Source organism: Panthera leo, chromosome B1, assembly GCF_018350215.1.
Source record: "Panthera leo isolate Ple1 chromosome B1, P.leo_Ple1_pat1.1, whole genome shotgun sequence".
Taxonomy (NCBI): Eukaryota; Metazoa; Chordata; class Mammalia; order Carnivora; family Felidae; genus Panthera; species Panthera leo.
In genome coordinates, this window is record NC_056682.1 from 201734330 (window position 1) to 201801149 (window position 66820).

Here is a 66820-nt window from a genome sequence, read left to right on the forward strand (position 1 = left end):
CACCCGCTTTGGGTCAGGGTTCCCTTCTTCTGGATTCCCACAGAGACTCTTCAGCGAAGGGCAAAAGTCCCAACAAGAGGGACGAAAGCCCACAGAGGACGAGGGCTATCTGGGGCTTCTGGTAACGGCACAGACTCTGCAGGCTCTGCTGGAGATGTGGGTCCCCCTCGGCGGGCCCGGGTCCTCCCGGGGGGACACGCGGGCGACACTGGAGGACCGGCCGTCCCCAGCAGGCCCAGGACAGGAGCCCTGCAAGAGGCGCGTGGCCGCGCGCTAGCCCCTGCGCGCTCCCGGCGCCCCGCCCCGTGACGTCACAGGCCGCGCCGCCGGGTGCGTCATCGCGGCGCGCCGCCGCCGGGAGCTCGGCGCAGTTGGACTATGGCCGAGGTGGGCCGGGTGGCGGTGCGCGACCCTGGGGAGCTGCTCCCGGGGGGCTTCTGGGAGGCGGTGGCCGTGTGGCTGGAGAAGCCGCAGGTGGCCAACAAGCGGCTGTGTGGCGTCCGCCTGGAGGCCCGGCGGAGGGCCGCCCTGCCCCGGGTGTCGCCCCGCGGCCGCAGGCCCAACGCGGGCCCCGAGCAGGAGGAGCCGGGAGCGGCCGGACGGGGTCCGCGCCCCCCCGAGGGGGGCCCGGGTCGCGGGCCCGAGGAGTCCCGGCACCGGCGCCAGCAAGGGGAGGGCCCCGGGGAAGCAGCCGCGGCGCCCCTGCTCGTAGAGGGCCCCGGGCAGCCCGACAAGGCAGGAGCCGGGGAGGGCGATTTCTCCGCCTGGGATCTGGATTCTCTGTGGGACGATTTTTCCCGAAGCCTCGCCGGCGGCAGCCACGAGTTGCTGGCCTTCCTCACCGGGGCCCGTGCGGGATCGCAGCCAGAGGCGCCGAGCGAGCTCGACGTGGTTCTCAGAACCGTCATCCCGAAAACAAGCCCGCTTTGCCCGCTTGCTGCTCCGAGGAGAGAAGTTGTCGTGCAAGGTGGGAGTGTTTCCGGTAGCGAGAGGTGCCCGAGGTCAAGGCGGACGCCAGTTAAAGCGGCAAGGAGAGCTACAGATTTTAATTACACATGTATTATTGCAGTAGGGAGAGGTGTCGGGCCTGAACTGAGCTCCACCTGCATTTGTGCAGAGTTGACCGGCGTTTGAAAGGGAGAGGGAGGGAGTAGGGAGTGGTGGGGGGCTCCGCAGAGTGAGAGAAGTGACAATTAAGGAAAGACAGAGGATTGGGGTGAGTCCGTGCCCCTGATGTGGACTTCAGCGTTACCAGATCGGCTTCGCTGCAGGGGAGAGGCAGGGCTCCTCTACAAGGAGCGCCGGGTTTTTTGTTTTTTTAAGTTTACTTTTGAGAGAGAGAGCACAACAGGGGGAGGGGGAGGGGGAGAGAGAGAGGGAGGCACAGAATCCGAAGCAGGCTCCAGGCTCCGAGCTGTCAGCACAGAGCCCGACGCGGGGCTCGAACTCACGGATTGTGAGATCATGACCTGAGCTGAAGTCGGACGCTCAACCGACTGAGCCCCCCCCAGGCGCCCCAGGACTGCCGGCTTTAGGACTGCTTTCTCCCTTGTGCGCCCGGCACCGTGCAGGCTCGGGATGCAGCAGTGGATGGGACATATGAGCATGTCTGACCTCCTGGGCGTTATGGTAAATAGAGCGAGGAAAAGCCATGGGAGAGCAGAAGCCTGCTGATTTATTACTGTTTTTATTGACGCTTCTGCTAAAATGCTGACAAACTGTTTCATTGATTATCCCTGTGTCCCGCTCCCCCAGATGTCCTCAACGGAACTGTAACATTTTTACCTTTGGAGGAAGATGACAAAGGGAACGTAAAGGTTGACACAAACAACGTGTATCAAATCCGGCTCAGTGGGAGCAAAGAAGAATGGTAAGAACTGAGCAGTGGCTTCCTCCTCTGGCACTTTGTTTCCAGGCGGGTGTTTGAGCAGCTGCAAGATTCAGGCCCCGCAAGAACTGAAGGGGCAGCTGCGGTGTGAGAACCTTCCTGGGAGACTTTGTTCCTCGTTGGCCCCTGTGTGGGGGTGGGGCGGTCACCGCCTGGCCTGAGTCTGTGTTCTTCGCGTTCCGTGAAGCCTTGAGAACTAGTAGCAACCGGTTTTAGCGTCCAAGTCAAAGAATTGCAAATCCTTTCGTTTTATTTCTTGCAACTTGGTAACTTGAGTGAGTGTAAGCTTCCTTTTTTCCTTCCTGCTGAGGCTCCCCCATGGTTTGGATGGAGTGGGTACCCAGTGGTGCTTCTCACACAAGTGGTACTTGAGCAGGACCCCCTAGTTCCGTGTGGCATTTGGGCCTGTCCAGCAAGCGTGAAATCTGGTTGACTTCTGTTTGGTGTTTTTTAAATGACCGAGTCAGAGGGAGGGTAAATTCACTTACCGCTCTGCCGCTGATGTTTTCCTGAGAGCCACATCTGGAGGGTACAGATACTTTCCAGAACAGCCTTGAGGATTGTGTCTGTTTCATCAGACGGGGCTTTGCACATGGCTTTGTAGAAAGGAGAGGAGTACAGTGGGAAGCCTGGTTTTGCAGTCAGAAAGGTCAGAAAGGGCTGGGTTTCCCCATTAGCAGTGTGGCCTTGGGTATGTCGCCTCTGTGGCTCCCAGTTTTCCCGTCTGTGAAATGGATTTAATAATTCTTGAACCTCTGAGGAGGGGCCTAGGCTTCCTGGGGACCTGTTGCAGGCAGAGAAGCTTGCTGGGAATTCTTAGGACCTGGGTGAAGCCTCTTTGTTTTTGTTTTTTGTTCTTATATTAAATATAATTTATTAAATTGGTTTCCATACAACACCCAGTGCTCATCCCAACAGGTGGCCTCCTCAGTGCCCATCACCCACTTTCCCCTCTCCCCCACCCCCCATCATCCCTCAGTTTGTTCTCAGTATTTAGGAGTCTCTTACGGTTTGCCTCCCTCCCTCTCTAACTTTTTGTTCCCCCCTTCCCCTCCTCCATGGTCTTCTCTTAAGTTTTTCAAGATCCACATATGAGTGAAAACATATGGTATCTTTCTCTGCCTGACTTATTTCACTCAGCATAATACTCTCCAGTTCCATCCACGTTGCTGCAAATGGCACGATTTCATTCTTTCTCATTGCCAAGTAGTATTCCATTGTATACATAAACCACATCTTCTTTATCCATTTGTCAGCTGATGGACATTTAGGCTCTTTCCATAATTTGGCTATTGTTGAAAGTGCTGCTATAAACATTGGGGTACAGGTTCCCCTGTGCATCAGCACTCCTGTATCCCTTGGGTAAATTCCTAGCAGTGCTATTTGTGGGTCATAGGGTAGGTCTATTTTTAATTTTTCATTTTCATTTGTTTCCATATATTTTTTAACTTCTTCTCTAATTGCCTGGTTGACCCATTCATTCTTTTGTAGGGTGTTCTTTAACCTCCATGCTTTTGGAGTTTCCCAGACTTTTTCCTGTGGTTGATTTCAAGCTTCATAGCATTGTGGTCCGAAAGTATGCATGGTATGATCTCAATTCTTGTATACTTATGAAGGGCTGTTTTGTGACTCAGTATGTGGTCTATCTTGGAGAAGGTTCCATGTGCACTCGAGAAGAAAGTATATTCTGTTGTTTTGGGATGCAGAGTTCTAAATACATCTGATCCAATATATCATTCAGGGCCCTTGTTTCTTTATCGACCGTGTGTTTAGATGATCTATCCATTGTTGTAAGTGGGGTATTAAAGTCCCCTACAATTGGGGCGCCTGGGTGGCTCAGTCGGTTAAGCGGCCGACTTCGGCTCAGGTCATGATCTCGCGGTCCGTGAGTCTGAGCTCCGTGTCGGGCTCTGTGCTGACAGCTCAGAGCCTGGAGCCTGTTTCAGATTCTGTGTCTCCCTCTCTCTGACCCTCCCCCATTCATGCTCTGTCTCTCTCTGTCTCAAAAATAAAAAATAAACGTTAAAAAAAAAAAATTAAAGTCTCCTGCAATTACCACATTCTTATCAATAAGGTTGCTTATGTTTGTGATTAATTGTTTTATGTATTTGGGGGCTCCCATATCTGGCGCATAGACATTTATAATTGTTAGCTCTTCCTGATGGATAGACCCTGTAATAATTATATAATGCCCTTCTTTATCTCTTGTTACAGTCTTTAATTTTTTTTTTTTTTAATGTCTATTTATTTTTGAGACAGAGAGAGACACAGCATGAGCAGGGAAGGGGCAGAGAGAGAGAGGGAGACACAGAATGTGAAGCAGGCTCCAGGCTCTGAGCTGTCAGCACTAGAGCCCGACGCGGGGCTCGAACTCACGAACGGTGAGACCATGACCTGAGCCGAAGTCAGACGCTTAACCTACTGAGCCACCCAGGCGCCCCTCTTGTTACAGTCTTTAAAGTCTAGTTTGTCTGATATAAGTATGGCTTCTCCACCTTTCTTTTCACTTCCAGTAGCATGATAGATAGTTCTCCACCCCCTCACTTTCAATCTGAAGGTGTCCTCAGGTCTAAAATGAGTCTCTTGTAGACGGCAAATAGATGGGTCTTTTTTAAAAAATCCATTTTGATACCCTATGTCTTTTGATTGGAGCATTTAGTGCATTTACATTGTGTTATTATAGAAAGATACGGGTTTAGAGTCATTGTGATGTCTGTAGGTTTCCTGCTTGTAGTGATGTCTCTGGTCCTTTGTGGTCCTTGCAACATTTCACTCACAGAATCCCCCTTAGGATCTCTTGTAGGGCTGGTTTAGTGGCGATGAATTCCTTCAGTTTTTGTTTGTTTGGGAAGACCTTTCTCTCTCCTTCTATTCTGAATGACAGACTTGCTGGATAAAGGATTCTCGGCTGCATATTTTTTCTGTTCACCACATTGAAGATTTCCTGCCATTCCTTTCTGGCCTGCCAAGTTTCAGTAGACAGGTCTGCCACTAGTCTTATCGGTCTCCCTTTATAAGTTAGAGCGCGTTTATCCCTAGCTGCTTTCAGAATTTTCTCTTTATCCTTGTATTTTGCCAGTTTCACTATGATATGTTGTGTAGAAGATCAATTCAAGTTACCTCTGAAGGGAGTTCTCTGTGCCTCTTGGATTTCAATGCCTTTTTCCTTCCCCAGATCAGGGAAGTTCTCAGCTATGATTTGTTCAAGTGCACCTTCAGCCCCTTTTTCTCTCTCTTCTTCTTCTGGAATTCCTATGATAATGGATGTTGTTCCATTTGATTGAATCACTTAGTTCTCTAATTCTCCCCCTCGTAATCCTGGATTTTTTAATCTTTTTCTCGGCTTCCTCTTTTTCCATAGTTTTATCTTCTAATTCCCCTATTCTACCCTCTGTCTCTTCAGTCCACGCTGTGGCTGCCTCCGTTCTATTTTGCACCTCATTTATGGCATTTTTTAATCCATCGGGAGTATTTTTTAGGCCCTCGATCTCTGTAGCAATAGATTCCCTGCTGTCCTCTATGCTTTTTTCAAGCCTAGCAATTAATTTTATGATTATTATTCTAAATTCTTGTTCAGTTATATTGCTTAAGTCTGTTTTGATCAATTCGTTAGCTATCACTTCTTCCTGGAGTTTCCCTTGAGGAGAATTCTTCCGTTTCATCGTTTCGGCTACTTTTCTGTCCCTTTTGCCTTTTAAAAGCTTGTTGTGTGCTCTGCCCGTGCCGGCACTGCTGTATGAAAGGAGGGTCCCACGCCTTCCGGGGCCTGGCCCTTCAGGAGGTGTCTCTTCGGGAGATTGTTACTTGCTCTCTGTTGTTGTGACCTTGGTTATTTTATTTCCTACTCGTAGTGATGGTTTGGACCCTCCACCAGGTGTGCTTTGATTTGTTCCTTGGAGTAGCCCTGGAAAGGAGAACAGACAGACAGGAGACAAAAACACGCACACACACACACAACAAACAAGTAAACAAAAACAAAAAACAAACTGAAAACGATCCAAAAGCAGAAAACCAGAAGCACCGACCACAAGTAAAGAACAGGGTGGAGGTGCTGACAGAAGAGAACAGACAGAGAGAAGTGACAGGAGTTGGGGGGGGGGGGGGGGGATAAACATTGACCAGGCAGAGAGACTAAAAGGCTTAGTCCAGAGAGAGAGAGAGAGAGGAAAATAAGGAAGGAGGCGGGGAAAAAGAAAGGAAGATACGGTTACCCAGACAGAGAAACTATACGGCTTGATTATTCCAGAGAGAGAAAGGAGCGTAAAGAAGGAGGTGTGGAACGTGTCAAGAGAATGCGTTAAGTTTGTCTGTTTAGACAGACCAATAACCAGAGTAACCAGCCTGGGGGAGGGAAGAAACGAGGAGGAGAAATGGGGGGGTGGGCAAGAATATAGCTCCAAATCCAGAAGTGACCTAGAGTGAATCCAGGCAACGCTGCATCGCTGGGCTGGGGGAACCGTCCGCAGGGTCTGTCCAGCTCCGGGAGATACGCGGTCACCCAGTGCGGAGGGGCGTGGTTTGGTGTAGGCTGGTCCCGCCTTCACCGTGGGCCCCAGGACTGATCCCTGAGGCCCCGCCGTGGTGGTGGTTGGGGGGTGGGGGGGGGACGGCGATCCCCCAGTCTCTTCTCCGCGGACCCGGTAGACCCCGTTTGAGTCGTCCTCACTGTGCCACGGGCGCAGATGGGGCGGTCCTTCTCGCTCCGCCAACTCCCCTGACCCTGCGCTTGGCTAGGATTCAGAGTCCCGCTCCGTGTGCTCTGGTGCCGGGGAAGCGCCTCTCCATGCGGCCTGATGCGTGGTCCCGGCTGGCCGTGTCTGTGCCCCCGCGCCTCAGGGAGGACCGCCTTCTACTGCGGACCTCGCTACCAGCCTCCCCACCGAACCCCGGGGGCGGCGGACGCGGGCGGGCCTTGTCTTTTCCCACAGCGCTCCAGGGAGGAGGCCGCTTTCTCCTACTGCGGACCGCGCCCCTGACCGACCCCGAACCCGGCCGGCTCCCCTCCTCCCCAGGTGCGTGAACAGGGAGCCGGCCCCAGTCCGATGAAAGCCCCGCGGTTAGAGATGGGACCCCTCTGAGTCCCGGCCCGAGGTTTCTCTCTTGTCCAGATACAGCCCTACGCTTCCCCCGCCGTTCTGTCTCTTCCCTTTGTCCCTCGGAAGAAGGGGATCCCTCCCCTCCGTGCCTACACGGCCCGTTTTATCTCCCCAGTTCACAGTCACCCACTTACGGTTTCTCAAGTTTCCCCATTTTCTTCCCGGTAGTTTCAGTCTCTTTTCCTGCCAGACTCTTGGGGTTCAAAGTCCTTTGGCTTCAGCACTTCTTTGTTTGAGAGACACAGGAAGTGTGGATCCCCTTACTTCTCCGCCACGTCGGCCCCCCTCCTCAAGGACCACGGGTGAAGCCTCTTTGAATTTTCTAGAGACTGCCCGAGGGACCTGGCCCCAGGCCCTTGCCTCAGCGAGCGCAGGCGCCTTGGGGAAAGCCACGTCTCCCGTGGCGGTCGCCTGGGGTGCTGATGGCAGAGCTGTTAGGTGAGCACTGAAGGCTCCTGCTCGGGTCTGTTGTGAGGGCGCCCAGCGGGGCCCGGCCCTGGCAGTGCCCCGTGCAGGTGATGCGTCGTGGTCACGTTCTGGGCTGACGTCCTGAGGACTCGGACTCGGCTGCCCGCTCCCCATCTTTCCGGGTTGGCGTTTCCTGTCCTTGCCCCACCGGGCAGCCGTCCCTCACATCCCCTTGGGCACTGGGACCAGATACCGAGCGTCAGTTAAGTGGCAGTTGGTGGGGCCGCCGCACGTGCTCCCCACCGGCACCTTCCGTCGCGGCAGTGTTGGCGCGTGCCCGCCGCGTGCTCAGCACTGGGTAGAGCGGTGAGCGGGTCTCGCGGGGCGACACATCTACACGCTCTGCCACCAGGTAGTGCTGAGTGCCGCGAAGTACCATAAAACAGGTGAAGTGGGTCTCTGCCTTCCCTAACGAGGGGACATGGGAACGGTGTCGTATCCGGTCCACGCAGGGTGCGTGGGGAATGCCTCCGAGGAGGGGACGTCGCACGTGAGGCCTGAGCGGATGAGGGAGTGGCCGTGGGGACTCTGGGGACACCCAGGGAAAGGGCACGAGGCCCAGGGAAGAGCAGGGAAGGGCCTGGCAAGGTGTGCGGGCCCCAGCGGGAGAGCTTCCAAGGTGAAGGGAGTGGAAAAGGGGTGCAGCCCGAGTCCTGCCCAGGCTCTCGCCGCATCGTGACCTCGCGGGGGTGCATCTGTCGTGGAGAATCGGGGCCTGCTACTTAGGAATGACTTGTGTCCCTCCGACGCACACGCTGGCGAAAAGCCCGCAGGTCCCTGCTCCCTCTGGGGCAGCTGGCCACTTGCCCTTGTCCCCTTGCGCCCTCCCCAGCCCTGCCCCTCTCATCCGGCTGCCTGTGCTTCTGCTTACCCTCAGGGGCCCCTTCTCTCTGCCTGACCAGCTCCGTGCTGCCCTCCCCTTTGTTGTGCCGCCAGCGTTGGGCCCTCAGAGGGGTATTGTGAGCTTCTGCTCGTGTGTTCCCGCATACGGTGAGGGCCTGCTGTGCGGCCTGTGTGCCGTGGGTCCCCGCACCCGGAGCTGCGGGCTGGCCTGGGCCCCGAGACACGCGGAGACGGTGAACCTGTGAGCTGCCCGGGGCTGTGCCTGTGCTTAGCTTTGCGACTGAGCACTCAGCTCTTCGGCCAGTGAGTTTTAGCGACCGGTGTGCTCGCATTTGAGTTGCCCTTGTGAAAATGTGGAAGATGAGAATGGGAGGAGAATCCTTGGATGTTGGGAAGCTGGCTAGTCAGTGTGTGAGGCAGACGGTAAGAGGGGCTTTGTTATTGGTCGTCGATCCTTGTGATGGGATTCATGGGATGGGCAAAGGCATCTTTAACCTTCGTGGCAGGAGAAGTCTTCCTGCTTTTAAAACGTGCGTTTTTCTCCATTGGGTGAAAGTTCTGCAACTCATTCCAGATTTTTGGGTTTCAGGTCCAATAGTTGTGTTAACATGCCCTCTATTCTTGGGGTAAACGGTTAACGTACAAATAGGACTTGAAACCAGCCCTGCTTATTCGTGTTTCTCTTATTTTTAAAGGTTCATATCTATTTTAATTTTCTGTCCAGAAAGATGGCATTCAGACGGAACTGTTTACCCCAAACCCGCCTGGCTGGGGGAAGAGCTGCTGGCCAGGCTGGCCAGGTGGTCTGTGGGGAGCAAGAAAAGTGGGTTTAAAAGCACCCTGTCCCTCATTTCCATCATCGAATACAGCAAGACTTACCAGGCGCTTAAGGAGAAGCATAAAGACATGGTCAAGGTAACTCTGGGGAAAACGTTTGTGACTCCCTTGTTCCGATGGGTGGCAGTGACCAGACAACAGGTCAGGCGGGTCAAGTCGTTTCTCCCGTAGACCTTCCAGTTTATCCCGACGCAGACATCACGGCGGAACATCCCCACTTTCGGGCCCCCACTGCGGGCGGGCTGTACTTCGACATTTGCATGGATGCGAACCGCAAAAATACTGACAGATGTGTTACGGAGAGGGATCTTTTCTTTTGCGCTTTGCGAATTTTTTTCCAAGCGAATAAGAGGGAATATTTAATTGAAACTACTTCAAGATTAGTTACTAAATTGCCACATTTCCTTAGGACGTACTTAAGGATGTTTAAGGAGAATACATAAAAACTTAAAGCACGGAAGCGTATATTTTCCGAAAGGAGATACATTTCAGATCACGTCTATCACTGCATATTGAAGACATAAAAAGAAGGTAGCAGCAGACGTCCGTGTTCACACCCAGAGGAAGAAATAAAGCGTCACTAATGGGGCTGAACTTCTCTTGTGCCCTTGCCAGGGTCCGGCCCTGTTCCTGGAAGGAACCACGACCTGTCCTTTCCACGTGTGGTTTTTTCTCAGTTACCTGTGGTCGTGTAAAACAGGGTGCCCCAAAGGTCACAGGCTGGAGGCAGTGACCCTTCATTAGGGCACCTGGCCGACCTAAGCTGGGGACCCTCCTCTTCCAGATGCTGGTCTGTGAGGCCTTCATTATCTTACTAACTGTTCAGTTCTTTCAAGAAAGGACCTTCTGTTATTCCAGCCTTTGAAATTGTCCTGAGTCACACAGACTGCCCTGCCTAATCCCCCATGCCTAGAAACAGAATCCAGAACAGGACAGAATGTGTAACCTTGTCGTTGGTGTTTCCTCTTCTGCCAGATGTCCTCTGCACGTTGCTAGTTTCGACGATGGGGTGTCATGCTCGTGCAGCTGGTGTTGCACAGCTTTTGAGAGCACCTGACCGTTGTCGTGTGTGGCGGCTGAGGTTTTCCCCTCAGGCTTTGTCCCTGCTTTACAGATAGGGAGATGGGGACCAGCTGACAGCCAGTCACCAACAGACTAGAGGGCTAGAGCTCTGACCTCCTGACCCTTTCGCTCTCCTCGCCCGGCGCCTTGCTCATTTTCCTCATCTACATAAACGTCAGGGAAGGCATGGCCGAGAGCTTTCCCCTGATGTCCTGTGGTCTCATCTGAATGTCTTACGTGTGTTGTCCTTGTTGGAAAATCCTGCCTTGGACGGCATTGCCCTTGACGGGTCCTGTGATGCATCCAGGGTACAAGTTTTATGTGTCTTGATGTGGATCTCTTACTGCAGCAGAGTGATCCTAAGTGTCTGCTTTGCAATGAGCTTATTTTTTTAAGTTTTACAGCCTGATGAGTTTGACTTGTGCCTTATGGGGATACTTAAGTATAGCAAGATGGCTAGGTGCTGGGAGAACAATTTACGTATGCTCTTGCCGATTTCTCAGGTGTGGCCTGAAGTTACTGATCCTGAAAAGTTTGTGTATGAAGATGTGGCTATTGCTGCCTACCTGCTGGTAAGGACCGCTGTCGTCATCTAAGCTCCTGTGGGGCGGGGCAAGGTCGCCACTGGCAGAAGCTGTCAGCGGGGAACAGCACGTACCGAAGGGAACCGCACGTGTCGAATTCCCTACCTTGGGGCGTGTCTGGTTCTGCTTGCCAGGTTGGTAACAGGTGCAGCGGTCGGATTTTGCGTGAGTGTGGAACGAGTCTGAGTCGTGGGAAGCCGAGCTGTGGGGACTCCAGCTTAGCAGGTGCCTGCTTGATTCACCGTCGCCGTGGACACGCTGGGTGGCCCTCGCTGCTGGCGGGGCCCATGTGATAGGCACTTGCCTTCCAGTCCTGAATCTTCCCTTAGCCAACTCACCGGCTCCAAAATGTGCCCTCTGACTTGATGGTCTTGATTTTAGACTAGATAATTTCCAGTTTCCTTTCCTCTGTGATTCTCATCGCCCGTTTAGAAATGGCATATCTTGCTTTGATCATCAAAGTAGATAGTCTTGAAGAACATAGAGAAAGCATGAGGACACCAACAAACAATAATCTGTAAAGCTCTTGCCCAGAGATGACCACTTTCCTGTGGACTCTTGATGGAAGAAGAAAGCTTCGATGCCCCCACAGCATCAGGCAAGAGCAGGGGCCGACACCCCTTCCGCTCCCTCCGCTCACCTGTCCGACACGTGCACAGAAGCCCAGGGCCACAGACGAGGCCTCTCTACCTGTTTTGGAAGTGTGATTTGTAATCCCACGTGGGGTTTGTGTCTGAATGACTCTTGGAAGAAGTGAATCAGGAACTGATTCTCTTTTTTTTTTTTTTTTTTTTTAATTAGATTCTGTGGGAAGAAGAGAGAGCTGAGCTGGGCCTGACAGCCAAGCAGTCCTTTGTTGACCTAGGCTGCGGAAATGGTCTCCTGGTTCACATCCTGAGCGCTGAGGGGGTAAAGTGCACTTCCCTGGCCGTTTTGGCTCCTTTTCTAAAGTGTCTTCCGGTCCAGCACAAGGGCCCTTGAGCTCTTTCTCTGCCGGTACGAGCCGCATCCAGAGTCCGCCTGGCTGTCAGACTCGTGACTGAGGAGAGCCGGCGGCCCTCGCGCCACGTAGAACGGGGCTCGCGGGCGCGCCTGTAGAACGACAGAGCCCGCAGCACGGTGGTTTCTGCTGTCAGGTGCCTCTTCGGGACACTGGAAGGGAGTGGAAGGGAGTCAAGGCAGTGGAAGGGAGTGGAAGGCAAGGTGGACTCTGCCCTCCAGAAGCTTGAGTCCAGCTCGGAGGACAGTTTTTACGCTGTGATGGAACACTGCCATACCGAGTCTTGCACCATTTTCTGGGCCCGTGAAGTAAAGGCAGGAAGTGCTTAGAGCAGCCCCCGCCTCCGGGAGCGGTTCCGCGTAAGTGCGAGCCACGACCCGCCCAGGCTGGTGCTTCCAGCTGGCGTCAGCCTTCCTGCGGAGTCGCCGAGCGGAGTCGCCTTAGCTTGGCAGCTTCACACTTCGTCACGGGGACCACGGCTGATTTGTTTTTTTTTTTTAATGTTTATTTTTGAGAGAGAGACAGAAAGTGTGAGTGGGGCAGGGGCAGAGAGAGGGTGACGCAGAATCCGAAGCAGGCTCCAGGCTCTGAGCCGTCCGCACAGAGCCCGACGCGGGGCTCGAACCTAAACTGTGAGATCGTGACCTGAGCCCAAGTCAGACGCTCAACCGACTGAGCCCCCCAGGCGCCCCGCCCCGTGAGCTGATTGAGCTGATTTCTTCTGAGGGTAGCATTGTTTCCTGTCTCAGACACGTTCTGTCCACAACTGTAGGAACTTAAAACGGGGCTGTTACAACGTACTTTTAATTGCCCTATAAAAAAAACAAGGTCGTGGCACCTGGGTGGCTATGTCGGTTAAGCGTCCGACTCTTAATTTGACTCTTAATATTGTCTCGGGTCGTGATCTCACGGTTCGTGGGTTCGAACCCCATGTTGGGCTCTGTGCTGACATCTCGGAGCCTGCTTGGGATTCTCCCTCCCCTCCCCTCCCTCTTTCTCTCCCTCTGTCTCTGCCTCTCCCCCTCTTGTACGTGCTCGCTCTCTCAAAATAAACAAAAATTAATAACAAAAATAGAAAACTGAGTTCGTAATTCTAACAGCTGTGCCCAAGTTGTCTGTGGGATGTCGGCACATCAGGTGGTGACTGCAGGCTGGTGGGTGAGGAGGACGGGGTTCCTTGTGCATCCCCTTCTCCGCCTGACTTGGAAATAAGCACGGTGGCCCTGGAGAGCTGGCGGGCGCGGGCACGGCGTGCCTGGTAAGGAGCAGCTGAGGAGGACGAGCCTTGCCTGCCGGCAAGCTGGAGGGGCAGACGTGCTGGGGTCTGCACTTGACTCTGGGGCCCTGGCCCTGGACATGTGCCCGCTCCTTGACTGCATTTCCGCTTCGTGAAGACTCCCGGTGACCCTTAGCGGGGCACGGGTTCTTAACCTGTGCCTTGGAGGGGCACGGGTGTCTGTTGAATTGCCGAGAAACCGCGGGCGCCTTAACCATGGAGGTTAAGGGTCTCTTGTGCTTCACGCCGGTGGCAGGACCTGCAGAGTTTGGTCTGTTCTCGCCAATTGGTAATAATGCGCTGCCGTTAACCTTGGATTTCTGAACTTATTTCAGCACCCAGGCAGAGGGATCGATGTCCGAAGAAGAAAGATCTGGGACGTGTATGGACCGCAGACTTGCTTAGAGGTACTGGCTTTGTTCACTTGTGAGCCCAGCAGGTTGTCCCCCAGTGACCCTTGTTTTGCCGAGTGTCCAGGGGCCTGGTGCGTGTTACCCAGTCCTCACACGGGGCCGGGTGTCCATCCCCTGTTGTCCCCGCCGCCCGCAGGGCAGGACACACGCATATCTGTTTGTCCCACCTCCTGTTCTCGACCGTGTTTTTGGATGACAAGTTACATTATGTAAATCTTTGTGCAGAAATCTTAGGTAATAAACCTTAATCCACGTAAGATAAGTCTGTCATAGGCTGAACTTTAAAACCTTTTTTTTTTTTTTAAACACTTATTTATTTTTGAGACAGAGACAGAGCATGAACAGGGGAAGGTCAGAGAGGGAGGGAGACACAGAATCTGAAACAGGCTCCAGGCTCTGAGCTGTCGGCACAGAGCCCGATGCGGGGGTCGAACTCACAGACCATGAGATCATGGCCTGAGCCGAAGTCGGATACCCAACCGACTGAGCCACCCAGACGCCCCTAAAACGTTTTTAATGATACTGTCATGATGGTTTTCAGAAAGGTTTTCTTTCAAACACTTTCATTTCAGGAAGAATTTCACATGCCGTAAGATACGCATTCAGGAAGACAGAAAAAGCTAGAGATTTGCATATTTACCAAATATTTGGGTGCCGTCTTCCTGCCAGGCACTCTCAGGTGTTGATGCACATGCTGCCTTCACGGGGGTGGGAGGCGCCCCCATGTACAGCGGGTACGGGGCGCCAGCTGTGACGTGTGGAGCAGGGTTGAAGACCTGAGCAGGGCGGGGAGGGCGAGGGCGCCACTGCGGGGCAGGCCCTGCTGTGTGCGTGGTGGCCCCAGGAGGGCCGCCCTGCAGGAGGGCTGGTGGTGAGAAGTCCGGGGAGAGAAGGTCAAGTGCAGCCGGCTGGGGGGCCGCGGACAGGGGCGGCACATCTGCTCTGAGCCCATGCCTGTGGGGCCAGGGTGAACCCAGGTCACTGCCGCCTTGCTCTGGAGTAGCTCCCTCGCCCTGCTACCAATCAGAATGTGTCCCAAGGGGGAAAGTGACCGGCCCCCTCAGCACTCCCACGTCAGGTGCGGGGTCAGGTGCGGATGGTGTCGGCGTCTGGTCGAGGCCTCCGAGCTGGCCGGCCGGCGGGGTGCTCGGCGGTGGGGTCCACGCCCTTCGCTCCTCCCCGCCACCCAGCTCTGCTCAGCTGCCCCGGTTGCCTCAAGGCCTTCGTCCTGGACTTAAATGCAGGGCGGGACGGGACACGGGTTCTCCTCCCCAGAGGGCAGAGCGCCGACAGGACTCTTCATGTGTTGATTTCCGGGAGAAGAGCCTGGCGCCCCAGAGCTCACGGCCTCGGCAGGTACTCTCTCAGCCCTCCCGCGGCCCCGCTGCCCTCGTGAGGCAGGGCTCAGCTCTGTCGTTCCATCTGCAAATAGGAAATAAAACTGACAGCATTTCTAAATTTTTCTCTCTGCCTCACTTTTAAAGTTGAGAATAATACTGAAAAAAATACTGCAAAAAATAAAAAGGATTCGCCTCTGGAGGGAGGTTCATTGCAGGCTTCGCTCATGTTTTCCTTGTATGTTTGTGTTTTGCTTTGTAATGTAAGAATTTGCACTTGCTTAGACATTCATACATCAAAATAGGTTAAAACGTTGAGAGAAACCTCAGGTTTGAAGAAAGTTGAGGAGCCGGGCGACGGACTTGGGGGGACTCTGCAGACGTGCAGACAGGTGCACACAGACCATGTGTCACCTGGTCAGTCAGGCTCTGGGTTTAGTGCGAGGCTGATGAGCAGAGCCACACGAGTTACGTGGTTGGTTTCAGAATTTCCTGTGTCCCTGTGTTCTGTGAAAACGCAGAATAATTTCTTTGGGTAAGAAGCTCAAACAGCAGTTGAACAGGCCCTCTGTTTAGTCGTGACCCTAGGACAGAGCTGGCTGGCATGAGGTGCCCCTTGGAGAACGGGGAGAAGGTTCTAGTTCTTTATTTGAGGTTCCCCAGCACCCCGACTTTTCTGTGGAGGGGGAAACTGCCCCAGCCCACTCATTCCAGGCCTGCTCAGAAGGTTCTGGGTTCTAATCTCATGTGGATCTTATTACACCTGGACCTTCAGTCGTGGTGTTGAGTCCTGCCTGTTCTCATGTGCAGCGTGAGGGTGGATGCTGACCACGTTTCTGTTACACCTGCTGCAGGGGAACAGCCAGAAATGAGCATGCTTTTGTTGGCGAGTACGAGTGTTTGTATATACGTCCTGGTGTGTGAGTCTTTGCCACGAAAACAGGGACAGTCTGTACAATGGCTGAGCATGAGTTTACAGCTTCTTCCAAAAACCCTATTTGATTGTAAGCAAGAGACTGTTAAGAAAAAAACACTAGTTTAAAAAAGTTTTTTTAATGTTCATTTATTTTTGAGAGAGAGAGAGAGAGACAGGACATGAGCGGAGGAGGGGCAGAAAGAGAGAGGGAGACACGGAATTGGAAGCAGGCTCCAGGCTCTGAGCCGTCAGCACAGAGCCGACGTGGGGCTCGAACTCACAGACCGCGAGATCTTGACCTGGGCCGAAGTCAGACGCTCAACCGACTGAGCCACCCAGGCGCCCCCAAAACACCTGTTTTAAATAACATGTTGCACGGATCACAAAACGTCTTAATTGTGTTACGATGCTGTGTAGGAAGGGGAACTGCTACAATTTGCTGTGTTCAAGATGTTGATGAAACAGGCCTCGTCGTCTGACGTGCTGCTGGCCGGTGGCTGTAACCGTGATGATGGCAGTCGTGAACTGTAAACCACGTGTTTGTTAACGCAGGCCGTTTAAACAGAAATACACGAATTTTAATATGTGTGTAAATAGAAGCACGGATGCTTAATTTAAGAACCAGAAAGATTGTAGAGTTCAAATTCTACTTTTGTATACGTCACGTCTGCAAAAGGCGTGTGGTTCTGTTGTTGTAAGGAACGGCCTTGGCCGGGAGTGTTGTCCTGACGTCTTCCCGCTTTGTTCTGGCGGGGGGGGGGGGGGGGGGGGGGGGGGGGTAGCGGGTGTGCCTCCTTCCCTCGGGGGGTCGTTCTTCAGTTTTAAAACAGCGAGGATTTTGAGTGGTCGTGTGTATCTTTTTTGTCTTCAGCTCTTACCGACAGACCTGCCGTTGGGCCCTGACTTGAATCATGGGTGATGGTCTGCTGCTTAGCAGAAAGAACAGGGTGTTTATGTCAAGTTCCTAAGTCACAAAATGAAGCTGTTTTCAGCCTAATTACAGAGGTTATCAGAACGGTTAACACGCCTCCTCAGTGGGATTTTACTTGGCCTCTGGGTGTTTATAATAAAGATAATCACATGATAGCAGCCTATTTGTTGTTTCTACGTAAACTCTAGCAGTTCTTCTGGCCTCACCCTCACTTTTCACGGGTCTGGAGGTTGTGAGACGCATTGTGGTTCTCAGCAAATCAACTTCAGGCCAGCTTGCTTCCACTCTCTTGCCCCCGTATTCTGCCCACGTGGAGACAGTTCCTGTGTCCCCTCTCCTGTAGCTCCAGTGTATGTTCATGTAGAGAAGCACTTTTTTTTTTAAGTTTGCTTATTTATTTTGAAAGAGAGAGAACAGAGGAGGGGCAGAAGGACAGAGAGAATCCCCAGCAGGCCCTGCGCTGTCAGCACAGAGCCCGGCTCGAGGCCGTGTATCACGAACCTTGAGATCATGACCTGGGCTGAAATCAAGAGTCGGAGGCCTAACCGACTGAGCCACCCAGGTGCCCTGAGAAGCACGTTGTTAAGGATCCAAAAGATTAGGAATCAGCATTTTTAGTTTCTCTAGTGATGTTGCAGTAAGTTGCTGTATTTCATGCCCCTGGACAGACGCGGGCCCGGTGCTCAGGGGAACGCCTGTACCCATGGGGCCCCGAGGGGCTGAGGTCACCCCAAGCAAGCTGCGGTTCCTCGGGGCCTTTGCCTCAGTAGCTCCGTGCTGCTCTACTAAACGGTGGTCTTATCTTGTGTTTTTCTTTTAAGGAAGGTGCAATCACACCCAGTGATGAGACCCTTTTCCCTGACGTTGACTGGGTAATTGGTAACCATTCCGATGAACTGACACCGTGGATACCTGTGATCGCGGCCAGGTGAGTAAGTGTCCCGCACAGCAGGGCGGGCGGCGGGAGGGATTTTGTTGCCTAAACCTCGCTGTCCGGAAGTAGCCACTTGGGGCTGTGGAGCACTGGAGACGGAGCTCGTTCGGACTGTGGGGATGAGAACGTGCCGAACGTGCTGGTTTAGGGTTAGATTCTGACTCCTTCTTAAAAAAATTTTTTAGACGTTTATTTTTGAGAGAGAGACAGAGAGCGCGTGAGCCAGGGAGGGTCAGAGGGAGAGGGGGAGACACAGAATCCAAAGCCGGCTCCAGGCTCTGAGCTGGCAGCACAGAGCCCCACGTGGGGCTCGAACCCAGGAACTGTGAGATCATGGCCCGAGCCGAAATTGGACAACCGACTGAGCCACCCGGGCGCCCCATCTAACTGCTTTATTTCACTGTTTGAGATATGGCTAGAAAACATCAAAGTACATCTGAATAGTGCTGACGAAAGCTGACCATTTGTGCAGTATTTCTGTCCAGGGAGACAGGTCATGTTTTGGAAGTTATTTTCTGATAACGGGAGTGAGTGTCTCCAGAGGGAAAATCAGCCAACACAGAGACGCCTCACGGCAGTACTGATGTTCACAGAGGGGGGCTGCGCCCGTGGCCGTGCCCCTGGGTCAGCGGGGACCTTGGGAACACGCAGCTTACGGTGGCGGCCCGGGTATTTTGTTGCCGTGGCTCGTGATCCAGGCGTCTCGTGAACTGTTTCAGCTCTCGAGGAGCCACGCAGATCACGGAGCAAGTCTTAACGTAATCTTTCTCGTGCCCAGCTCTGAGATCTCGCTCCCAGCCGACATCCCAAAACCCTTTGGGAAGTTTTACTTTTCAAGTCAGTGAGAACAACCTCAGTGGAACGTGCTTTGTACAGGCAGTTAGGCTCCTGGTCCGTAGGAGGGATAGACCACGCCACGTCGTCTCTGGGAGCAGAGCGAGGGACAGCTCGGGTTCGGGCTCTGCTCCGGAACAGCCAGGGGGCAGCGGATGCTTCTCTTTCACCCTGGTGCACGACGGCCACGTGGCTCTGCGCTGAGTGTTTTTGTTTTTGGGATTGTTTTCGAAGGTCTCATTACAGCTGCCGTTTCTTTGTCCTTCCCTGCTGCTTCTTTGACTTCGTGGGGAAATACGCCCGGAGGCAGAGCAGAAAGACTCAGTACCGAGAGTACCTCGATTTCGTGACCGAGGTGGGGCTGGCCTGTGGGTTCCACGTCCAGGAGGACTGCCTGCGCATTCCCTCCACCAAAAGGGTGCGTCCTGACCGCTTGGGGCGTCCTCGGTGGCCTCGGTGTGGCGTTGGCCTCTGGGGGGAGGGTCCGGGTCCGGGTCGCAGAGCCACAGGGGACCCCGTGATGTTTGAAAGCCTGTGCCGATTCCGGCATCTCGGACGCTGGTGGGGGTCAGAGGGCTCGCTCCGTCCCCGCGACCCCCGCTTTGAAGGCCTTCTGGCACTGCCTTCCCCAGGCCCGTAGCAGCGCTGCAGGGAGCCCTCACCGAACCCTCATTTCCTTCCCAGAAACCTGAGTGGCCCTAGGGGACCTTCCCAGAGTGGGCGTCAGCTGGACTCGTGTGGAACGTCCTAAGCTAGTTTGTCCGAGGCTGCTCACCACCTCCGGGGTCCTCGGGTTTCCCAGTCACGGGCCGAACCTGAAGTTTGGTTCCAGGTTCAGAGCGGTTCAACGTCTCGTTCCGCGCTTCAGTAATTCCGACGTACCTGCGATGCGATTTGCCCAGGCAGACGCCGCCCCTGCCACAGTCTGTGACCGCAGCACCCGTGCCCCCTGTGACCCTGCCAGCGGGCCAGCCCCCTGGAGAAGTCGAGGGAGGTGCCACCGTCAGCGCGTGTTCGTGTCGGTAGCTTCCTCTTATCAGATTCTGGCGGTCAGGCTTCTTACCACCAGCAAAGCACAAACCCGTCAGATCCAAATCGTGAGTTTGATCACTCGATGTGGCACAAGGGATCCAGGACAGGTTTAGGTGAACTCTCGGCCCTGGCACCGCCTGGGCGTGAACTCCGGGGCACATTGCACACTGCATCCGTGCCCTCGTCTGTCCGGGGGGGAGGGGGGCCCCTCCTGGGCTCATCTCACAGACTAGATAGAACGGTGCCTTCGTCGAAGGGCTCCGTGGTGGCCGAGAGGGGCCCACGATGGCCGCAGGTACGTCATTGCTGCCGATGCTGCCACTGCTCACGTCACCGTGAGAGCGTTCTTGGGGACCCTGCTTCAGAGCCACGATGTCCTTCTCCTAAATGCCCTCTGCCTGGGCAAACCGCCCTGCTGAGGCTGGGATCGATTCTGCCAACTGCTCGAATTTGGGTCACGCGGGTGGGTGTTTCCACTGGTCTTTCCAGTACTCGTTGCTGGAGACCACGCACCAGTCCTTAATCTCTCTGAGCCTCAGCTTTCTCGTCACCCTGTGGCTCTGGGGGCAAACACAAGGGCAGGTGTCCACAGGTGGCAGCTCTTTGGTGAGGACTGGTCCTGCCCGGCACGTCCGGGAACGAGCCCCGGATCACGCCTCGCCTCTGGCAGGTGGCAGAGCCAGAGAGCGGTCAGGGGCGGCTCTCGTGTAATTAGATTCGCTGTCTTTCGTTGCCCCTAAGCTGGCCGTGTAGTTCGTGGCCAGGAGCAAGTCCAGAGATGCCGTGCTCAGGGCAGCGTCCTCGCCGGGGGCTCCAGTGCGCGGGCAGCCGTCATCATCCTGTGTGGACACGCAGGAAGGACAGTGCACGGCACGGACGTCCGTGCCGTGCCAAGTGCTGCCTCCCCTCTGGCAAGGTCGATAGAGGGACGTCCCGTTTTGAGAGCTCTGGGTGCCGTCCGTGTCTGCACCCGAGGGAGGGGGCACCGGGTGAAGGCTCCCACGAGCGACGTGTTCAGAACAGGCACGGCTGGGAGCTCGGTGCGCGTGCACTCGTACGCGCCTCGTAGGTCTCTGAGGGTCCGAGCCGCGAGACTCTTCGTGGGCTTTGGCTCTTGGTTTATCTGGGACACTGGTATTGGTATTGGCTGTTAAAGTAGGCATTTCTTTCACGATCAGCGTCTGAAATTTGAACGTAATCTGTACCGCAGGACGAGAGACGCGAATGGAAAACGTGACTTGCCGCGGGATCCTGGTAAAACACTCCGCTTTTTTCACATGCAGGTTTGTCTCATTGGGAAACGCAGAACATACCCCCCCACCGGAGAAGCCCCCATGGAGGAGCAGAGAGCCCGGTACATTAATAGCAGGCGGGGCCGCCCCGTGAGCCCGCCCGGCCGGGAGCCTCCCCGTCCTCCTCCCCGGGCCGCTGTGGCACGTGCGGGTCGCCCCCACGGGCGCCAGGCCCTGGCCGCCGGGGCCGCCGAGGAGGGGGCGGAGGCCTGGGCCGCCGGACTCTGGCTGTCTGGATTTCGCCCTAGAGAAAAAGCCGAGCGCGTGAGGAATTGCGCTGCCCTCCCTCGAGACTTTGTTGACCAGGTGGTTTTGCAAGTGGGACACCTGCTGTTGGACGCAGAGCGGCCGTGCGCAGCAAGTGCTCCGGGCGGGAGCTTGAAGGCCTGGAACCGAGGAGGTAGGCCCCCGGGACCCTGCCGCGTGCCTGCCGGGTTTCGGGCGGTGGCGCGGCCCTCCTTTGGGACCAACTTGGAATCCTGTGGTTGTTTGTGATTACGTATGTTTTGAAGAGATATCGAGAATAGGCCACCTACACACTTGTTTAGAATTTTTTCTTACAGTTCCTTTTAACATCAGGGACTCCGCTCCCTCAGAGGAAGGCGCTGAGAGCAGAGTGGTAGTGTTTGGACCCATGATTAACCTTTACGAAGTGTCCAGGCTTCTGGGTGTAGAGCCACTCATTTTCCCTCTATGGAAATTATTTAAACCAGAAGCAGGTTTCCGAATGCCAGAAAAGCGTGCTGTCCTCTTGAATATAAGGTACCGTTTCGGAGATGTTGTGGTTTGTTACCGTAGTTCTCTTTGAAATCCCCAAATGGCAAAAATCAGACATGATAAAAGGGAGAAAATGACATCTGATTGTTCTCGAGTGGCGTTCAAGAGAAGGAGCAAAGCGTGGGTTTTGAGGATTTTTGTAAAGTTGTGACCGGGACGCTGGCGGTCGGCACCAGAGGGCGCTGTGGAGCTGGCTGGGTCTGGCGGCGCCTGAGACTTGCCTGTGAGGTTTTGGGGTCATTGGAGGAACTGGAGGAGCCCTCCCTCAGCCCGCCAGGGGGGCTGCTGCCTGGCTGGCCCCGTGGGTGGGGGGCCAGGGAGGAGGCGGCGAGCCCGGGCTCCCTCGCCCGTGACGTCCTGCCTGGTGTCTTCGCCGTCCCGGCCTCCCTGGCCGTTGTGACCTTGCCACGCGGCAGCGCCCCGGAGCGCCTCCTCTGCTCTGTGGGTCGCCCCACCCTGGTGGCGTCTGATCAGAAGAGCCTCTCGAGGGATGAGGTGGCCGTCCTGGCCAGAACCCCCCACCCCACCCCACCCCACCCAACTCCCCACTCCAGCTGCTGACCGTCCGTGAACCTGCACAAGCCCTGAGGGGCCGTGGGCCGTTGTGTGGGTTGGCACCTCACTTCCCGGTGCGCCCTGCTGAGGCGGGGGCAAGCTGCGCGGGGGGGCGGGTGCTTCTGGCCAGGCCTCGAAGGGCAGGGAGCCACAGCAGGGGGGCAGGGGCCACAGAGACCCTCGGGCAAATTTCCCCTAACCCTAACCCTAACCCTAACCCTGGCCTTCGCACCCCAGGATAGTCCTGTCCTCTGCTGGGTCCTCTGGGCTTGATTGAGCTCAGGAGGCGCTGGCCTGTGCCGGGGGCGGACCCTCGCCGTGAGCACCCCGGCTCTGTCCCGGGCTCCGGGCTGGACGGCAGGCGGCTCTGGTCGTCGGGCCTCGGCTCACGGGCCTGCCCGCCTGTCGGAAACACCGGCAGGGCTGGTGCGCCCCCCCCTCCCCCCCCACACCGCCCCTTGGGTCCCCGTGGTCTGGGGCTGGCCTGAAGTGGTCCCTCCGCCCCTGTGCCTGCCCCGTCTGCCCTGCGGGAGAACCACGCTCCGCTGAGGTTGGACGTGTGCCCTTGGCCTCTCTGCCCGAGGTGGTCCCCTCGCCTTTCGGTGCTGGAATTTAGCGACCTCTCCGGCCTGCGCCTGTGTGATGTACGAGTGGGTCAGACCCCTGGACCTGAGTGATCTCAGTCTGGGGTCTGCCCTCTGCAGGGCATGGCTGAGGGGCCACAGGGCAGGAGGGGGCGGTCCCTGCCCTCACGGTTGGGTCAAGGCGCGTGCACGTCTGAGGATGAGCAACTGGGAGGCAGCGCGGAGCAGCGTGCGTGAGCATCAGGGTCCGGGAGCGTGTGCAGGGCCGGGGCACAGGAGGGGCAGGAGGGCTGTCCCGGCCGATCCCTGCTGGCTCCGAGTGGGTTTGAGGCGGCTGAGAGGGGCATCTTGAAGGTCGGCTGGGCTTTGGTAGGTGGAATCACAGGGCGGCCGCCTCCCCTGGGCGCCCGGGGCTGGGCCGGGCCGAGCCGGAGCGCTGCTTTTCTGTGGGGGAGGCTCCTGCAGAGTCGTTGGTGGGAGTAGGTAAGCCCCGGGGTGTCGGGCCTGGCGGGTGGGCGGCCCCCGCATCTCCGGTGGCGATGGCTGTGCCCGGGTTAAACGAAAGCCCGCGGTCCCTCCCGCCGACGTGCGCCAGGGGCTGGAGCGGACGGAACCAGAGCCGCGCGCAGGGCCAGCAGCGAGCCGGTTTCACGGCTCCTGACGGCCTTTCTGTTGGTGTCGGGGAAACCCGCTTTTCCACAGGAAGCCTCTCCTTGGCGGACGTAGCCAGTGAGCTGGACGGGGAGACCCTGCGGAGGCTGAAGCGGGAATGTGGAGGCCTGCAGACGCTGCTCAAAAACAACCATCAGGTGTTTGAAGGTAAAGGGATTGAGCCTTGAGGTTCGGGTCTTCCTTTTTTTTTTTTGTTTTTGTTTGAGAGTGCGGGCACACGAGCGAGAGGGGCAGAGGGAGAGGGAGAGAACCTCAAGCAGGCTCCACACTCAGCGAGGAGAGCCTGACACAGGGCCCGATCGCACGACCTGAGCCAAAATCAAGCCTGACGCTTAACCGACCGAATCACCCAGGCGCCTCCCTCCCCCCGCTGCTTTTTCTAGTAAGTAAAGCTCACTTTAGAGGAGTCTGAGATTCCTCGGAAGGTGGGAGAAAGAGAACAGAGTTCTCTCTGCCCATGACCTGCGCCTGCCTCAGCGTCTTCCGCCCCGTGGAACATTAGCCACGCCTCTTCTCGGATTCCCTCTGGTCCCGTCGGGCACAGCCGCCCCGCCCCCAGTCCTGGCCTTACCTGGCCTGTGTGAGTGCTCACGCCTCACACAGAAGGAAGACCAAGTCCGGAAGCCTGCTGGCTCTGTGCCGCTGGAGGACTTTCTGGGTGGGGAGTTGCTAATTGCGTTGGCCTTGGGCCGCCTGCAGACTGGAAGCGTCCCGGGGTCCCAGCTGGGCCCTGGGCAGATAGAGGAGGGAGCCCCCGATTCCTGTCCACTCCCCTACTGTCACGTGTGCACTGTGCCCTTGGAGCAAGGCTGGCACTGCCCTCCTGCCCTGGGGCTCCGGGCATCCGGGACCGGCGGGAGGACGAGGGCCCAGGGCCTGCGCTCTTTCACTCGGGCAGCTGCCGTCCCTGCCTCCTGGGGTCTGCGGTCTGACGGGGGGCGGGGTGGGTGGGTGGGGACACAGAACAAGCATTCACATCGGTGCTTGGGGTTAAAAGAAGTTCCCTTATTTGGAGTTTTCTTTATGTTTTAACTTATTTTTGAGAGAGAGAGAGAGAGTGCGAGGGGAGGGACAGAGGGAGAGGGAGACAGAGTCCGAAGCAGGCTCCAGGCTCTGAGCTGTCAGCACAGAGCCCGACATGGGGCTCGAACCCACGAACCGTGAGATCATGACCTGAGCTGAAGCCCAACTGACTAAGCCACCCAGGTGCCCCTATTTCGAGTTTGCAAACGTACATCCATCGTCTAGATGGTTGATACCTTGTTACATTTTGTTTTGAGATCTTCTTCCTCCCTTGATCTTTATGGAAGCGTTTTAGAGCGCGTCCCGGCCTGCCTGCTGTCTTACCTGCGAGCGCCTCAGCCAGTGGCTTTGAAGGTGGCGGCGTTTCGCACCACCGTAGTGCCATGGGCACGCTTGCGCAGGAGGAGTCAGGAAGGCTGTGCTCGGGAAAGGACATCTCGGCTGGGACTCGGTCAGGAGGCCCAGGAGCAGCCTTCGCGAAGGCTCTGAGTTGGGGAGGAGGAGGCTTGCGATGTGATGACGGAGGGGTGGGGGAGGCGGCGCCGTGGGGAGGGTCTGGCCTCCGTGGCGGCAGGGGAGCGGTGACCCCGCGTGGCCGAGCCCCCGTCCAGCTGCGGCGTCGCCGGCTGTGTGCCTCTTCTGTGGCGTGTCCGGAGCCTCGAGGCCAAGTGCGGGGCCCTGTTCAGGCCCCCCCGCGGCGGAGCGTCCGGCTCCTCAGGACTTCCTACGTGGAAGCAGCTTTTGTTCTGTTTCCACCGTGAGGTGTCCCACGAAGGGCTGGTGTGGGCTCGCGCTCCTTTCTGGGAGGGGGTGTAGGGGTGCAGGGGGCTGCAGACGGCAGGTTGATGTGCAGAGTGGTGGCTCCGGGCGGAGGTGCGGGAACACGTGCTGAGGACGTGAGGGCCAGAGAAGACCGGGCCGGCAGGGGCTGCCGACGTGCCCCCGGGCCCACCTTCCCCTGACGGGTGGGGCTCCTGGAGGGCTGCACGCGGCGTCCGCTCCCTGCCTGCCTCCTGCCTCCTGCCTGCCCCGGCCCCACCCGCTTCTGCCAGACTAACCACCCCCCCCTCCGGCCCCCCCCACGTGGCTCCCCGGCTTGTGTGTCTGTCACGATGCTGTTTCTTCCCCCACAAGGCTGCCTGCTTGCTCCCCGCCCCCACGTCAGGCCCTGGCCTCTCTGGTGGCATAGCCATAGTTCTGGATCATAGCTGGGCATCTTCCCTAAACTGCTGCCCGTCCGCCCCACCCAGTCCTGCCTCTCTGGGCTCCCAGAGTCTGCGTGAGCTTCTGTCACACGGCCTCCCGTATTCGGTCACCTCACTGCCTCAACTGGATAGACCGTGAGCTCCCTGTGGATGGGCCCGGCTGCTCCGTAGCCCGAGAGGCAGCTGGGAGCCCGTGTCTCAGGTTGAAGAAGGGAAAGTAGCCCCGTGAGGACGGCACGCCTACCCGATCCTTCCTCGCAGGGGGTGGTGACTGGGGGCAGACTGTTGCGTCCCGGAGTCCCAGTCCGTGCGGTGCCATTGTGAGCAGAGCTCAAGGTAGGACGAGAGGAGGCCCTAGGGCCTTGTCGAGGGGGATGCGGGCAGCTGTCTGAGCCCCGGGATCTGGGCCAGTCCCCACAGCCCCACCTTTGTGCTGCTGCTGAGGAGGGTGGTCGGGTGGCGACTCGGGGCAGGTGGCCACAGCTGACGGAGGCACTTCTGTCCACTCCCAGCCTAAGGGAGTTGAGTACAGCCACCTTCTCTTCCCTGCCTGTGTGTGTGCATGCGAGAGCTCCGGTGTGTGAGGTCCCTATAGGAGAGCTGGGGTGTTCGCGCCCCCTACGTGTGCATGGGAGAGCTCGGGTGTGCGCCCCTGCAGTGCCTTTGGGTGGCCTGGTTGCCCTTGTGGAGCTAGACTGTTTTCGTTTGGGCCTGACTTTGCTGGGGAAATGCTCACGATGGCATCGGGCCTCGTAAGCAGTGCTGGGGGCCCCATATTTGGAGTGGTTGCGAAAGCCGAGGCCCCGGGATGGGCAGCCCCGCTGGGGGTGGAGAAGCGGGGAGCGGGGCGGCCCTTCCCGAACTGGCAGTTCCTGCTCCAACTGGGCTCTGGCCAGCGGCCTGGAATCTGCTGTTTCACGAGGCTTTTGTCAATTAAAATACTTATTGTAACCGGGAAGGGCTGCTCTCTTGTTTTTCCCAGTGCGTTGTTTTGTTTGCCTTCGTGAAATTGTACCTTTTTTTCCCCATTATAAATATGCGTGCATACCATCGCTTTCTGTGCGGTCGATGTCGGGGGGCACGTTTATTTTTGGAAATACTTCCAAGTAGGCGGCTTCGGGGCTGAGCTCTGAGTAAACATTCTGCTTGCAGTCATGCCGAAAATATGCACTGAGGCCGGTCTTATCTCTGAGGATGTTTTATTTTATCTTACTTTCTTGAGGGTGTTTTAAGCCAGGTGGCTAGTCTCTGGTGGTGTTTACGGGAGCGAGGGGTAGGATCAACTTTGGATGCCCCCAGTTCCCCCGGCGCCGTGCGCCATGGGAGGAAGGCCTGCCGGGGGTGTCGTGGGCGTGGTACCGACTGAGTGGTCTGTGCTCACGGTGCCGACCGTGTTGAACATGTGGCCGCAGCTGAGCTCTGGGGCTTGCCCCGAGTCTTGAATGTTGAGGCTGGACTGGCCACCCGAGGCGCGTGTGATCAGGGCCTGAGCACAGGGCACTGCTCCGGTAGATCGTCCACGGGGGTTTCGGGAACAGTCTACAGCCCGTTCCCCGGAGCGTTCTGATGATGGCAGCGTCTGCTTGTCAGGAGCGGAGGGGATGGACCAGTAAGTGGCTTCCGAGGAAGCGAAGCTTCAGGAGGAAACAAACGTCGGATAAGTGAGCTTGGGTGGAGAGCACCTTGTTCCTGGGGTTCCGTGGTGGCGTCGGGGGCGTGTTTCCACGTGGGGAATCCCGCTGGTGGTCTGACCCGTGGGCTGGCTGGAGCGTGTGTGCAGCCAGGGCCGCGAGCGCCCTCAGGGGCCCCGCACGGGCCGACCCGGGATGGGAGGGGGGTGTCAGGAGCCGCCCTGTGTCCTGGGGGTGTGCGGGAGCGTGTCGCCCTCCTGTGCCAGGGCCGATCCTCTGTCATCAGTGCCCGCTCCTCGGGCCTTAGAAATCCTGGCTGAGAAGGGGCGGCTGGGTGGCTCAGTCGGTTGAGCGGCCGACTTCGGCTCAGGTCACGATCTCGCGGTCCGTGGGTTCGAGCCCCGTGTCGGGCTCTGGGCTGACGGCTCGGAGCCTGGAGCCTGCTTCCGATTCTGTGTCTCCCTCTCTCTCTGCCCCTCCCCCGTTCATGCTCTGTCTCTCTCTGTCCCAAAAATAAATAAACGTAAAAAAAAAAAAAAAAGAAATCCTGGCTGGGCCCCCGCTTCCCCTGACCCTGCTCCAGAAATGCGGCTGGGTGCCCTCTTAAGTCACCAAACCACTGTGGAGCGCCTGTCGGGAGCCAGCCTGTCCTCAGGGGAGGGACCCCTGTGGAGGCGGGGCCCACGCCCCTCCCTCTCCCCCAGGTTTCTGTTGAACACATCCGAGCCTTTGGGCCGGGCCAAGGGCTCCTTGCTTTTTGGGGTCCACACCCCGGGCATCTGGTGGGAGTCTTGCCTCCAAGGCTCCTTCGGGGCATCTTTGGGGCCGTGGCATTCGGCTGTGGGAGCATTCAGCGGATCCCAGGGACGTTCCCCTGACCTGAGCTCCCGGACTGATCCCAGGCATCAGCCTTGTGGGGAGCAGGCAGGAGGCCGGCTCCGAGGAGGGGGACGGTCGTGCCAGGCCCGGAGTAGGTGCCCTCGGCTGCCCGCAACGAGGAGTCCCTCCAGTGAGCCCCTCCGTGCACAGGCGCCTCTCCACAGCCCTTTCTCTGCTTTAAGGGCAGATGGTTCATACACGGCAGTCTGTGAGGACGTGTTGCAATCACACGAGGTGATTTGAAAGCAAATCCGAGCTTTAATTTGTGCTCTCACGGTCTCATTAGCGGTTGGAGAGCCAGGTTTATTCAGTAGGCTTCTTTTATTTCTCCCCGAGCCTTTCTGTCTCCAGTGGTCTCACAGCTTCCAAGAAAACCAGGATGCAGTGAGCGGCTTTGGCCGTGTTTCTGTGGAGTTGCTGGCGTCTGGGGGAGAAAGGCCCCTTGAAAGCCCGAGCGGTGCTGACCGGCTCGGGAGGCAGCTCGGTGCGGGGCCCGGTCAGCTGCTGGGGCCTTGTCCCCCCGCGTTCCAGGCCGGCCTCTGAATCCCTGCTGACGCGGCCGCTGTCCCCCACCCGCTGTTCCCCGACCCGCTGTTTGCGTTTGGGGGCTCTGGTTATGGGGGCACCGGCAAACCCTCCTCTTCGCCTGCCCAGAAAGGACCTTGCCTGTTTCCTCTCTCGCGCAGCGGTGAGGTTCTCCGGGACAGATGGCAGCGCAGTTCCCCAACTTCCGCTCTCACGCCGCGGGCTCCCAGTGCTCCGCCTCCTTTCCCACAGGCCGTCCCCGCCGCTTGTCCCCGTGGTCACGTCCTGGGTCTCGTCAGCAGCAGACCCTCAGCTTCCCTATGCCCCTTCACCCCTGCCCCCGGTGACCCCTGCCCCCGGTGAGCAGCTCATGCCTCCTGACGGCTCCTGACCCCTGACCCTGGCCCCTGCAGGCGCCCTCGCCCTGGCATACGTCCACCTCGCTCCTTGCCTGTTCCCTCGGCCCCCTCCTCACACCTCCCTGCTGGGCTCTGCCTCCAGCGCTCCCCGTAGGCCGCGTTGCTGGTGTCGGGCGGGGCTGCGGCCCGGCTCGCCATCTCCACGCCTGGTCTCCCCCCTGCTGGGGCGCCGCCGCCCCAGAGTCGGGCCCTGTGAGCACCGGTCCCGGTGAGCTGGTGGCCTTAGAGGGTAACGCCTGGGCCGTGTCTCTCTCTCTGTCCTGAACCACAGTTCGGAGCGGGCGAGTTCACCTTCGCGACTGGAGAGAGGAGAGGCTCCGGAAGCAGCGGCAGCCGGAAGCGAGACGCAGACTGTTCTCGGAAGCTTTCAAAACCCGCCTGTGCTGGTTTTTCAGCCACCACCCCGACGGCTGCGCTCTGCCCTCGGACTGCTGCCCGTTTGCCCACGGGCCTGAGGAGCTGCGGCCGGCCCAGACCCCTAGGAGGAAGCAGGTTCTGTGAGCCTCTTCCGCCCTGCGAGTGCAGGCCTGGCGCGGGGGGCCAGGGCGCGGGGAGCGCGCCGGCTTCTCCGGGGACAGCAGGCCGAGCTGGCCGGGTTAGCGGCCCCCGGATTTCCGCCGGAGCGTGGCCTTCCGTGTCACAGACACTCACGCCGCCACCCCGTCTTGGGTCTGTGGTGTGAACGAGGTCGCCCCTAACCGTCCAGCACCTTTACCTGGGGAAGAGCGTACGGGAGTTGTTGTCGCATCTAGCTGTGGAGGTGGGGCAAGTGCCTGGCCGCCCGGCCCTCTCAGGGGCCCCGTCCCGGCTCGCCTGACTCCTCCTGTGTGACGGCCGGCCTGCCCCACGGAGCGCGGCCCTCCTGCCGCCCCCGGCTGCGCTGGAAATTCACCTGCTCCGGGGGTCGGTCACCACGCTGGTATTTTGGAAAAGCTGTAGCACATTGTTGAGCAGGTTATTTTTAGTTACGGAGAACAAGAAACGGCCCTCATTTCTTTGGCTAGGTCGCTCTAGGTGACGTGAAAAAAGAACCCTAAGGAATACAAAGCAAGGCCAGAAAACAGAATTATCACAGAAAGGCAAAAACTGCCCCTGCCCTTCCTTCCCTGCTAGGTTTTCTCCCAAGTGCTGTTAGTAATTGTTTGTATTCTGGGAAAAAAATCCAATGTGTTTGTGTTTAAAATTATTTTTGGTTTTACGTGAAAGGCCACATCGACACACACGGTCCTGCCGCTCACTTTTCGCACAGTGTACGTATGTACCTTGGTGGCCTTTCGTCGTGTGGGTGTTCGCGGTTCGCCTGTGGCAACGACAGTAAATTCTTCCCTTTCCCTGAGCGGTGCCTCAGCTTGGTGCAGCCCGGGAAGTGCCTGGCCGGCCTGGCCAGGGGTGGGAGGAGCGTCCAATGGGCCCCGGGGGCTGCGTTGTTTCCCGCCCCCAGCCTCTCCCTGTGTGAGGTTCTTGGGTGGCCTGAGCGGCCACGGTGACGCCCCCCCCTCCCCCCGCCCCCGGGCTCTGATGGGCTTGGCCAGTGCAGGCGGAGCCCCCTCCTGCCGCGTTGGCAGGACATGCCTGCCTGGTGTGGGAAGTCACGCCTGGCAGAGTGGAAGGAGAAAGGCCCGGGGTCCCAGCGCTGGGGCCGCAGCCTCCCCGTCTCTGGCCTCTGTCACAGAGATGAGGTGCCTTCGTCAGTGAGGCCGGTGGGTTGAGATTTCCCTTAACTCGCTGCCTGGCACGTGTGGGACGATTCCCGTCAAGACGAGCTTCCCGGCCTCCCTGCCGTGGGATCAGACCCGAAGCAGCCTCCTTTCCCTCTCCTCAAAAGGACAACACCTCCTGACAGGGAGACGTGAGCCCGGGACTCCCCGCACAGACGGCTGGCCCCAGCCAGGCCAGGGGGGCAGCTCCCGCTTTAATTACCACGTGAGGGAGCGAAACCACGACAGCCACGGTTTCTGTGGTCTGTGCCTCTGTCCCCGGCCCCGGAGCTGCCAGTCCCAGAGTGGGTGAGGTGCCCTCGGGAAAATGGGCTGCCCCCCAAAGTTTTGGGACGGACGGTTCGCCCTGAAGAATCCCAAGGTTGCATTCTCCGCCACGTGTGTTCGTTGGGGTCGGGGTGCCCTCTCGCGGGTGCCCTGGGAGACCCCTGTCCTGAGGTGGGCGTCCAAGGGTCCTGCCAGGCCGCGTGCTGTGCTGACTCACCACACCTCGCAGACCCCCTACATGCCGCCCAGGACGGCACAGATGCCTGGGTAGGCCCGTCCCCTGGATCCAGCCTCTTGGTTCCAGCTGCCACTTCTTACTGGCTACGAGAACCACGGTGTCCCCACCCAGGCCACTAGCGGCAGGCATTACGCTCACCGTGGGGTTGCCAGGCGCACCACACGCGCGTCTGCGGGGGTATGTGGCCAGATGATTGCTGTCGGCGGCGGCCTGGGCCTGCTCCGAGGACGCGCCAGGGGGACAGCTCAGCAGGTGCGGAACATGGGGTTTCGTGAGTGCCTCACAAGCGGTGGAGGTGAACCGGGCCGGGCGCCCAGCCCTCTACCCCGTGCGTGGCAGGCAGTCACGCCCTTAGAGAGCAGCCTCTGCCCGGGCAGGCTCTGCCCTCGCCCCTCTCCAGAGCCCGGCTCACCCCACCTGCCACAGAGGAGGGGCGCTGGGGAACTCAGAGCCGTTAACCTAGCAACGGGGCGGTCGGGGACGGCACGGCAGCTGACCCGAGTGTCCTGAGGGCTGGGTGATGACAGCCTGGTGCTCTGGTGGGAAGGAGTCTGTCTGGTGCACTTGAGGTTGTGGGCTGCGGTCAGTGCAGGGTTGGGGGTGGGGTGGGCAGGGGAGGGGCCTCTGGTCGGGTCAGGTGGTCCATCTTCCACGTACCCCCAGCCTCTCCATCCTCCTCCACCTACCACGTGTTCCGGGTGGCAGGGGTCCACTCCCACCTTGGAGGTGACCCCCGTCCACCCTTCCCGTCGAAGACCCTTCACCCCCTCAAAGGGCACTGGAAGGCGACACTGCGTCTCTGTCCCTCTCTCCTCCTGGGGTGACCGTCCGCTGAGGGTCACCACGCAGGGGGACGACAGCCCAGCACGGAGAGGCCGAGAGCGCCCTTTAACCTCCTCCCACTCAGCTCTGGCCGGCACCTCCCTGGGGTGCTTTTCCCGTGGGCTCCGTCCTTAGGGAAGAGGCAGCTCACGAGAAAGTACATTGAAAACGGATGAATCTTGGGGTGTCCCAGCTCCTGGCTGAGTCTCTCGCGTCCTGTCGTGCTTGGTGCTTGATGGAACCCGCGTGTTGTCGCGTGTAAGCCCCGCCTCCCCGTGGCACGTGGGTCACCTGGTGCCCTAGAGAGCAAACTCTGTCTCCAGAGGCTGGGCGACTTACCAGAAGTCATGGTTGGCGGCTGCCAGGGTCAGGGTTCAAACCCGGCAAGCCCTTGACTGGAGGAGACACCTGGGGTTCAGTCGGCCGGGCGTTGATTTCCGTCCCACCCCTTGGGGCCCCGGCGCTGCCCACTATCGTTGGTGCTGAAGCGGCTTTCGAGATGAGCCTGTCCCCGTAACGAACGTGCTCAGTAGTTGGCGTTCAGCTGGTGTGTGGATGGGCGTCCTCAGATCGTCCCCGTCCGGAGATCCCTGCCCTGTGACTTCTCCAGAGTTGCAGCCAGGCAGCATCCTCGTCTCAACCTCTGGCAGAGGTCAGAGACCACTGACCTCCTTGCCACCCCTCCCTGGGCCGCGGTGGCGGTGCCTCGGCACCCTCGTCTGCGGACCCCGGGATGTAGCAGCAGCACAGAGGGCAGGCGTCAGGGCCAGCCGGCTGGGCCCCAGCAGGAGCCGGACTGTGCAGCCGGCGCCGTCCGTCAGCAGGGCGTCAAGGCCTGGGCCTGGGGGTGGTCCACCCCGTGGCTTCTCTAGTGAGGAGCGCAAGTGCGTGGCTCGGGGCCACAGAGCTGGGAGGTCAGTTAAAACCACACGGTAATCCATCCGGCCTTTGTCGCTCTGGGGGGACCTGGCTCCCAGGGCTCCTTGGGTAATTAGGAGTCTAGGGACTTTTGATCCGAAGAGGCCACAGCGGCCTTGGCGGCAGGGCTCCAGCCCCCTCTCGTTCAGGTGATTTATCCAGGTGAGGGGCAGCGGGGCTGCTCTCCGCCCCCGGAGCCGTCCGCCCAGTGCAGGGAATGGGACGTTCGCTGGCTGGGACAGAGGGTGGGGGTGGGGCGCCGCAGGATGGCCGGGGCACACTCCTGGTCGGAGCTAAGAGCATTGCCCTCGCGCTCAGCAAATATCACAGAGCACGTGTGGTGGGCCGGCCGTGCTGACACTGGGCACGCGGTGGCGCTATCCAGAACGCACAGGGAGCCCTGGCGCGTCGGCTCAGACGGGCGGTGGTGCTGGAGCAGGGCCCCATCCAGGCGGGGCCCGGCTGGATTCCAGGGAGACGGGCCGTCCTGGGCGGCTGCGCTGTGGGGGGAGAAAGGGCCGCTCGCGGAACAGGTGCGAGCCGTGGGTCGCGTTTGTAGCGCTCGCTCAGGATTTGCGGTCCGTGCCCTTCGTGTGTCAGTGTCCACCTCAGATCAGTATTGAAACCGCTTCTGGAGAAGGCAGAAGCCTCACAACCGTGTAAGTCTATTCACGTGCCTCCTGCTCTTGGGCTGTTGTCATACTGCCTTTTACTTCTCGTGAACCGAACGGCTCACTGCTCTTGCTGTCCTCGAAACAGTCTATGAACTTTTTTTTTAAAGTTCATTTATTTATTTTGAGGGAGAGAGAGCGCGAGCAAGGGTGATGGGGGGGCAGAGAGAGAGGGAGAGAGAAAATCCCAAGCAGGCTCCGTGCTGTCAGCCTAGAGCCGGACGCAGGGCTCAAACTCACGACCCAGGGAGATCATGACCTGAGCCGAAATCCAGCTGGACGCTTCACCGACTGAGCCACCCAGGCGCCCCTAAGAGTCCGTTAACCTTTAAACGTTAAGACGAAAACATTTCATGTTGACCCGCATACTTCCCATTTCCCGTACTCCCCTCTTGCTTCCTGTCTGTGTGAATTTCTGCCGGGTGTCACTTCCTTGCAGCCTGAAGATCTTCCTGTAGCATTTCTCGCAGTAGGCGTCTGCTGGGGATCTGACCGTCTGTCTTTTGTTTGCCTGGAAAACATCTTTATTTGGTCCTTGTGTTTGAAAGGTATTTTAGTTGCCCGTAACGTTCTGGCTCCACAGTATTTCTTTTTCAGCTCTTTAAAGGTGTTGTTCCCTGTCCTGGCCTGTGTTTCTGATAAGAGGTTCATCATGGTTTTCACTGTTGTTTCCTGTATGTGATGGGCCCTCTGTCCGTGGCTGATTTTAAGAATTTTTTTTTCCATCTGTGGTTTTCAGCAGTTTTGTATAATGTGCGTGAGGTGTGGTTTTCTTTATCTTGCTTGGGTTTGCTGAACTGTTTAAGTCCCTGGGTTGCTGTTTTTGATCAAGTTTGGGAAAGAACAGCCAACTTTCTATACATTTTCTTTCTGTGCTTGTTCCTCTCTCTCTCTCTCTCTCGATCTCAATCTCAAAATAAATAAACGTTAAAAAGATTAAAATTAAAGTCCTTTTTTGCCAGCCCAACATTTGGGTCATCTATGGGTCTGTTTTTATTGACTGGTTTTTCTCTTGACCGTGAATCACATTTTCCCGTTTCTCCTACGACTGGATTGTTCTGTTCTTACTGTATAACAGACGGTGTGGATGATACGTTGTAGAGATTATAAATCCTGTTATCGTCCTGTGAAGAGTGCTGAGTCAGCACCCGTTTATCAGTGATCACTTTGACTTGGTGGAGGCCTGAGGCTTGGCATTAGTTTGTTAAGGCAGATCTATTTCTGGTTTGCCCTCATTCCACCCCCTGGTGTCCTGGGATGGGTCTTACTCCTAAGATGGGTCTTTCTGGGGGGGGGGGGGTGCCTTGCAGGACTTGAATCCCACACGCTCTCCCCTCAGGCACGCGGTGGCTGTGGGCCATGCTCAGCCGCCTTCTAGCTCCTGTCCAGAGCCTTCCTTCCCTCAGCCTGCTTCGGTGCAATTCAGGGGGCATCCAGGGTTTCAGGGGGGCTCATAGGCAGATTGTGGGGCACCTCCCTCTGTGGTCCCTTCTCTCCAGGACTGCCCCTCAGTTTCCAGTTGGTGTGGCAGCCCTGAAGTCCGTCCGTGGGCTCCTCAGGGCGGCGAGACGGCGTCTTTCTGCCTGATCTCTACCCGCACGCACTGCGCGGCCCGGGCAGTGTCCTCCCCTTCTGTTAGGGATAGACCTTCCAGTTACACCTGGTTCTGACCCGTCTCCGGTACCCGGGAGCACTTGTTCTTTGTATCGCAGTTTATAGTTGTTAGCGGAAGAGTCTGCCCCGCGTAGACTAACTCCACGATCGCTGCCGTCCAGGGCCCTGGGCTGTGAGCTGAGAAGGAAACGATTACGCAGGTGACCTCCCGTTCTGATGGCCAGCTTCCAGAGCGTGATGCCTGGCAGTCATCCTTGGACCCCTGGGTGAAGTCCACCCTCCCTCTGTGGGGCCCTCCACACCAGGCCAGCCCTCGAGCTCAGCGCCCCCCTCGGTCCTGCCCTTCAGGACTCTAGCCTGGACAGCTCCTTCCTCCCCTGGCCACTAGCCATTTGAAATGTGGCCCTTGTGACTGAGGAACCAAACTTCTGGCTTCATGCAGTTGTAGTCCAAGTTGAAATAGCTGCACATGGCTGGTGGCTAGTGCCCTGGACAGGGAGCTCCAGACCTTTGTTCCTCCGAATGTGGTCTGACACGCAGGGTCGGCCTTGCCTGGGAGTGTGCGGGAAGTGCGGAATTGCGGGGTCACCGCAGACCCGCGGGCAGAAACCTGGGGCGGGGCCAGCAGGCTCAGCGGCCGCGATTTACTTGCTGTCCAGCTGGTGTGTGTGGCCGAGATGCTGCGCCTCTGGGCCTGTGCACCTGCTCTTCCCTCTTCTCTGCTTGGCAAGTTCCTGCCCTTCAAAACCCAGAGGAATCCAGCCCCCAGGGAAGCTCCCCCGCTCGGCCCCCTTGCCGAACTCCTCACGCCGGCCGTGGTCCTCTCCTCGTCTCCAGTCCCCGGCCGGGGGCGGCCCCTTTCTGGCGCTCAGGACTATCCGGTAGAACTCAGGCACCGGCAGTGCCTACGCCACCCGCCCACGATTTCTGCCCCAGGACTTTGCTTTGTAGCCGGTGTTTTAAGCTTTGGAAATTCTTAGGGTAGTCAGTAGGGCTTAATTCTTGGGCAAATTTCCTTTCAAGAGCCCTCCCCCTTTTTTTTTTTTTTTTTGTTCATCCTTTGAATGAAAATACCGGTTTCTTGTTTAATAGAGTAAATAAATGCAGACGTTGGTCTGCACAACGAGGAGATACCTCAGGGAGAACTGGTCAGATTCCTCCATAACAGCTGGGGGTTCTAAGCCGGGGTGATGGAGGCCCCGTGGCTGTGTGTGTGGGCGGGGGTGGGGCGAGGCCTTTCGGGGGGCCAGGGGTCCCACACACCCCGACGCCCATGCTCTGAAGCGCGTCCTCCGGCCTCCGCGGACACCCGCGCGTCCTTTCCACCGTCCGGTGGGGTCCGCCCCCTGGGCCCTGCTCCACCCCAGCCAGCGCCCGGCCCAGCCTTCCCCTGAGCTCTGTGCTGGCAGCTTCTGCCTGCGGAGAAGTCCCGGCCATTCTGTCCCTGTGTGACACCCTAGCCAGGATGCAGGTGACGAACTGCTTTTCACGGAGCGCGTGGGAGCCCGGACTGCCTGTCGGGTCCTCAGGATGTGAGCGGCAGGTAGCTTTTCGCGGTTCCCTCTTTTGCAAGGGCTGCTAGGAAGCTCAGAAGCAAGTTGCATTCAGGTCTCTGGGACATGGTGCTTTGCATCTCTGGCAAACTTCTCTGTCCTCTTCACCTCTGGGAGTGCCGGACGTGGCTGTCTGCTTTGATGTTATCGGTTCCTTCTCTTTCTGTGGCCTCTGCGGGAACATCAGTGGCATAAAATGGTACCAGCAGTGTGTGGCCGCCTCTGCCCCACCCGCAGCGTGAGACCGCAGGCCGCTCTTGGGTTCCTGGGCCTCAGCGGCACCGTCTGCAAAACGGGCCCAAGGGAAACAATCACAGGGCTGCTCGGGGGATTAAATATCTTGGGAAAAACACTCTTCCAACGTGGTTGGAAGGAAGGAAGGGAGACAGGAAGAGTCTGTTTTTCTGCTCCTTTGCCACGGGAAGCAGGACTGTGCAGAACGGCACCAGGTAAGGTATCGATCTTCCCTGGCTGATGAGGTCAAGTCCTCTGCAGTCCTAGGCCCCTGATCCTGGGCTGGTGGTAACTGCTTGCCTGTTCGGGGGTCTCAGACCTGGGTCTCCTGTGGGGTCTGTCAGCCTCAAAAAAAAAAAAAAAAGAAAAGAAAAGAAAAGGAAACAAAACACATTTCTAATGTTGGAAAGTGGGACTGGGCAGTGACACCCTCGGCTCTGGGTCTGCCTAGCCCCACCCACACGTACTGGGCACCCTCAGTGTGCTGGGGCCCCTGCCCCTTTCTGAGCCCCTCCTCTCCAGGTCCCTCTGGCTGTGGGGTGCAGAGAGCACCCACCACCCTCCCCCCACCCCCCCACCAGGCAGTAGGCATCTCAGGGAGGATGCTGGGCCTGCCAGCTCCCCGCAGCTCTGGGGTCCCCTGAGGGCCGGGGAGCGGCCGGGGAGGCAGCCGTGCCCAGAAGGAGCGGCCGGGGCTGAATGTCGGGGCTCAAGTAAGGGAGGAGAGGCAGTCCCAGGGGCCTCAAGTGGAGGACACAACAGCTCGTTCTGTGCCACCCTCCGTAGTGAGACTTTGCGACGTGCGGGAACCAGACTGGGCGCGGATTTCTGCTCAGTCCGTAAAAGAAAACACTTTCGGGGCAGCACAGCTGAAAAGAAGTAGAACACGCTGCCTTCGGGTAGCGAGCACCCTGTCACCAGGGTAATGTAAGTGGAAGCTGCAGGATTATCCGGCAGGGATGCTGGACGATGGCTGTCCCTGCTATTTGAGGGGGGTGTGAGCTCCGTCATTTCCAGAGCGCCACCTGCGTTGGTCTGTGTCTGGGGCTGGAGGGGTCTTGGAGCCTGGCTGCCGAGATCCGGAATCTCCCTGTCGTGCTTCCGGTCAGCTGTGTGATCGCAGGCGAACCCCTCGCCCGTCCTGGGCTCCAGGCCCTCCACCTGTGAAACCGGAAGCCTGCACGGGCGGCCCCTGCAGCGGCCGTCGGCAGTGCTCCCCGCCCAGGTCTGGGCACCGGGGGGGACGGCTCCCACCCCAGACAGCCGGGTTTCCTGCCTCTTGCAGAGTCCTCGGGGAGGCAGCTCCCCGCTCCTGGAAGGAAACCCCACCGGGTGTTCCCACGGCAGCTGGATGTGCCGGCAGAGGGGCCGTGGACGTTTTCCTCCCAGAGACCATTGGTTTGTTGTGATGAGTCTTGACGTGGCCGTCTCCAGAATGGCTCGACCTGTAAAACGAGATCCCGTGCACGGGTGACAAAGGCTGGGGGCGTTTTAGAACACTCCCTGCGTCCCGAGCGCCCCCGTGGCGCAGTCCCCGTGACGGGCAGTCTTGACTTCTTTCCGCAGCGCTGGCGGACGGCCTGTGCGTGTTTCCCACAGACGGGTTGTCAGGTGCGTGCACTCTGTTGCCTGCGGCTGCGTGACGGACGCTTCGAACTGCAGTGAACTTAACGGCCTGAGGCGGCGCCTGCGAGTTGTCTCCTGGCAGCCCTGGGTCAGGAGTCTGAGCGCAGCCCCGCGGCCGGCCGGCCGGGGCCGTGGTCTCCGCTCAGGCTCGCCCGGGGAGGCAGCTGCTTCTCCAGGCACACGGCCGTTGCCGGCATTCAGCTCCTTGCTGGCGGTCGGTCGGCCGGCTGGAGGCTGCCCTCGGCTCGCTGCCCCGTGGCCCTTTGCGGGGGCCACTCCAGACCGGGCCGCTTGCTTCTTCAGAGCCAGCGAGGGGGACGGCCGCGAGCTGCTCCACTCGCGGTCCCACGCGGCGTTCCCCTGGACGCGGCCGCCCGTCACCCCCGTGGACCCTGCCGGTGAAAAGTCAGGTGTGGGTCCCGCCCACACCCGGGGGAGGCAGGTCAGAGCGTGAACACAGCGGTTGGGCCTTGGGGCCGCTAGCCTGCTCGCCCCCGTCCTCACCCTCGCAGACACACGCGCCCGCAGTCACACGCAGGCGCGAGGGCCCAGGCCCGAGCAGATCGGGATGAGGATCGACGGACGGGGTCAGACGCGCCCCCCACACCCGTCCCCTGCACGCGACGCGAGGGGCGGGAGAGCGGGCTTTGCGTTACCTGCTGTGTGACCCCGGGCAGGCCGCCTCCTGCTGCGTCTCTGCTCCTCATCCACGAGCGGCAGTGGGGCTCAGCCCGGCTCCCAGATGCCACACACGTGTCCCCCAGCGTCCACGCCACCCTCCTTCCAGGGGGATCAGTGGAGGTTTTGTTTTCCGAACGACCAAGCAAGTAACTCAGTTCTCCGGGGACCCTGGCTGAGCGTCCCCCAGATCTGACTCGGTCCGACTCTGGCTCCCTGGAGATGGCGTCAGACCCCACGGGCGGGGGCTCAGTCCCCAGGGCCGCCCCCTCCCCTTCGGGCTGCAGGACGACTGGCTGTGGAGCAGAGGGTCCCACGACCCCCTCCTCGGCTTGGATCGTTGGCCGGGGCGGCTCGCAGCGCTCGGGCGAACGTGTCGCGCACTGGATCGCTGGTTTATGATGAGAGGATGTCTGTCACTGGAAGAGCGGACGGGAGGGATGCGTGGGGCAGGTGCACAGGAAGGTGCGGAGCTCCCCGCCCTCCCCCGGCCCGTGGCCTCCGCGGCTCCGCGTTCACCGCCCTGGAAGCCCTCCCACGCGGCCCCGGGTCGGCTGGGGGGTGGGTCCCGGAGGCTTCACGACCCTGGCCCGACTGACGGATCACTGGCCCTGGCCGAGGGGTCTGTCTGCAGCCCCTGTTCCCTCCGGGGTGCAGGGGCGGGAGGGGGAGACCCTCCAGTCACATGGTCGGTTCCTCCCCCAGCCCCCATCCTCGGGGGCTTTCCAGAGGCCACCTCACTCGCATAAGACACCTTGTCACTGTCATCACTTAAGAAGCCCCAGAGTTTTAGGAGCTCTGCGCCAGGATGGATGAGGACCAAACGTATTTCACACTATAAAACAGCATCATGCCTGCCCACACAGAGCCCTGAGCCCGGCAGATGGGACCCGGGAGCCAGCCCAAAGCACCAGACGCTCAGGTGGGAATCCGCAGAGTTGGTGGTCAGGTGGAGGGTCCCTGAGCAGAGGGGACGTGCAGGGGCACTGGCAAAGAGCAGAGAAGGCTGCCTCGGGAGTGGCCCCTGCTGCCCGCTGTCTTCCGCCCTGTACTTGCAGATGGCGGGGCTGATCTCGGGTGGACGGGGATCCTCCGAGGTTTCCTCTGTGGCCCTGGAGGCAGTGGGGGGAGGGGAGGTGGAGGAGGGGATGGGCGGAGGTCACGGGGTCCCCCGCTCCGTCTGGTTGCCGTTCATCCTGGAGCAACCCCAGAGGAGGGGGTCTTCATTGGCACTCTGTACTGATGAGGAATCAGACACAGAGCGGTCGAGACACTTGCCCAAGGCCACACAGTGAATGGCAGCCCCAGAGCTGGAACCCCGGGCTGTCTGGCTCGTGTGCACCCGGGACAAGGAAGGATGAAGGGCTCTCACTGCTCCTGTGGGTATTTTACGAGGAGATGGGGCCCCAGCAATGTCCTAAGCGCCCCCCCCCCCCCCGCCGAGATCTAGAGCCACGGCGGGGGGTGTCCCACAGCTCCACGTGAGCCACCCCCGATGGCAGACCCAGCCCAGAGCTCCCACAGCAGGGGTGAAGCGAAAGGAGCTTCTAACACCTCAGCCGCCCCGGACAACGTGGCCTGGAATGCCCCGTTTCTTAAGCAGCCTGTGTAATCACCAGGCCGGACGCCTGGAGCGGGGCCCTCAGCCCCGCTGCCCAGGCTGGACGGGAGTGAGGACTGTTCTCTGCAGCCAGGGCCCAGCGCCATGCTCGGCACCGATTCACCCCATTTAACCTCGAGCTCGGGCTCTGCTCCATCCCGGGGTCCCCGCGGGAGCCGGCAGGTCCCTCCCTCGGCCGGGGGGGGGGGGGCGGTCCCCCCGGGAAGCCAGCGCTGTGCTTGGACCACTGGCCAAGTGCTGCGTGTGCACTTCCTCCGCCCCGCCGAGGCTCAGCAGAGGCCCAGCGTGGAGGGTTGGGAGCCGTTTCTGGGCAGGAAGAAACACTGTAACTCAAGCTCCCTCTCGCTCTGAGTGAAAAACTCTGCTGTCGGCCAGGCAGCCTGCCCTCTGGGCTCTCCGAGGGCCTTGCTGCAGCTGGGGACCCAGGGGCCCTGTCGATGGAGCCCCTGAGACAGGGTGGCTGGCCTTCCTGTTGGGCCGGCCCCAGGGAGCTTCCCCATTGGAGCCCACCTGGCCCGGGCCTGCAGGCAGGGTCCCTCACTGGGCCCCCCAGTGGCAGTCTCTCCACCCCACGCCTCTCCCAGGCTCATCTGTGTGCCCTGACCCAGGCTGTGCTGTGTTCCCGGCTGGGGGCAGACCGGCCCGTCAGAAACCCGGGGTCGTGTGCCAGTGACTTATTCTGCCCTAGGATTCAATCTAGAGAGAATGAGGCCAAACCCTGGGAGGAACCTAAGCAAACAGAGTCCCATAGGTTCCTAGAGTGCCTAGTTCTAGAAGGTTCCTGAGCTCCCGAGGAACACATCCCTGGCCGTGGGTTCTGTGACAAGAGCTTCTCTCTCTCTCTCTCTCTCTCTCTCTCTCTCTCTGTCTCTGTCTCTGTTTTGGCTGTAGGTAGAGTTGGTCTCTCTTTCTTGCATCAAAAAAGAGTTAACTTGGGTGTGGGAGGTGCCCCCTGCCTGGGGGTCCTGGGTCCTGCCCCAGGCTACTCTACCCAGAACAGGGCTGCCCTTCAGTGTACAGAAGAATTCAGGCTCTGAGGGCTCGAGAGCCAGCCCGAGTGACCACGGTCCGCACGGGCTCCCCCACCCCGCAGCACTGTCCCCCAGTTGGGGACCCACCGGGATGCAGATCCCTGTCTGCAGAAATGCCCGGCCCTGGCATGCGCTCGGAAGTTGGGGGCATCTGCTCTGTCTTCAAGGGGCCCCGAGGCGGCCCCAGGGTGACTGGGGTTAGGAGAGGCAGGAAGGGCACATTCCCAATGTCTGTGCCGTTATTAGCCGGCTGGGGGCCACTGGCCCTGCCTGTGGTTGTAGGTCATTGTCGGAACAGACTGGAGTCCCTGGATGCATCCCAGCTGGACGGGAGGCCTCTGACCAACCTGAAGCCGCCCCGTGTCCTCTTTGTGTCACACAGCCGCTCAGGAAGCCCCAGTGAGAGTGGATGGGAGGGAAGCCCGTCCCTCAAGCATTCACGGCCGTGAGGGTCTGGCCGACCCTGCCTGTGGCCACGTGGCTGCAGGGACACGGACAGCAGCTCTAATGTGAAGTAGGTGCCACGCACCTCGGGTGGCATGCCCACGTGGTCCCCTTTGCGGTGGGTCCTGAGACTCGTCTCCTGGGTTTGGGGCAAGTCTCTTCCCCTCTCTGAGCCTCAGTTTGTTCACTTGTACAGTGGGGATGTCCCTCTCTGAGTGAGTGACTCCTGTGTCCTTGGGCTGACCGGCTGCTTCGGGGCCCCTTCCCTCCCCAGCCTCTGCTGCCCCACAGGGCCCTGAGGGCGGGCAGGGGCAGGGCCTGGGGGCGCCCAGCCAGCCACTCCTCCCTGGAGCTGATGACAGACATGTGGAGTTTCCATGGAGGCTGGAAAACAGAACACAGAGAACTCGGAGATTTTGTAATCGCAACTCTCGAGTAACCGAAAACAATGAAATCGTAAATCTAACTCCAGCCACTGGAGCTGGGTTTTCTCTGCGGTGTGGAGGTGCCCCCCGTGAAAGGGTGGCTGAGGAGGCAGGGAAGAAGCCGGGTGCCTGCGGTCAGCCTGCGCCCCTTATCAGACGCCCCGAGACATTTCCAGGGACGTGGGATAACGGGCCGTAGCTCCTGGGCCGCCCGTGGCAAATGACACTCGGAAAACACAGGACAGGTGTCGGCTGTTCTTGGACCCAGGTCCCCTAGAAGCAGAGCCCGAGACAGGGGTTGTGGCTGTGTGATTTGTTGGGAACGTTCCCAGGACAGGGCAGGGTCTCTGCCGGAGTCACGCTTCGGCCTGGACCGCAGAAGCTCTGAGTGTGAACCAAGCCACCCAGGCAGGCCCAGCGTGTACCTGCGGGTGCTCTGGATTTGGGGGGAGAGGGCAGCCCCGGGGCAGGCGCTGGCCCAGGGCCGTTTTCCTCTGAAGGGGCAGCTGTGGGGGTGAGTCAGCCCGATCCTCCGGCCGCTGGGGGAGGCGTGCGGGGCCTGGTCAGGAAGCTCCAGTCCCTGCAGCGGCCGTGTGTCCGTTCCCGTTTCACAGGTGAAGAGACTGAGGCCCAGAGAGATCATGGGGCTCGTTCAGGTCACACCCCACACGCAGTAGAGGCAGGGCGGCCCCGGGCGTGCCTGCCCCACACATCGTTCTTGCAAGGAGGAGGCTGTTGTGTGCCGACCCCCCCCCCCCCCCCAACGCCTCTGAGGCTGGTTGCAGCCAGCAACCAGTGGAAGCCACGCCCAGGACCACCGGGGCCACGGGGAAGGTCTCACTGCTGAGCCGGAGCGGTGCTCTGTCCCCGCTGTCGCCGCCCCGGGCTGTGGGGTGGGTGGAGAAGTAGGTTGTGGGCGTGCAGAGTGGGAGGTGGCCGTGCGGAGGGGCGGTGGGAACCCGTGTCTGGAACTCAGGCACGGCATTTCGGTGCCCCCCGGGCAGAAACGGTGCAGCGGGGTCTTGTGCTATGATAAATCACCACTCTTAGCAGTTTAAATAACCCAAATGTGCTATGGGGGTCTCACTGGCCACGGCTGGGCCCGGGGCAGGACTCCCTGACTCTCCCTCTTGCCTGCCCCCTAGGTGAGTGTGGAAACAAAATTAAAAAATTAAAAAAAAAATTTTAATGTTTATTCATTTTTGAGAGAGAGAGAGTTGGGGAGGGGCAGACAGAGGGAGAGAGGGAGACACAGAATCCGAAGCAGGCTCCAGGCTCCCAGCTGTCGGCACAGAGCCCGACGCGGGGCTCGAACCCACGGACCGCGAGATCGTGACCTGAGCCGAAGTCGGACGCCTAACTGACTGAGCCTCCAGGTGCCCCTGGTGCTTCCTCACACATCTTAAAGCGGGGCTCCCAGCTGTCACCCCAAGTTTAAACGGTGTTGCATGGTAATATGACAATTTTTTTCTTAAATGTTGACATTTAAAATAATGCAGGAAATTGTATCTGTCCTCATCTGGTACAAACCAGATCACACGGGATCCAGATTCCAACTGCTGAATTGGAAATTGTGCGCTGTTTATGACTTACGAGTCTTCAGACCCACTGTGATGCACAAAATGAGGTAAATTGAAACAGATTCAAAAAGAAAAGTTCTGTGATCCTTATTTATATTCTAATACCTTATTTTTTTTTTCTGGCTTTAGTTATCCCTACATTTGTTATTAGAACCCAGTTGACCACAACCACGTAAGTACAAGGAAAATTAATTTTGATGACAATTATTAAACATAAGCTCATGTTTTATTGGAAACAGCGAGATGGGCAGGGCCGCTATTCACTGTCTTGTGTTACCCACTGCGGGAATTTGAGGGGGGTCTGGCATCCACCTACGTTCACTTTTAACTTCATAGATGAAGAATCGAAAAAGCCCTATTGACACAGTGGCCCCTTGTCGGGGTCGGTCAGGGAGGCAGGACCACTGTGTCTCTGACGTGTATCTGTTTCCTGTGGTTCTTGAACATGTGTGTGTATAGACGTGCATATATGCAAATCTGTAAATAAACGTGTAGTTAGGTAAAGAATTGCATATGTAAGTAACGAATATATTTTTAAATACAATTTATTACAGAATTAAAAGTAATTTTATTAGATCAATCAATACATTTACATAAACATGTACAGACATGTGTGTACATGAACTTACACATTTCTACAGAGGCTTACCTCTAGCAGCACACATGTCTGTATCTGTAGATTCCTCCATAGGTAAAAGCATGTACACACGCATACACCCACATGCTTGAATGCAGGGCGGTCTGCATCGTCACACGCGTGTATCTACATCTGTTTCTAACGGGACAGGCATCTGGGGTTGGCCCTGCGCGGTGCTGGTGGGCTAAGCGGTGTGACGGGCTGTAGCGGCCGGGGGGGTGGGAGGAGCAGGAGCCCGCCCGTGGGGCCCCCTCCCCACTCCTGGGTGTGAGCGGCAGGTGAAGGTGTCCTCTGTGACCTCGGCCGTCTTACCCATGAGGGGGGAGCAGAACACCTCGTCCGCGGTAGGGACACCGGGAGTGCTGGGAACGGAACCGCCTCTGCAAAGCGCAGGGAAGAAGGGAGGAGGGCACTGCCAGGAACACCCCAGCGGGGTCTTCCTCGGGGGGACCTGGCAGGTGCTTGCAAACCCCGTGGAAACCTGGAGAACGAAGACCAGCCGACCTGAGGGGGCAGAGCTCGCTGGAGGGCCTCCGCCCGGCACCGACACCTGTCCCTAAGCGGCAGGACGGACACGGGGAGGGGGGACCCCAGGCAGGCAACACAGCCGTGGGAGCGTCCACACCCGTGTGGGTGGATGAGAGGCCGCTGGCTGGGGTCAGCGGTGGGGAGAGTGAGCCTTGTCTACCGCAGATACCCAGGCTCCATTCTAGAAGGATCGCAGTTTCGGACTTGAAGGAGAGACGCCAAGTCTCGGGAGGAGACAGGACGGGGTGCTCATGACCCCGGCTAACGGTTCCCCGCCAGCACACAGGCGATCGCGTCACGAAGGACCACGCCGTCGACTGGACCGTAGACGGCTGGAGGTGTCAGTCCATCAAAGCCGCCGTCGAGAGACCCAACCAGCCAGCCGGCTCCAGCACGCGGGAGCTAATGGCCGTGCCCGCGACTGACCGAGCGTTTGAGTCTAAAAAACAGGAAAGTGGGTTAAAAAACTTTGAAACGACACTTCCCAAGAGAACATTCAGATGATCAATACGCATGAAAAGCTGCTCAACTTTATCAGCCCTCAGGCAGACGCAAGTTGGCCTGCAGTGCACTCTCGCGAAACACGCGCCAGACGGAAGGTGCCAGGGCGCTCTCGGGGGCCCGCGGGGGCGGGGCGGCGGTCTGTACTTGTGACCTGGGCGGTGGCCACGTGCACGTGTCCCTTTCGTGACAGTTCATCTTGATATTTGTCATCCTTAACAGATTGACCAAAAACATGCGCCCGAACCAACTCGGCTGCACAGTAAGAAAACAGAATCCCAGCGCGACGTCCTGTCCACGTGCACTGGGGGCTCTCGCTTCGTGTGTGAGACGCAGACTCGCAGGGCACCTGCTGGGGGCACAGTCCTGCCTCAGCCCCGGAGGAGCTGCTGGCGGACCGTCCACGTGAGCCCTGCCAAGCTGACCGCTGGGAGCTCGCCATCCAGGGAAGGGCGGCCGCGAACCCGCATCCTGGGTTCTCACTTGGCCCCAGGCCTCTGAAATGATGGATGGGATGCGAGCACACGACATTTCCACTGCCTGTTCTGGGTGCGGCTGCTTCTGACACAGCCCCTGCCCCCAGGCTGCCCCCAGGCTGCCCCCAGGCTGCTAGGGACGCGGGGCCAGGGCTGTGGGAGCCCAGGGGAGTGCCACACCCAGCCTGGGGAGGGATGAATCAGGGAGGCTTCCAGGGGGCGGTGGCTTTGGGAATGAGCCATGTAGGAGGCGGGGGCTCCTGGGTTGCTCGTGGCTCGGGGAGCAGCGTATCTGTCTTTCTGCAATATTGCTTCCCCAAGTTGCTCCCTGCCCCCTTCAGCCTCACCTCAAATACCTCTCCCCAGTGTGGGATGATGCGGGCTGTGCCCACTTTTGCTTCTGGGAGCAGATGCTTGGGTTCTGTCCGGCTGTACCCCTGGAGTCCAGCCCAGAGCCTGGTTCACCCCGGCAGCTCAAGAAATACCTGTCCAGCCGGCCTTTGATCGGCCAGCGGACACGGCGCCCGGGAACCCCACATCCCGGGTCAGCTTTACGGCCCGTGTCACGTCAGCCTCTCGGCCAGAATCACCGGAGATCTTGCTTGGCATTCCTAGGTCCCGGTGTTGGCACGAACACCTGTGATCTTGCCCAGAACAGGTCTCTCTCTGGGCCTCAGTTTCCTCCGTGTGTCGGGGGACACGCACCTGCTTTAATCAGAAACCGGCACCCCAATAGTGCTCAGGAGGTGCAGCGAAGCATGTTGCTGTGTCCAAGGCCGCGTGATTGAAATGTCGCACTGTACCGCATCTCAGAGCCAAGAGGCCGGGGCCGCGGCCACCGCCGCAGGTGGGGAAGCACATTGGGAGGTGGACACGCGGGCCGCACGGCCGGCATGGCCGTTTGGACTGGGGTCTCGTGACCAGTGACCAGGGATCCATCGCAGGCTGTCCGCGACGCCACGGAGAGGCCGCCAGCCTCACCGACACTTTCCTCTGTCTGTAAACAAACTGCCCTCCTTCCGCCGGCAGGTGCTTCTTGGCAGGGAGACCCGGAGAGATGTGATTGCTGGGGCTCAGCGCACTGTCCTCCCATGGGTGGGACAGATGACGGGCCGGGTCTTCCACACCCCTCTGGCCCCCCGGGCAGCCTGCACGGAGGGTCGCTGGGGGCCGAGGCCCAGGGGAGCTGCGCTGAGACAGCGTCCTGAATGAGCTCGGTTTTCCTCCTGGTAGGTCCCTGAGCTGGGTGGTCCGGCGTGGGGAGGGCTGGGCTGAGGGAAAGGAACCTTGTGCTGTTTGAGAACGAGAGACCCCGAGTCCCCACATGGGGACAGACCTGAGATAGCGGGACCCCCAGGACGAATGGCCCACTTCCCTTTGTGTTCCCAGCAGCCCGCTCAAATGATCTATGGGGAAGGGCCATTTTCAAGAGGTTCCAGTCGGTCCAGACCAGCACTTTGGTAAAATATAATACAAATAAACTGCTAGAAGATCAAAGAAAAAGGCCCATTTAAAAATTATGATTATTATGAGGTTTACAAACACAAATCTCTGCGTCTGTTTTTCCCTGACGGTGACAATGGTTTGCAAATGGCTCTGGGCCGCGGCACGCTTGGGGTCACGCTGGCCAGGTGGGGTTGGCCTCAGGAAGGTGGTTTGTCCTTAGCTGGGGAAGGCGGGTTGCCTGGAGTGGAGAGAGCCCCAGTGCCCCAGGGACCAGGGGTCCAGCTCCGGGCACTCAGTGTGTGGGGGGCGGTCAGCAGCAATGCCGGCGTGCGCCCCGAGAGGCGGCGGAGGTCATGGACGGGGCTTGCAGTTGGACACCCTGCTTCTGAAGACAAAAAAAATCATGGCAGTTGGGGGTTCCTGAGCGAGGAAGGCCCATGTAGGAAGTCAGACCGAGCTGATCGTTTTAAATTCCTTCCGTAGCGTTAATTTTCTTTTTTCCACTTTGGCGAGATCAAAGAGAGAAATGGGGGTGAGGAGGAAGGGGAGTGAGGTTTGCTGCTTCCTTTTCTCAAGGCCCAGGACAGCGTTTCCCCAACAGCAGATTGAGAGGGGCTTGGGTGTCCACCGGGGGTGCCTTGAACAGGATGTCCGTGGGCTGCGTGGAGAGATTCACGGGGTGTGGGGGTACCGGAGAGAGGCCCTCCAGGAAGAGAGCAGAGGTTCAAGGGGCAGGGTGGAGCTGATGCCCCCCCCCCATGTTTGCAGTACTCCCAGGGGGAGGATAAAGCTGTCATCTGAGGCACATTCAGTGCCTCCTCCTTTTCTCTCTCTCTCTCAACACCCAGGATGGCATCACAAACAGGACAATCACTTCCATCAGACAAACAAAGAAACAGCAGGAGAAGCAAATGACCTGCTGTGTTACACAGGAAGTAATCACAGCCATGGTGCTTCAGCCTGGCCCCTCAGACCCCGGAACGCAGGCTCCTTCTACCGTCCCCCCTACTTTGATCACGGCTGAGTCCATGGCACAAACACTCCCATGTTCGGCATGGTGGGCTTGTGTGGCTCATGCAAACGAGCAAAGTGCCTCCTGCACTCCTGCTGTGCAGTGGGGCCTGGCTTTTGTTTCCTTCCCCGCCCAGGCTGTGAACTCCAGAAAGATCCATCCACCTGTCCATCATCGACTCGCCTATGTATCCTTCTTCCCTCATTCCTCTCTCCCTCCCTCCCTCCCTCCCTCCCTCCCTCCTTCCACCCATCCATCCGTCCTTTCCCCCTACAAGAGGCCGTTGAACCTCCGACAGCCAGGTGCTAGGTACTGTGTGATCCTACCTGGGCATCTCTACCGGCTTCGCAACAATGTAACCTTATAACAACTGGCGCTTCCGCTCACAATATCTTGAAACTCCTGCTTCTCTTGTAGCTGATTTTAAACACAAAGGGAAGGATCGGTGTGCAGACAGGAGGAGCTGCCCCCCTCCACTACTGTGTGGGACGAGAACTGACGTCAAGGCAGAAACAGCCTCGGAAAGTGCGGGGTCCTCAGCGACGGGCCCTGCTTGCCAGGCGGACTTCAGCAGGGGGCCGGGGTGGCAGCGGGCAGGGCATTTGTGCCGTCTTCAGCCACTGAATCGTTTACAAGTTTTCGAGGTGGAGACGGCAGGAAGCCGTTTGACAGGTGAGACGGGACAGAAGCCTCCAGCAGGCACAGGCCGTTTCGGAGGTTTCCTGGTGCCGTGGTTCACCCAGAAATTTATTTCAAAAGTCATTGCTCACCAGTGGTGATCGTGGCATGTTGAAACCAGACCCCGGTGAGGTTGTCTCCCTTCCTCCAGCACCCAGGCTGTTTGGAAGGGAAGTGCGGGGCCTGCCGGGGTTAGGAGGCCATGGCAGGCGTGTCGCAGCCCTGTCACCAACCTGCTGTGTGAGGCTGGGACACCCCCCCCCCCCCGACCTTGGGCCTCTGGATACTCATCTGCGCGCTGCACATGGGCCAGGTGGCTTCTGGGTCCTTCCTGCTCAGGTGCCCTCAAGTCCCCGACACTGACACCGAGTCTGTTTTCAGTTGCGGGAGGCGGTGGCCAGGAGGGGGGGGCGTGCATGGGAGCACAGGCTCTGGGGTGAGCCATGCACTCCTGACTAACCCGGGTCACCCTCTTCTGCCCTGACCCACACAAGGTGGGTGCCCAAGGCAGCAACCCCGGGCTTTTCGGGGAAGAAGGGCGGGGGAGGCAGGGCTGTTGGGGAGCCCTGGAGTGGAGGCCCTGCAGGGTCCAAGTACCCAAGGGCCAAATGAGAGTGGGGGTGGGGCAGCCCCCTGCCCAGAAAGCCCCCAGAGACAGCCTGTTGGAGGCCGGGAGGGGCCCAGGCAGTTCGGCACAAACAGTCCCTTCCCAGCTGGGCTCCTTGGAAGATCCCCACGCTCTCCCGTGGTGGCCCAGGCTGGAGGCCACGTCAGCAGCACGCCCCGCCTGGGAGGCAGCCCGGGCTCTCTGGGTTTCCAGGAGGCACAGGCTGCCGGCAGGAGGCGGGGGAGGGCCGGCGCCTGGGGACCTGCTTTCCTCTCAGCTCCAGAGAAGGAAAAAGTGACTTCCAAGAACTGAGTTGCATTCAGGAGCCTTCTTGCCTTGAAAGGACCCTTTCTCTGCACTGGCTGGTTGCAAAAGGCTCTAATTCAGCCTCCTGGCTTCAGTGGCCTGTGAGGGCATCAGGGGGCAGAGGGCCCGTGGCGAGGGGAGCTGGTCCAGGAGGGGGGACAGCGAGGGGGCGTGAGGGCTCCGGGTGGGACAGTGAGGCCTGGAAGGGACTCTCGCGGGGCAGGGTGGCTGGGAGGCAGCAGAGGCACGGATGGCAGGCACAGCTCTGCTCACTGCTGGCTTCGTGGCCACCTGACTCCTGTGGCCACACCAGCCTGGACAAGGCAGTTCTGGGAGCCTCAGCCTGCCCACCTGTCAAATGGGCGGAAGGTCGCTCTACATTCCTCAAATGCTTTTTCCAGTTGTTTGCAGCCCTGATGATGGGTGTGGGTGGGTCCTGCCCATGCTCTCATGGCATTTGCCCTTAAGTCCCATGATCTGTCCCTGTGTCCCCCAACAGAGGAGATGGGGGGACCCAACTGCCCTCCCAGGGGCCAGCGGTGCCCTCACCCTGGGAGATGGGAAGGCGGTGGGTAGCGTTGGGGGGGCAGTGCCTCCTGGGAAGACAGAAGGCACCTTCACAGAAGCCCCGTGCTCAGCGCCCCATCTGGTCTGTGTCGGGGCAGAGGAACGTGTGGGGAGGGAACGAGAGGGTGTTCACAACAAGTGGGACAACAGCCATGTCTCCGGAGGGCTCAGGGGCGCCTGGCACTGTAGCCGCGAGCCGGCTCGCTGGGTGGTCCTGGATCCATCCGTCATCCCCTCCGATGCCATGTTCAGAGAGCCAGACGGGGTGTGCCCGCAAGGGCTCTGGCCGGCCTGCTCGCCCTCCTGGGTCACTAACTCTGTGAGTGCCCCTGGGTCGGCCCCTTTCCTTGGGGCCTCAGTTTCCCCATCTGCAGAGTAATGGAGAATGAGCCTTGGTTAGGGAAGGAGCCAGGCTTCCTCTGGCGGGAAGGGGAGGAGGCGCAGAAGTCCGGTGTGGAGCTGAGCTGGGGAAGGGGTGGGCTTGGTGAGACCCCAGCAGACAGGCTGAAAGAAAGGGCAGGCACCATGGGGGCTGCAGGCGCAGCCTGCAGGGGGGTGAGTGAAGCGCCCCAGGGCTTCTCCCGGAATGCTCCTTGAGGGGCACGGAGAGCAGGTGCGCACCCCTGGCAACCCCTGCTCTTCCCTCCCTCTTGGCTGGAATGCAGATGTGCTCGTTGGAGCCACAGCAGCCAGATCGTGACTCTGAAGACAGATACCACAGTATGTTGAAGCAGAAAGAGAGGAGGATCTAGGGTCTCTGCCAACCTCACATCTCCTGATTGCCCACCTCCTGACCTCTTTTACCTGAGACAGTAAACTGCCGATCTGTTTCAGCCACCTTCTTCTGTTTTCTGTGGTCTGCAGCCCCGGCTGATCTTCCCTCGCACTGTCATCCCGCGTGACTGGCTGGAAGCTGGCCTGATGGGTCAAGGGAGGGGAAGAAAGGCGGGAGATCAGGGGATTCCGGGACGGTTGTGAAATAACTTCTGGAAGAGCCAAGTCCTCATGTCCACTTATTAGTATAGTGACGGAGATTCCGTTTGGGCAAAGCCTGTCAATACCACCAGTATCAGGAATGAGAGATGATGCCCACAGTCTACAGATATTGGATGGAAACATACAGAATGGTATGAACCTCACGGCCAAAATTTCAACAAGTTAGCTGTGGGCAAACGGACAGATTTCCTTGAAAGACACAAAGTACCAAAGCTCATTCAAGAAGGAAAAGATAACCCAAGTAGCCCTTTTTCCATTAACAAAAAAAAAAAAAAAAAAAATTGAATTAATAGTTAAAAACTTCTGCGCAAAGAAAATTCAGGCCCCGGTGGTTTCATTGGAAAATTCTACCAAAATTCTAAGGAAGAAATCACAAAATTCTACCCAAATTCTTCCGGGAAATGGAAGAGAAAGCATTTCTCAACTCCTTCTGTGAGGAGTTCCCCTCATCCATCACCTGGACGCCCAAACTAAATGTTGTAAGAAAAGACAACTACAAGCTAATCTCTGTTATGAATATAAGAGTAAAACCTTTAAACAAAAATTGAATCCAATAATATATACGTAGGATAACATATCGCAACCGAGGCAGGTTTATGCCGGGAACACGAGGTTGGCTTACCACTTAAAAAGCAGTCAGCGTAATTCACCACATTAACAAGCGAGGAATGAAAAACCACACGATCATCTCAATAGAAGCTAAGACACCTTTCATAGAATCCAACATCTGGTTTTGGCAAAAACTCTCAGCAGACTAGGAGTCGAAGGGAACTTCCTCGGGATCGAGGACACCTGCAGACACCCAGCGTTCATGTCCTCCCAGGTGGAGCGGGACTGATGCCTCCGAGAACAGGGACAGCACCCTCCCCCCCTCTGTTAGCATCACGCCAGAAGGCTGGCCAGCGCAGTGAGGCAATGAAGAGAAACCAAAGCCATGCATATTGGAAATGAAGATCTGAAATGGTCTCTATTCACAAACAACACAGTAATCAGTAGAAAGCGTGGTGGAGTCTGGAGTCTGGAACAGTCTGGAAGCTGCTAGAATAGTGAGTTTAGCAAGGTTGTGGAATGAATACGAGGTCTGTATGTGAAATCAAGTTTTTAATATGGTGGCAACGAACAATTGGAAACAGATTTTATTTTATTTTTTTTAACGTTTATTTTTCTTCTTTTTTTTTTTTTTTCAACATTTTTTATTTATTTTTGGACAGAGAGAGACAGAGCATGAACGGGGGAGGGGCAGAGAGAGAGGGAGACACAGAATCGGAAACAGGCTCCAGGCTCCGAGCCATCAGCCCAGAGCCCGACGCGGGGCTCGAACCCACGGACCGCGAGATCGTGACCCGGCCGAAGTCGGACGCCCAACCGACTGCGCCACCCAGGCGCCCCTAACGTTTATTTTTGAAAGAGAGTGCGAGTGGGGGAGGGGCAGAGAGAGGGCGAGCCTGAATCCGAAGCAGGCTCCAGGCTCCGAGCTGTCGGCACAGAGCCCGACGCGGGGCTCGAACTCACGAACTGCGAGATCGTGACCTGAGCCGAAGCTGGAATTGTTTAACTGACTGAGCCCCCCAGGCGCCCCAGAAACTCAACTTTTAAATGACCATTTACAATAGCAGCAAAAAGTGTGAAATACTTAGGAATAAATCTGATGGAGGAGAAGCAAGGCTGGTTCACCGAACGTAGCAGAGCATCTCTAGAAGAAGTTGAAGGTCTGAGGACGGGCGAGGGGTCGAGTTGCCCCTTTCCCAGGTCGTCCGTAGACCCGGTGGATCCCAGGCGCGGTCTCAGCCCGCTGGTTTGTGGAAACTGACCAACCGGGTCTCAAATTCGTGTGGGAGCACTGAGGACCACAGTGTCCCACAGGAGCTGAGAAAGAACAGAGCTGAGGCGTTGCACCACCCGAGGGAGGAAGGCGCTCGCGTCGCGCATTATCTCCTGGCATCCTTTCAACCACCGCACAGGGAGACCGAGGCACAGGAAGTCACCGCGTGACCCCACGTCCCGCAGCCCCCCCCCCTCCCCAGCACGGGGGGCGGGAGGCTCAGGGGACAGGGCTGCGCCCGCTCCACTGACTGCTGCGTCTTTGGCTTCCAGCAGCAGGCCGGGCACGTCGCGGGGCTTGGTAAGTACTGGAGGTAAGAATCGTCACGGCCGGTAGTTACCGTGCACTTCTGATGCACGCCTGGCTCCGTGCGAACACTGTGGGTGTGTCAGCCCTGTTCGATGGGTGAGACGGGGGTGGGGGAATGCGCCGTCCCGCCGCTGGTGTCCCGAAGAGGGACTTGGCCTCAACCCTCCTGGGGCCGGACTCAAGCCTCCCTTTGCCCCTTGCTGGAGGAGAGTTCCTCCCTGCTGGAGCGTGCCGCACGAACACACGCGCCCCCCGCGCCCTCCGCGCCCGCCACGTGGACACCTTCCCGTCAGCAGAGTCAGGCACCCCCACAGGTTTGGGGCAGCCGGTTGGAGCGGCCAGGCCGTGGCCTCACCCCAGAGGCTGCCGTCAGGAGGCTGTTATTGTGCCACGTCCGCACTGTGCCCTCTGAATCCGGCCTTTGGTTCTGTTTTGAGTAATAAAGCTACTGTCCTGCGTCCACTCCCATCCGCCTGACTACTTCGTCTCCCAGTGGCTCCAACCAATCTTGCTCAGGGCAAAAGATGATGATTGAGGCTTCTTCGCTCCCGGAGATAATTCACACCGCATCCCTGCGGGGGCGGGGGCTACTGATATTATCCTCATTTGGCAGACGAGGACACCGAGGGACAGGGAGATGAGCGGACGAATGAATGAACCAACATACGAATGAATGATGGAAAGGTCAACGTGTCGCCAAAGCTTGGGCTCTTTGCCATGAGCTACCCAGGCTTTGCCATGAAGAGGCAGGTTGGGCGGAGGGCAGGTGGGCGGGGCCGTGCCCGGCTTGCTGGGTGATGGGGCTGGACCCTCTCGGGGCTGGATCGGGGCCGCTCTGTGCCCGGTCGCCGTGACTGGCTGGACGTGGCCCCCAAGACCATCGGATCGTCTCTTAGCGATGGGTTCGTAGCCGGGACATGGATGGCAACCCAGCATGGAGCCAGGGCCGGGTCTCCAGCCTCTCCCACCCCCCACCCTCCCCAGCAAGGGCTGGACACAGAAAGGGCCAAGGAAGTCTTGTGGACAGAACTGTAGGGTTTCCAGCATTTCAACCTTCTCGTTCTGACTTTTAGGAGAGAAAGCGAAAGGCCCGTGTCTCCCCGTGCAAGCTGCCGGGCTGTGTCCCCGGCGGGAGACCCGCCTCTCGCGCTGAGCCTCGGTGCCGCGGGGTCAGGGCGGCCACCGCGGGCCGCAGAGCGCGCTCAGCCGGAATGCGGCCGAGATGTTCCCGGGGCCGTCTGGAGCAGTCTTCCCCGGAGCTCGCCTCCAGCAGGGGGAGGCTGCCAGGACTGATTTTCCACTGTGCGAAGGAACGCTCTGGAAGGAAGGAGGTGGCCACGTGGACTGGAGCCCCGGTTCCCGGCCAAGCCTTCCAACAATCCTTCGCGTTATGGTGAGCGAAGCCGTGTCCTCGTGTTGTCCCAGGGCTGCGGGGCCACCGCCCCGTCAGCAAAGTCAGGCAGCCCCACGGCTCGGACTTGCTTCCCGCCGCAGGGCACACTGTGTCCGGTGGGGAAGGCCACGCAGAGAGAGACGGTTACACGCCCACGGTCACGCTGCAGCGGTGGTCGTGATCGTTCACGGAGCCCTTCTGCTGTGCCCGGAAGCTTGTAAGGATGACCTTATTTAACACTTGAAACGGACTTTGCGGCCTTGTTTTATAGACAAGGAAACCGAACTAAGAGAAGCTAAGGAACCTGTGTCAGGCCGCCCAGCTAAGAGAGAAGCAGGGTTTCCACCTGTGTTGACGGATCGTGTTTCCACGTGGTTTCCGCTGTGGGCAGCAGAGGGGCTGTGGGGGCCCAGAGGAGGCACCAAAGACAGGCCTGGCATCAGAGAAGGCTGCCAGGGAGCAGTGAGCACACAGCTAGGTGCTGAGGGATGAATAGGAGTGGGCCCAGGGCAGGAGGTGAGGGAGGGCAATTCAGGTCTCTAGCCAGGTCCCTGACCCCGGGTCGCGTGGTAATCGGGAGGGCTTCCAGGGGGAAGGTGTTTCCTGCGGTGACCGCAGCTTCCGAATCCGTCTCCGTAGAGGACCTGGGACAGACAGAGGCTGAAAGCTCAACGGCTTTTCATCGAGGGCCCTCCAGGAACCCAGCTTGAAAGCACGTAGGCCTCCCGGTGAACCAGAGAGGTTTCTGGGCCACAGAATTGGCAAAGGGCAGCAGAAAAGCAGGGCAGAAGGAAGACACATTTCAAAGGAGGGTCAAGAATTTGCTGCTCAGGAAATATTTCTGGAAAAGTTCAATGGGGCGTCCTGTGGAATCTCAAATATTCCACATTTAAGAGGAAGGAAGGTTTGTGTTCCCGGGATGTCGGCCCATCTAGGCTCTTATTTCACGGGCGGGCGAGGCTGAGGGCTCCAGGGAGGGGCAAGGTCAGCAGTGGGAAGGCGTGCCTGGGGAGAGTGGGCGCCTGAGTGGGGGCTGCACCAGAATCAGCTCCGCCCCCCCCCCCCCCACCTTGTGGGCCAGCCCTCAGTCGGCCTGTCACTCTCCCTGCTCTGGCACCGTCTGCATGGCTGCCCTGGGGATGGGCATCGTTCTTCGGTGAGCCCCGGGCGGTGCACTAGGCGACACCCAGCAGGCCCCACACCCCAGTGGCTCGGGGACACGGTCCGGCGCACGATGCTTCCTCGTCTGCGCGCTGCGAGGGGAGAAGCCGCTGCCGTGAAACTAGGACACTGCTCTCCCCTCCATGCCAGGCCAGCCTCGTCGTGCAGACACGCACGCTAAGGGGCAGTGACCCTGCCGCGTCCCCCTGCCCCCGGGGGGTGCGAGGGTGCGGGCTGGGGGCGAGCGCGGTGCCGTGGGGACAGTCACTGAGGGGTGATGCTTGTTCCCCGGGGGCTGGAGTCTGGACACCTCCCATATCTTTTTTTTTTTTTTTTTTTTTTTTTATTTTTTTTTAATGTTTATTTACTTTGGAGAGATAGGGAAGAGCATGAGCAGGGGAGGGGCAGAGAGAGAGACACAGAATCCACAGCAGTCTCCAGGCTCTGAGCTGTCAGCACAGGGCCCGACGCAGGGCTTGAACTCACGGACCGTGAGATCATGACCTGAGCCGAAGTTGGACGCTTAACGGACCGAGCCACCCAGGCGCCCCTGGACACCTCCCATTTCTATCTTGGCATTCTGGTCTCACTTTTGGGGCTGAGGAAACTGAGGCACGGAGAGAGCCTGTGGCCGTGGGGGCCGGGGCTGGAATGCCCCATCTCAGCACCCCACCCCCCTCCCTGGGCCGGGCCCTTCTGCAGCCACGGCCCCAGAAGTGACGTTGTCCCGGCAGATGAGCCTGTGCGGGCAGACGTGAGCTTGGGAGGCGGGAAATGAGCCCTGCCGGGATGGCCTCGTGTGCGTGTGTGTGTGAGCATGTGTATGAGTGCACGAGTGTGCGTGCACATGTGAGAGTGCATGTGAGTGTGTGCGTGTGAGTGCACGTGTGCATGCATGAGTGTGCGTGTAAACGTGTGTGAGTGAGTGTGCGTGCACGTGTGTGTGTTTGTGCGTGCATGTGTGAGCGTGTGACTGCATGTACGAGCATGCTAGTGTGTGCGAGGGCAGGCCCATGAGTGTGTGCGCGAGTGAGTGTGCTAGTGTCTGGGTGGTAAGTGTGTGCGGGGGTGACTTGTGAGTGTGTGTGTGAGTGCACACGCGTGTGTGAGTGCACACGCGTGTGTGTGTGTGGCTGCGTGTCAGGGACCCTGCTCTCCGCGAGCTGACCTGCACTCACCTGGCCCAGTGGGCGTGAACGCCGGGTTCCGCGAACCATGCAGTCCCGTGCGTGTGTAAATGACTTACGAGAACAAAATACGAACAAGGATGATTCTCCACCTTTTCTTGATCCGAGGCCCCCGGACGCCTTTCCTCTGAGTCCACGTTTTTACAAAACTCCTGTTTTTAAGTTTATTTGCTTTGTTTTTACAATTCTCTACAGGCCGTTGGCTCTTTGGCGTGTGGTGTTGTGGGTTGTAACACGTATGTAGATTTGTCCAAGCTCAGCAGCCGGCCGCCCGGAGAAGCCCCTCAGGCCGCGCTTGGGCGCCTGTCCCCGGCCCTGACGCGCCCCCCACGGCTGCTTCTCCGGGACGTCGTGTGGGCGGAACAAGACAGGACACAGGCCCAAAGCAGCCGCAGCAAAGGTCGCCCGAGAAGAGTGAGCCGTGGAGGGTGGCTTCCTTCCGCAGCGTGAGGCCCTTGGGGACCGTCCCTGTTCGTCACATCATGGGACGTGGCCTTGTTTGTCTCTCTGTTCGCCCACCGAGGTCATGCGCCTTGTTTCACGTTTATGTCCTGTGACAAATGGGGTGAGTCGTCAGCCACCGTTTCTCCCGATGCCCGTCACTCCCTCTCCCCGGACTCCGGCGACACAATCCTTAGACCCTCTGCTGTTTCCCCGCAGATCTGCGACTCTCTGTTCACTTCCTTCCTTTTTTATTTTCTTATTTCTTGTTTTACTTTTCCCTTTTTAATTGTATTTTCTTATTGAGACAAAATTCATATAACATCAAAGTCACCATCTTAAGCTTTTTAAAGTTTATTTATTTTTGAGAGAAAGAGAGCGCGAGCAGGGGAGGGGCAGAGGGGGAGACACAGAATCCGAAGCAGGCTCCAGGCTCCAAGCCGTCAGCACAGAGCCCGACGTGGGGCTCGAACCCACAAACTGTGAGGTCGTGACCTGAGCCGAAGTCGGACGCTCAACCGACTGAGCCACCCAGGCGCCCCGATCTTAAACATCTTAAAGTGACAGTCTTTAGTACATTCCCAGTGTTGTGTAGCCATCACCCGTGTCTGCTTCCAGAACATTCCCATCATCCCAGAAGGAAACGCCGTACCTATGAGCCGTCACCCCCACCCTCCTCTCCCAGATTGGGCAGCCCCCCGTCAGCCTTCTGTCTCTGTAGATCTGTCTGGTGTGGACATTTCACGTGGACGGGAACCGTGTAACCCGTGGCCTGCGGTGTCCGGCTTCTGCCACAAGACGTCCCCACGGCTGTGTCCTTTCAGTGGCTGAGTAACATTCCATTGTGTGGACACATCACACACAATGGGGGGCGTTGGCCTCGTGTCCCCTTCTGGCTGCCGTGAAGGACGCGGTGGTGAACATCTGGGTGCCAGTGTCTCTGTGAACCCGTGTTTGCAAGTCTCCTTGAACTAAATTACGTGTAGGGGTGTCATTTCTGGGTCACACGGTAACTCCGTTTTTGACTTTTTGAGGGACCGTCTCCCACAGTGGCTGCACCGTTTTACACCCCCCACCGGGTTCCGATTTCTCTGCATCCTCGCCAACACTTACTACGTTCTGTTTTCTCGTTATTTAGAGAATACTTTATTAGTCTCTGCCACGTTCTGTTTTCGATGATAGCTGTGCTAGTGGGTGTGGGGACGTGTCTCCCTGTGGTTTGGATCCGCGTGTCCCTGGTGACGAGGGATGTGGACCCCCTTCTTGTGTGCTTCCTGGCCATCCGTGCGTCTCCTCTGGAGAAGTCTCTATTCAGATCCCTCACGTGTTAAAATTGGATTATTGGTCTTTTCATTGTTAGGATCCAGACACCGGACTCGTATCAGATACATCATTTGCAAATAGTTTGTCCCATTCTGTGTGTTTTTTCCCCACTTTCTTGAGAATGTCCTTTACAGCAGAAGTTTTTAACTTTGGTGAAGTCCAAATGATCTGTTCTTTCTTTTATGGCTCGTGCTTTTGGTTCCGTATCTAGGAAACTGATGTCAAGTCCACGGTCACAAAGTCTTCTACGTATGGTTTCCTCCCAAGGGTTTTACGGTTTTAGCTCTTACGTTAAAGTCTTTGAATTAATTTTGGGTTCATTTTTACGTATGGTGTGAGGTAGGGGTACAGATTTGTGGTGTTTTGCATACAGATGTCTAGTTGCCCACCACCGCGTATTAAAAAGACTGTTCTTTCCGCATCGGGTGGCCTCGCCACCCCTGTAGAAAATCGGTCGGCCGCAGCTGTCTGGCTGTATCTCTGGGCTCTGAATTGTAGTGCATCGGCCCGACACACTACAGTGTTCACCCTGACACCCGCAGCTCCCTGTCCTGGTGAAGCGAGCTCAGTAGCAGGATTCGAAGTCAGGAGTGTGCCTCCTCCAGCTTCCCCTCCTTTTCCTGGGGCGGGTTTGGCCTTTTGAGCTCCCTTTGCATTCCAGATGCGTTTGAGAATCAGGGCCTCCATTTCTGCAAGGCCAGGCAATTGGAATTTTGACAGGGACTGCACGGAAGCTATAGCTCCTTCCGGGGGATATTGCTGCCCTAACAAAATAGGAACCTCTCCAGGGGCTCCTGGGTGGCTCAGTCGGTTAAGCGTCCGACTTCGGCTCAGGTCATGATCTCACAGTCCGTGAGTTCAAGCCCCGTGTCGGGCTCTGTGCTGACGGCTCGGAGCCTGGAGCCTGCTTCGGATTCTGCGTCCCCCTTCTCTCTGGCCCTCCCTCGTTCATGCTCTGTCTTTCTCTGTCTCAGAAATAAATAAACATTAAACAAAATTAAAAAAAAAATAGGAACCCCTCCAGTCCACGGACACACAAGGTCTTTCCATTTATGTAGCTCTGCCCTCACTTGCATCTTGCCCTCACTTGCATTTTACCTATAGAAGTTCATGTCACATGTAAATTGAGATGTTACCTCTTCCTTTACGATCTGGGAGCCTGTAATTTCCTTTTCTTGTCTGACTCCCCTGGTTAGAGCCCCTGTACAACGCTGAACAGAAGTGGCCTCGCTCCTGAATTCAGGGAGGCACCCAGCCTTGTACCGCGGAGCGTGACGGCAGCCGTGGGTGTTCTCTGGTCCTCCTTGATCGGGTGCAGGAAGTTTTCCCTCCTGTTCCCAGTTTGCTGAGTGTGTGTGTGAGTGTTTTTAATCATGAGACACAATCATTTTTCAGCTCTTTTGTTCGTACGGGATAATTTCTGCTGCTCCCTCTTCAAATTCAATTGCTTTTTCTTCTGTCATTTCCATCCGGCCATTGAGCTCCTGCAATGAGTTTTTAATTTCCGCTCCTGCCTTTTTCAGCTCTAAATTTCTCATTTGGTTCTTCTTTACATTTTGTGTTTCTTGGCTGGAATTTTTAAAAAATCCTTTCTTTCATTTCAGTAGCGTTGACGCATTCTTCTTGGATTATTTTTATGATGCTGCATTAAGGTTTTCATCAGACAGTTCTGACATCTGAGTCATGTTGGCGTTCGTGTCTGATGGTGGTCTTTTCCCAGGCAAGGTGAAGTTTTCCTGGTTCTTTGTATGCCAAGTACTTCTGGATTGTATCCTGGACATTTAGGATATTATGTTATACGACTCTGGGTCCTGTTTAAACACTGTGAGGAATGTCCATATTTTTGTGGTAACGGGAAACGGATCCAGCTGGGTCCAGCCCAGAGTTTCCACCAGCCGTCCTGGGTCCAGGTTTAACGTCCATTTCCAGCCTTTGCGGTGGTTTGTCCCGTGTGCACCACCCAGTGGCCAGTCTGGGCCCCGAGAGGTGGTCCGCACTCAGCTGAGTTCCCAGAGTCCTGGCACGCTGTCGACATCGGATCCACGTGTGTGCAGCTCAGGGGCGGGCCTGGGGGGTCAGAAACAGCCCTGCGGTGTCAGGCTCCAAGCTCCTTCCTCTTTATGACGTCTCGGGGGCTTTCTGGCTCTCAGGGGTCCCCTCCTCAGTCTTCTGGGCCGAAGGCCAGGGGCTCGGTTAGCCGGATTGCTGCACGTTCCGTGGAGCTATGCTGAGTGCAGGCCGAGGCGGTGCCAGGATGGGACACAGAGCAACCAGCTTTGTCCCGTGCTCTGGGGACTTCAGTTCCCCTGATCGGAGAGGAAGCTTTGGGTGCCCGTGGGTCCCACAGCCCCGCCATTAGTGTGGCGGCCGCTGTGGTCCCAGAGACGGCAGGAAACAGGCCACCCGGCCGGCACAGATGGAGGCCCAGCGCCTGATGCGCCCGTCCCTGTGCCCCCCGGCTTCTCCCTTAGCGCCCTTCGCTGGGTGCCCAACCCCAGGGACTGAAAACTCCCCGCCTGCCCGCTCCCCTCTTTCACCTGGCAGCCTGCAGGTGCCTCTGCGACAGGCTTCTGACTCTTCCCGGAGGGAGATAGTCTCTGCTACCCCACCCCTCCCCTGGAGCCCCTCCTCTCCTCCCCCCTCCCTCCTGCCTCCACGCCCACATGGCACTCACAGCCGTTTCTGTCTGTGCCCGTCGCCCCCCAGGTGCTGCATCTTTAGGGAGGAGCTCTCGGAAAACCTGGCTCAGAGAAGCCAAGGAAGTGACTCGCGGTGGCAGAGCTCCGTCTACAAGCCGCATCGCCACACTCTGCCTTCCCCGCTCTTTGCCCCAGAGATCTCCGAGAAGTCGGGGTCTCGCCTGTCGACCGCCTACTGACCCCCTCCCCTCAAGTCAGCCTGAAGCTCCCCGGATGGGTGGGGGCAGTGGGGGGGTAGACGGGGGGGGGGGGGGAGAACAGTGCAGCACAGCCACGTTGTCCCTGCTCACGTGCAGGTGTGCAAGGAACAAGGACAACTCCCTCCGCCCTTCCCTCCCTCCTTTTCACCCCTCCCTCTCCCCTTCCCCTTTCCCCTCCCCCTTCCCCTCCTTCCTTCCTCCCTCCCTTCCTTCCTTCCCTCCCTCCTCCTCCCCCTTCCCCCTTCCCTCCCTCCTTTTCTCCCCTCCCTCTCCCCTTCCCCTTTCCCCTCCCCCTTCCCCCTCCTTCCTTCCTTCCTCCCTTCCTTCCTTCCCTCCCTCCTCCTCCCCCTTCCCCCTTCCCTCCCTCCTTTTCTCCCCTCCCTCTCCCCTTCCCCTTTCCCCTCCCCCTTCCCCCTCCTTCCTTCCTTCCTCCCTTCCTTCCTTCCCTCCCTCCTCCTCCCCCTTCCCCCTTCCCTCCCTCCTTTTCACCCCTCCCTCTCCCCTTCCCCTTTCCCCTCCCCCTTCCCCCTCCTTCCTTCCTTCCTCCCTTCCTTCCTTCCCTCCCTCCTCCTCCCCCTTCCCCCTTCCCTCCCTCCTTTTCTCCCCTCCCTCTCCCCTTCCCCTTTCCCCTCCCCCTTCCCCCCTCCTTCCTTCCTCCCTCCCTTCCTTCCTTCCTCCTCCTCCTCCCCCTTCCCCCTTTCCTCCCTCCTTTTCTCCCCTCCCTCTCCCCTTCCCCTTTCCCCTCCCCCTTCCCCCTCCTTCCTTCCCTCCCTCCCTCCCTCCTCCTCCTCCTTCCCCCTTCCCTCCCTCCTTTTCTCCCCTCCCTCTCCCCTTCCCCTCCCCCTTTCCCCTCTTCCTTCCTTCCTTCCTTCCTCCCTCTCTCCCTCCCTCCCTTCCTTCCTTCCTTCTTCCCTTCCTTGTTTAAGAATCATGCAGTTCCCAATGGCTCACACTGTCCTTGACCTACCAGGGAAACCAGGAGAGATATCCATTCATTCATTCATTCATTCACTCCTTCCTTCAGGAGACAGGATTCTGTGGGTTACAGTCGAACAGAGCTGGGTTCTACTTCTATTCTGTCCTACAGGACCTGGGGCGGTGGCTCAGGGTTCCTGCCTGTCCCCCCTCCTCTGATTTTGCCCTCAAAGCCAGCCCTCAGCTTCCTTATCCTCTACTCAGCCCTTGCTTCTCCCCGTGGATGGACTTGTGGTGGCCTCACGGGCACCCTTGTCACCGTCACGGTTTTCCGCGTGCGTGTGTGAGTCTTTGCTAGACCTGCTCCAAGCAGAGCTGTAAGCCTCCAAGGACAGGCACGATGACCCAGCCCCTGGCACACAGTAGGCGTTCAACAGGTAATTGATGAGTTAACATTTTCCTTTGAGGGAGGTGGGAGGTAGATCTTTGTGGAACATTCCAGAAAGGAAGGAGGAGCAGGAGTGCGCGTGGCATCCCCTGGGCAGATCGCCCTGCCCATCCCCCGAGCCCCACGCCCACCCGGGATCGGCCCTCTCCTCCAGGCATCCCACGTGCAGCAGGACAGACCCCCCAGGCCCCCCTCAGCCTCCCCACTCCCCACTTCCCAGGCTCAGCGTCTGGGCCGGTGTCCTGGGTTGGACACCTCGAAGCTGCACACAGACATTTACTCTCACTGCCTGGAACGTGCAAGCGTTCAGTGGAGGTGTGGGCGGGGCGGGCTCCCTCCTGGGGCCCCCAGGGAGGGTCCCTGCCGCCTCTCCCAGCTCCTGGGGCTCCAGGCGTCCCTGGGCTTGTGGCCACGGTTCTCCGTCTCCTTCTGTCTTCACCCGGCTTCTCCTCTGCGGTCTGGAAAGGAAAGGGTCTGTGCGCCTTTTCCTTTTCTTACAAGGACACCAGCTGCGTTGAATTAATGACCTCATCCTAGCCTGATGACAACTGCAAAGACGCTATTTCTTTCTTTCTTTTTTTTTTTTGAGAGAGAGAGAGGATAAGTGGGGTAGGGGCAGAGAGAGGGAGACACGATCCCAAGCAGGCTCTGTGCTGAGCCTGATGTGGGGCTCGATCCCATGAACTGTGAGATCATGACCTGAGCCGAGATCCAGATCCGGACCTTAGCCAGCTGAACCCCCCAGGTGCCCCCAAGGACCCTGTTTCTAAATAGGTCCAGTCACAGATGGGGGTAAAGATGTGGACGTATCTTTTTTGGGGGGACAGTTCTACCACCACAGCATCGATCACAAAAGGAACCTTCCCTGAGAGGATGTCCCGTGGACTTTTCTCCGTCTTCTGGACACACGAGTGCCCCTCGTCCGGGTCGGCGTGGGCAGGGCCGGGCGGCACAGGGGGCCCCAGAGAAGGTGAGTCTCCCAGATTCCGCTCGGATGAGCCGAAGGACAAGCCGGGGACGGCTCAGGTCCCTCTCTGGCGAGTGCACAGAAGAACCACACAGGAGGCTTCACCCGCTTTCTTTCCCCTGGTGGACGGGGCTTAGCGACTATCCTGCTTCTCCGAGAATGCGCCTCAAGTGCGTCCTCAGAGGGGAGAGAGACGGGAGAAGAGCAGCTTGGTGGCAGCCAAGGCGGCTTCGCTTGGCAGTGGGGCCCTCCCCTCCCCGCCAGGCCCCGCCCCTTTGTCACGCAGCCCCCATCTGCCCCTGCACCGGGCATGGGGGACACAGCAATCCCGAAGCTGTGCCCTGCTTCGTGCCGTGAGCATCTCTGATAACCGAACGGAAGCAACTCAGCGACCCGACTCGTGACCTGCTCAGCTGGCCACCCAGGCCTTGTCGGTGCCGGGCAGTGCCCCGCAGGTGGTGTCACAGGCAGGAGGTCGGGGCTCCGGAGGGAAGCCATGTGCCCCAGGCCCATCCGTCCCCAAGGCTGAACTGAATGGGGGAGAGTCCTCCCTGCGATGAGCCAGAGGGAGGAGGGGCTCTTTCCGTCATCGAGGTAACGTCCTGCCTGCCCCGGGTGCCCCCGGTGGGGACCCTGCGAGGACGCGCCCCTGGAGGGGGGGTATCAGGAGCAGTGGGCATCAGTGCCCATTCACCCTGCTTCAGTGACAACGGTGGACAGACCGCCCTCCTGTGGGGGATGGGCTGGGAAACAGACGCTGCTGACAAAGCCTCCCGCCTTCTAGAAGGAGACAGGAATGAGGGCTGAGAGAGGGTCTCAGGAACGGGTGACCTGTGCCATCCGGGAGGGAAGCCTTAACCTGTGAGGGCATTTTGGATCCCTGCTGAAGGGGTGAGGGACCCGTGGGAAGAGAGGCCTGCAGGGAGAGACCGGTCCTGGGCAGATTTTGCCACGGGTCTCCGTGCCCCTTCCCCGAAACCCAGTGACCTGGCGAGATGGCCCAGCAGGATCCAGTTCCGTGGCCCCTGGGACTGGGGGTGGGGGTGGGGTGCAGGGGCCGCTTCTTCCTCTCCACCAGCTGGGTGCTGACACACAGGGTCCCCAAGCCCGGGGCCCCGAGTGACTGTGCAGGGCCAGTCCCCTCCCACCCCTCCCCCCATCGGCCGGACTCCCAGGAGCATGAGAGCCAAGGTCTGTCCCGCCACCCACGGATTACTCTAACCTAGTCACTGGCCAAACACAGTGAAAGCAGCTTATGCAGGAAAAGCAAAATACGAAAAGGAAAGAAGAAAACGGGAGAATAAGCCTTAATCTCTCAAGGAGTCTCTCCACAGCCAAGGTATGAGGGCAGAAGGAGACAAGACTTCCTGTGCTGCTGATACATGGGGGCCACGCGACACGAGCTTGAAAAGAATGTGGACAGGGCGCCTGGGGGGCTCAGTCAGTGAAGCGTCCAACTCTTGATTTCGGCTCAGGTCATGATCTGACGGTTCGTGGGTTCGAGCCGACAGCACAGAGCCTGCTTGGGATTCCCTCTCTCTCTCTCTCTCTCTCTCTCTCTCTCAAAATAAATAAATAAACTTAAGAAAAAAAAGAAAAATGTGGACAAAATTTGACAGTGGCAGATTGTAGGAGGGTAAAGCAAACAAGAGAAAGAACAGGGCAAGTGTGAAAAACCACGGTGAGTTCCATGCGGTCCACGCACTTGTGGGCCTGAAGGAGAAGGGACCTCGCAGCCAGCCCTGAAA

At 58.4% G+C, this 66820-nt stretch overlaps 1 protein-coding gene across 1 annotated transcript; it reads left to right on the top strand.

Annotated features, from left to right (window-relative positions):
- The first annotated feature begins 378 nt into the window (after positions 1–378).
- TRMT44 (tRNA methyltransferase 44 homolog) lies at positions 379–30498 on the top strand. The gene is made up of 11 exons (XM_042937023.1): positions 379–967; positions 1756–1870; positions 8991–9210; positions 10698–10766; positions 11580–11687; positions 13390–13461; positions 17473–17579; positions 18654–18837; positions 20735–21143; positions 23362–23478; positions 29285–30498. The coding sequence occupies exons 1-11, from the start codon at positions 379–381 to the stop codon at positions 29512–29514; spliced, it is 2220 nt and encodes a 739-aa protein (XP_042792957.1). The 3' UTR covers positions 29515–30498.
- The last annotated feature ends 36322 nt before the right edge of the window (positions 30499–66820 follow it).

Excerpts from the sequence above, each read along its gene's own strand:
- TRMT44 (XM_042937023.1), top strand. The coding sequence starts at position 379 with ATGGCCGAGGTGGGCCGGGTGGCGGTGCGCGACCCTGGGGAGCTGCTC. Across the intron at positions 968-1,755 it reads GAGAGAAGTTGTCGTGCAAG|ATGTCCTCAACGGAACTGTA; the intron begins GTGGGAGTGTTT and ends CCGCTCCCCCAG. Across the intron at positions 18,838-20,734 it reads GCATTCCCTCCACCAAAAGG|GTTTGTCTCATTGGGAAACG; the intron begins GTGCGTCCTGAC and ends TTTCACATGCAG.